The sequence below is a fragment of the Salvia splendens genome, chromosome 22 (genome assembly GCF_004379255.2).
Source record: "Salvia splendens isolate huo1 chromosome 22, SspV2, whole genome shotgun sequence".
Classification (NCBI taxonomy): domain Eukaryota; kingdom Viridiplantae; phylum Streptophyta; class Magnoliopsida; order Lamiales; family Lamiaceae; genus Salvia; species Salvia splendens.
The window spans coordinates 17,917,607-17,978,554 of NC_056053.1; the positions used below are offsets into that span (position 1 = coordinate 17,917,607).

Genomic DNA, 60,948 nt, shown 5'->3' on the forward strand with positions numbered 1-60,948 from the left:
TGATTATTGTCACGAGGTTGCATGTAGTTGATGCTGTTAGCAATATCAGGCACCCCACATCGAGGGGTTGTCGTTTTGGATATCGTTTCATCATCTACGATACCTGAGGGTTTGATGTTGTAGTTTTTCTGGTAGGTTTTGATGGCTGATTCTAGGGTATCATCGAAATCATCATCCATGGCATGAGCATTGTTTTCATAGCTGAAATAACCGAATTTCTCGAGATAGGCTTTGAGCTCGTGGATGTCTTTTGTGCTGTTTCCCTTTTGACAACCTTTTAATTTCTTGATGAAATTAAAAGGTGATGAGTTTTTGTCACTTGGGGAGCTCCTCTTGGCATGGCCAATTGGTGCAAGTGGAATGAAAATGAGAAGTATAAAGAAGATGGGATGAAAGATCTTAGAAGCCATGAACGAGTACTTGAAAAGATATGTAAGACTATTTATTTTTTTGTGTGATACATGTTAGTGTTATATTGTTTGTATTTATAGGCTGAGTTTGGCAAAGATAAGAATAGAAATAGAAGTCAAGGAGTAAAATTTAAATTTGCGAGTTTAATTTGTTTGACGTTATTAATTTAATGACTTTGACTGGAGATATTGGGTGTAGAATTGTGAGAAATAACCGTCTTCAAATCACAATGTTTTAAAACTCGAATCGTATATAATGTTCATATCAAATCGGTCATTAATTGCAGGACTTCATTTCGTAAACAGTTACGAAACAATAATATAATGTTCATATCAAATCGGTTACGGAAGTTTAATTTATTTCAATGTGAATAATAAACTTTATATTTCACATTATGGTAGTGATTTTGAGACACACTCAATGTCACACTATCCGTATGTTATTATGACATAAGCATATATAAGTAATAAATTAATAAAAATTGTATATAAAAAATTGGACATTTTAGGTATTTTACATTTGAAATAAATTTATAATTATTAATTAATGTAGTGTATTACATATTTAACCTTTTATTGATCATTTAGGAAAGATTAAAATTTTCATAATCAACATTTATACGTTTAATTAGGGAATGATTTACTACATTAATTTGTAGACTAACCGTTGCATAATTTATTCTTCCATTAACAAGAATTGAGGATATTTCTTCTCCATTGTATTAAAATTTAAACTCTCCCCTACAAATTAGATTGTAGTTAGATATATTATAGATTGGTTTTTGTCAAAGTGTAAAGTAAAGTTAAAGATGCTAAACTTACCAAAAAGTGGTTCATCACATACATTACCAATCTGCGTAATCTCCTCAAATGACATCAAATTTAAAAGCATTTTTGGAAATTGAGGCTCATTAACTTCAATCATTTGTGTGCTTGAAATCATCTTAATGTGGTATGCATGATTTGTAACTGGATTGCGAGGCCGATTTTGCCTCATGAGAAAATTGCGTATACGAAATATACCCCCTTCCCTAATTAGTGCACCAAACTTTGCATGTAGAATTCGTGGAATAGTTGCTTGAATCCTTGTGCCCTGAACACAAAAAAGTCCATAGGTAATGGTTTCATATAACTTGCAAAAACATATCTAAAAAGCACAAAACAACATACCATTCGATCGTGAAGCACACATTCTAGACTCGCGATATTGGTTTTGTCTCTAGGAGCGGAAACTTCATAGACATGGATACAACGGACTTTGATAATCGAATTAGTTTTCGTTAGTTGTAGATCATCGAGCAAGGTGTGGAATGGTTCCATGGTATCAACCTTGCTACTCATGGGAAGAACAAAAAGATGAAGCTTGAGCTGTATAAGGTAAGTAGGTATGTGTGGATAGATCAAATCATATAATGTCATATTTATAGGGCAAAAAATGAAGTATGAGGCATCATTTTAATTAGTGGAGAAACCTAATCGGCCTACAATTCTATTCTTTTTATATAGATAAAATAAAGATGTGAAAAGTCATACAATTAAAATATCATAAATCATAAAATTATAATGATAGAGGTTAGAAGAGATAGAAAGTTAAATTATGCAATTAATGGAGAAATACGTTTTCAGTTCATAGCTATTAGCTATATTGATTATTCAGAAGAAATTAGTCAACTATTTATTTGAATTATGGTGCACGTTTACAAATCATGGTTAAGAATTTTATGGAATACAATATGATATTTGCACCTATGGACCATATATTTATAGCTATGAATTTAAATAGGATAGGTTAATTCTCTGTAATTTAATTTTTTAATTAGTGCAGAACCATTACAAAAATCATTTAGAATTCAAGTGGGCATTTGTACCCAATTACTTTATTTTATGTTGATATCAAATTGATAAGAAACGTCCAATAACCTTAATAGATTAAATATTCTATTAAATTGTCATAAAATTATAATGATAGAGGTTAGAAGAGATAGAAAGTTAAATTATGCAATTAATGGAGAAATACATTTTCAGTTCATAGCTATTAGCTATATTGATTATTCAGAAGATATTAGTCAATTGTTTATTTGAATTATGGTCCACGTTTTCAAAGCATGGTTAAGAATTTTATGGAATACAATATGATATTTGCACCTATAGACCATATATTTATAGCTATGAATTTAAATAGGATAGGTTAATTCTTTGTAATTTAATATTTTAATTAGTGCAGAACCGTTACAATAATTATTTAGAATTCAAGTGGAAATTTGTACCCAATTACTTTATTTTATGTTGATATCAAATTGATTAGAAATGTCCAATAACCTTAATAGATTAAATATTCTATTAAATTGTGCAATTAATGGAGAAATACGTTTTCAGTTCATAGCTATTAGCTATATTGATTATTCAGAAGAAATTAGTCAATTGTTTATTTGAATTATGGTCCACGTTTACAAATCATGGTTAAGAATTTTATGGAATACAATATGATATTTGCACCTATGGACCATATAGTTATAGCTATGAATTTAAATAGGATAGGTTAATTCTCTGTAATTTAATATTTTAATTAGTGCTGAACCGTTACAATAATCATTTAGAATTCAAGTGAAAATTTTTACCCAATTACTTTATTTTATGTTGATTTCAAATTGATAAGAAACGTCCAATAACAATAAATATTTAATTCCCAGACTAAATTTTTAATTTCCAAAATACCCCCAAAACTCAACTTTTATATATGTATAGATAGATTGCATCATTAATTAAATGAAAATTATATAGGTTAGCTCTTGTTTTGTTTTTATCATTGCACATCATTTATTAAATGAGTTATTATATGTTATACTTATTCAAAAATAGTGTAGCTCCTTGCGTAGTAGTATCTAGTATGTAAGTATGAGTTATATATGGATGTATCAATATTATATATGAAAAGATTAAACAATACCATATTTTGAAATTATTTATTTATTTTATTAAGGATTGTGTCTCATTAGTTAGAGTATGACATAGATCTACTTCCAATTGTTAAAATATTGTTTGACGGACATACCATGTCATCAGGCCAACATGATATGCCTGGACCGCTGAATTTTTTCTCGGGGGAGACGTGGGGCAACAATTTGTTTTTTTTATTCTTTACATAATTAAAATAAAATTTAATGATAATATTAAATGTACATACAGATTATGTACGAAAAAAGAGATTGTGTATTTTTTTAAAATATTGAATAAAAATGATTATTTTTGCAAATAAAATTTACTACATTTATGAATAAATATTATTGTTTTATGAATAAAAGTTACTAATATTATTTGAATAAATAAAATTTATTGTTTTACAAATAAAAGTTATTCTTCTTGTTAATATAATTTATTAAAAAATATTGTTTTATTTAGTATAGCTGTAGGATCTAACTTTAAGTAGCTCCGTACGAGACAATGTTTTTATTATTTTTAAAAAATGACTTTTACATAATACATTCTTAAAAATAAGTCTGGATTAATTATTTGTGTTTTATAATTTCCGTGCCAAATTTGAGTTAGGTTCCGAAATCTATATCTATATATATATAAAAGGAGATTTTGGAAATATTTACAAAACTACCATTTTAATTTAAAAATTATAATCTAATTAAAATTATTCTTTGTTAATGAATTTAAGGGAGTTGATGGATACAAATAAATACTGTAGCATTACAACACTTGAATTTAAATATTTATAAATTTTAGGTAAGATTTGTAATAAATCAAAATATTGGTCACCAAACTAATTCAGGTGTTTTACGGAGTAACGTATATAGACATTGAAGAATTTCAATTATTATAAATTAAATACACACAAGTCATATAAAAAGTTTGTTGGATGCGTTAGTTTCATTTTATTTTATCTTGTACATTAATTTGTTTGACATCAAGAAGAAATTAAAGAGGAGTGTGGAGAATTTGATGAGGCCGTTACGGGTTTTTCTCATCCAAATATCGATGCCATTTATTATTTGCTAAAAATTTGATGTTATATTTCAATTGATTTAACAAAGGATTGCAACTTTCTCACGTTTTGCCTTCATTAATGTAGACAAATTAAGCACCACAATAATATGATCCAAAATCTTTCATTAAATACAAAGTTGTATTCACTCTTATTAGTAACATGTATATTTATATATAATAAAAATAATTGAATTTCTTTAGTATAAATTATACACAAATGCCTATCATAGCCAACTTATTTTCTCTCTATAAATATTCTTTCACCCAGCAAATTTATTCAATCAAAATTTCAGATTTGTGGTAGAGGGTGACGGTATGGAGAGTGAGATAGATGCCTTTAATTGAGTGCAGCAGGGTGAGTGGCAGAGGATTTGAGAAGAATGAAGACTAGAGAGTGAGCCGTCTCCTCTTCTTCTTCCCACACGTTTATGCCATTAATTTTCTATACTTCTTTCAACTTCTTTTCTCCTATAAATTCTGGTATAGCTGATGATAATGGATATGGATGACCGCTTGCAATTTGCAAAATCTCTTATAATCTGCCGAGACAGGATTGCTATGCGAGCGCAAGAATGGATTCAGTATTGTGATCAGTGACGTTAACATACTAGACATGGACGGTTTCAAGCTTCGAGAGCATGTCAGCCTGGAGATGGATCTTGTAATTTGGCGAAGGAGGAGAACTATTTTCGGTTGCAATATAAATCTAATTTCGAATTATTTGATTTCCTTTTTTCTGTGATTTTTTTACCTACTTTGACATATTCTTGACTAAAAAATCGCTGTCAAATATCACAATGATCAACAAATCATCATTTCGCTTAATTATGCATGTCATTTTACGAGAACTAGATGATGGAAGAGGGGAGCAAACCTCTAGGATAAATAATTTGAAAATAATATTTTACCTGCTTGAGAAAAAACAAGAAGATGAAGACTCCTGAATGGTGCACATTATAAAATAAAATGAGCAACTATGGTTAAATACTTGAATGTATATATAGAGTATTAATTTATTTACAGTATGTTGTATTGGGTGGAATATTTATATGATAAATTGAGAGAAAAACAGTGATAATAACATATTTAATATATTAATTTAGGTAAATTAATTATATATAGATGATAATATTATTAATAGATTTTACTAAAACTGTACAATTTATTAATTAAATTGTATACAATTTTAGCATACTTTTTTCTTTTATCTATCCTTATTTTTGCATGTTCTTTATTTATTATTTTGTGTATTTTAAACAAAATAAGAATCTATTACTATATAATTAAAAACTATTTATAAACTTGAATGTGTTTACAAGTTCAAGAATGATTGGAAAAAAAATAAAAATAATAAAATGTAATACAAAGTTTATTAAATAAGAAATATTTGAAATAATATTTCACTCAAATAAAAATAAACTAACGGGTACTGATAAATTTTTGTTGTAAAGAGCAATAATTTTTGGAACACTTTTTAAAAGTCTTGGTTGAGTTTTTAACAACACTATATAGTTTTTATATTTTTATTTATTCATGAATTAATTAAAACTAAATCAATTTTGTTAGTATTGGCCTGTGATAGCTAAATGTTTTCTTCAAAAATATAATTATTTCATACTCCAATTTTTATATTTTCCTTTTCTATTTTGCTTTTTTCTAAGTATTATAATACTTCTATTGTTTTTTAATAAATATACCCTATAATCAATAGTGTACAATATGTTAATACTTCTATGGTTGAATATTTATGAATTTTGGGTATCATTGCAATTACTTAAATTTAAAATAATAATTTTAGATATAAACTTAGAATCTTATACGACAGTTTCATATGTATAAATGTAATCCTCCATAATTGAACAATTACGTTGACTAAAATATTGATTTTATAGCAAGAAGAGGCAATGTGAGGTAAAAGCAATATTAAATGTTTGTCGGTTAGAAATATAATTTTACTTAACTAGGGCGGATTATATTTTAAAGTTAAGGGTTTATGATTTAGGTTTCAAGGTTTGGGTTTTTAGTGTATAGGGTCACTATATTGCAATGAAATGAAGCTCGACGAGGAAGTATCTCACCAGTGCAATCTTAAATTATTGCAATGTAAACTTGCTCCTGCAGTTATAACTCAACGGTTAATTCATATTTTCACAGAATTAAAATGCTTTTTAATTTTAAGTCTGATATTTAAATGTCAACACAAATAAGTGTTGAAATTTTAATGTAATCGTATTGACATTTTAAAGAAAAGTTAGCATTTAAACGCACTCTTGTGGCCATGTGGGGTTATTGTGATTGAAAAAGTATAATCCAAAGCAAAAATATGTCGAATATTCTTTTGTTTATCATTTCATAAATTTTATTTCGCATAATGAAATAAATATGAAGAAATTTAGTTAAAGCGACAGAAAATCTTAAACATTACCCCTGCTCCCACCAATTCATCTACCTATCTCAGTAATTGCAAAGTGTGCCAATTTACATATCTTAAACTACATGAAGTACGTGTGTACTTTTTGTTTATTTACTTCGGTTCATGATATTTGTATGGCCTTTTGAAGGTTGTAAAACTAACTCTTTGACGACGATAAGGAAGATGATTTGGACAACTTAGAGTTTTTTACTTATGACGACGAAAACAACATTTTTTGACTCTTTTGGCTGCGTGGATGACAAAGAATTGTAGAGTGATACTGCTAGGGTTTATATACTATCAAGTATGTTTGAGCTGCTTTATATATAAAAATCCCTACATTCACATTGTGTTTTGCTTATTCATTTATGTTGTGTTTTACAAGCATATATATATTTATAAGGAAACGAGTCTAAGGCATGTAAATAGATCAAAGAATACAAAATCGTTGAGATATGCAAAAACAAGGATAAAACATATGAAACAACCTACCAAAGCAAACAATAAAACAAGACCACCCTCCCTTCAACAACAAAAACAAAAATTACAACGATAACCCTCACCGTTCACAAAGACTCATAATCAACAAGATTGAGATAGAATCATCTCAATGTCAAAAGGTAAAAATGAAGTTGATCTTCATTTATGTCTCACCCTTTTTCTAACTCTAAGATAATAGTAGTATTTTCTATTTAGTTAACTGGAAATTAGCAAATATTTAATTAAATTTTACCGTCTCTAAACGATTGATCATCTAATTAATTTTTAAAGAGTGCACATTTAGCATAAACGATTGTTCATCTAATTAATTCTAAAAGTGCATATTTAGACATATGAAATAAACTATTGTTCACCCGTGCTATGCACGGCGCTTTTTATTTTTCTCAACACATGAAATATTTATTTAAAATAAGAAACCATATCATTATATAGATCTAAAATTATACGTATAATATACATCTACAATAATACATTTGATTAAAGTACTCCCCATATGACCCATTAAAAATGAAACATTTTCCTTTTTGGGTTGTCCCATTAAAAATGAAATGTTTGTAAAAATGGAAATAACACTCTCAATACTTTTTTTCTTTTTCTTGCTTTACTCTCTCTTCATTAAGTCACAAAATAACACTACACTCTCTTACTTTATTCTTTCTTCATTAACCCACAAAACAACACTACATAAAGTTCTGTGTTGAAAACCAAATAGTATTTCATTTTAAATGGGATGGAGGAAGTAGTAAATTTTATTAGTGTATAAACATTACTTATTCTTAAGAAATATATTTTATAAAAAATTGTTATTTTGTTTACCGGTTCTAAATTCTAGTCGTCTTTTATTTTATTTTTACAATTTTATTAATTATAAATCAGTCTATTTTACAAAATAATACCTATAATTTCTATTTTTAATGTTTTACTAAATTCATATTGAGTAAGCAAAATGTCTATTATTCTTTATTGTCACAAATTTTAACACTCTTCCCTACTATATTGTTTAAAATGGTTCTAATGGCATTAAAAATAAACATAAAAATAATGATATAATTATATAAAATAATTTCAACGTCGCCAAATTATTTCTTACAGACTTTAAAGTCTTCCTTATGATCAATAAAATGTAAATATAGTTGTTAACAATATTTATTCGATGCAGTAAACATGAAAATTTTATTATTTCTAACTCCACATTTTGTCAAAAGCCAAATGAAGTTACACTAATCTTTAAAATAAAATAGATTTGGCTACTTTATATCAAGAGGGAACATCTTTTTTATACATCAACTATCCTAAATGAGCAAATTTGGTCCGTAACATTTCATAATATCTTTTGAGGTCCATCAACTATATGTTAATATCAATTCAACTACTTTTTGGGTATTTTCAATATTTTCATGACCAAAGTACCCTTAAGGACATGGGGGCAATTTAATAAAAAATCAATGTTATTCCTTAGGCCATTTACAATAACATCATGAAAACTGTTCATAGTTCTCATATCTATTCTATTGACTATTCTTGAATCATATTTTTTCTACTTTATTAAATTTTTATTTCAATGTAGTATATATATTATAATTAACTTAAATTTTCAGTTTAATAAAATTATGAGATTCATTAAAATAAAATATTTATCTTAATTTTATCTAAATAATTGAGAATGTAACCATATAAAAAAGTATTAACTAGCACTAGAAAGTAATATCATAATATTCAAATAAGGTATAATATATATTGATAATAATAGTATAATAAACTATTAAACTTAATCCCAAATAAATTAAAAGAAAAAAGAAAGTGGATGAATAAAGAAAGAAAAAAAATTACATACTTTAATGAAAATGAGAGAATAAATAGATTGAATTGCCCTTCATGGCCTTAAGGGTACTTTGGTCATGAAAATATTGGAAATAACCAAAGAGTACTAAAATTGATATTAACTTATAGTTGATGTACCTCAAAAGATATTATGAAATGTTACGGACTAAATTTGTTAATTTGAGATAGTTGATGTAATAAAAAAGATGTTCCTCTTGTATCAAAATGACCTATTTCTATTTAATAGGGATAATTAGGTTAGAGAATGAGGGCCGCTATTTTCGTCACGGCGGCGACTGCATCTTCTTCTTAATCTTCTGCAATTCCCCGTCCATCTTCTCCAGCGTATTATGTAGTAAGGGGTTGCACAATCTCTTGAACAGACTTTCAATAAGAAGCCTTTGTGGATATTCGCTCTCATGTATCCGGGCAGTTTGGTCCATGGTGGGGGAAGTGTGCAACGGAAAGGAAGGAAGAGGTCTTTCATGGTGGCGGAAGTGTGCGTCTAAAAATGAAGTTGATCTTCATTTATGTCTCACCCTTTTTCTAACTCTAAGATAATAGTAGTATTTTCTATTTAGTTAATTTATTTAATGAAATAACACAACTTAATATTGTTGTTTTTCTTGATCAACTATTATAACAATATACTACAATTTAAACATTAATCCGTTGTAGTCTGGTTGGTTAGGATACTTGGCTCTCACTTGAGAGACCCCGGTCATCAGCAGTCAAAATAATTAATGGATCCGAAATCCACAGTCAAAATCAGCAAACGAAATGCTTCGTCGTGCCCGTGTTGATGGATTTTGCATTAAATTTTCTTTTCTTGGAAAAATAATAAGTTCATGGTGAAATTTAGGTTGACTTGAATAATTCATTAAATAATTTATTTCTTCCACTTATACGGGTACAATTTTTTTCTCATTGCTGATTAGAAATAATTTTCTACACTATTTTTATAATATAAACTATTGGCTCTTATGATATTATTGTAATGTAAAACAAAACAAACATCATTATTTTATCTATAAAGAATAATTTTCTATAAATTCGAATTTGTCGTGCTTGATTATTCACGTGATTTATTAATTTATACTAGTACATACCAAAATGGAGATTAGTGTAGCATAACGAAAATTATCGCAAAGTAAATAATATTGGATCTATAAAGAGCAAATTTTTATAAATCCAATCTATTTTTTTTAGTATAATTTACTATTTTTATATTTATTATATATACTAAAAGTATCGACCGAGATTCTTATGAACAAAAAAGAAGATGCATTATTACGTTCCGCACGAAATAACAAGATGATGTATTACATAAGAAAAAGAGTTGCGTACGGATTCAACCAAAATCTCATTAAATTTGAGTATATCTCACCCGACCCGACCCGACCCGACCCACGCGTTTGCGCCGCCCAAAATAGAAAACAAAAAGATATTCAAATGCGACACACAAAGTCGGTGCTTTGGATTCGAAACGAGTTTTTCTGCACCGACGCCACATCCGATATGCATTTTGTCCTTGGTTTTATTGTACTCCCTCCGTCCCACATAATTTGAGACACTTTGACCGGGCACGGGTTTTAAGAAATATAATGAAAAGTGAGTTGAAAAAGTTAGTGTAATGTGAGTCCTACTTTTATATATTAGTTTTATAATTAAATGTGAGTAGGAATGAGTTAGTGGAATGTGTGGTCCACTACCAAAAATGGTAAAAGTGAAATGGGTCAAATTATGTGGGACGGCCCAAAATGGAAAACTGGGTCAAATTATGTGGGACGGAGGGAGTATTGTTTAAGTATACCTGTGACTAGCATAAGGTGATAATATTTATTATTACTTTCTTAACAAATAAAATTGTTTTATTATTTTCATTTTTAAATACTAAGAGCATCCGCAGCGGCATGGTGTCCGTCCGTGCCAGCGGCGGGGACGCTGCTCGTCCGCCTATGCATGTCGTTCGTCCGTGCCAGCGGCACGGCGCTGCTCTTAAATAAGAGCACGTCCGCGCCGCTGAGCAGCCCTACGTGGCACCATGTGATTGGCCAACGGCTTAGCCGTTGCCAAAATTGATTTTTTTTTTTAATTCGAAAATAATACCAAAAATTAAAAAAATATATATTTTTGGATTCCCAAAAAATAGAGCCGTTTATGGACGTTTTTTGGATTTTTTAGATTTTTTTTAATCTCAAAATCATCTATAAATACACACATTCATCATCCACTTTTCACATCAGATTATCTCTCATTCATACTTTTTCATACTAAATCATCTACATCTTCCTCTCTCACTCAAACCCTCTCTAAAAAATTCAAAAATGGATTTCACCGATCTCATTGCGGAAGCGGAGCGCCAAGAACAAGAATATTATGAACAATATCGTGCCGCCTATGAAGCGTATGTCGCCGCCGCCACCCCCGCCCCTCCTCCTCAACCAACTAGATCAAAACGTCGCTACATCCATCGTGATCGGGAGGGAGCCCACGAAAGGCTCGTTGCCGACTATTTTTCCGACCAGCCGCGGTTTCAAGAAGATTACTTTCGGTGCCATTTTCGTATGTCAAAACGGTTGTTTATGCGTATTGTCAACACATTGTCCGCCCGTGTTGAATACTTTCAATCAGGTGTAGACGCAACCGGTCGGCAAAGTCTCTCGGCGTTGCAAAAGTGTACTTGTGCCATCCGACAACTTGCTACTGGGCAAACGGCTGGCCTCTTCGACGAGTATTTGCATATAGGTGAGTCAACTGGAATCCTATGCCTAAAAAATTTTTGCGACGGCGTTCGTTCGGCTTTCGGCAATGAATTCCTTCGAGCACCCACCACCGAAGATTGTCAACGGTTGCTTCATCTTCACGAAACAGTCCACGGTTTTCCCGGTATGCTAGGAAGCATTGACTGCATGCATTGGAAGTGGAAGAATTGCCCGACTGCTTGGAGGGGGCAATACTTAAGCGGCCACAAAGGCGGCGGCCCAACGCTTATCCTTGAAGCGGTCGCCGACTACCGTCTATGGATTTGGCATGCATATTTTGGTGTTGCCGGATCCAATAACAACTTGAACGTGCTCTATTTTTCACCACTATTCGATGATGTTTTGAATGGTGTAGCACCGGCGATTGACTTCACCGTCAACGGAAATGCGTACCACATGAGTTACTATCTCGCCGATGGTATCTACCCAAGGTGGTCGACTTTCGTGAAGACGTTCAGCAATCCGCAAGACCCGAGACAGATTCTTTTTGCGGAGCATCAAGAGTCTGCTCGGAAAGACGTCGAAAGAGCTTTTGGGGTCCTTCAAGGCCGATTCAACACTGTGAAGGCCTCGTCTCAGCTGTGGTACGTTAAGAATATCGCCGACATCATGTACACGTGTATTATCTTGCACAACATGATTATAGCTGACGAAGGACCGATGGCGGCTAACTTTTACGACGAGGATGAAGCCGGAAGCTCAACCGCGAGGTCTCCCCCACGCCGAGGTGTGCATACGACGGTGAACGAGAGGATCGAAAGAAGACACATAATGCGCGATACAAGAGCCCACATTGAGCTACAAAAAGATTTAATCAATCACATTTGGGCGAAATTCGGCAACGAGTAGTGAGTCTTTTTAATTTTATGGATTTTAATTATGTAATTTTTAATTTTTAGGATTTTAATTATGTAATTTTTAATTTTTAGGATTTGAATTATGTAATTTTTAATTATTTGTAATTTGTAATAGTATTCCAGGTATTTTTAATGCATTTTAATATTGTGGAAATGTTTTTATTTAAATTGAATAATAGAATGGTGGGACTCTTGAGCTGTCCTTAGCTAAGAGCACGGATGTGGGTGTTGTGCTCTTAGCTAAAGACAAGGAGTAAAAGTGGGTCCAGACCCACTTCTGTGCTCTTAGTTAAGAGCACACGTATGGGGATGCTCTAAGAGTGTCCACAGTGGTTAGGCGCGGCTATAGCCGAGCCTCGGGGCTATGGGGGCGGTAGGCGGCGGACGAGCATGCGCCGACTCCGGGGCGAGGACGTGGCGAGTTCGGGGCGGACGCGGCGGATAGCACGGGCGCCTATAGTGGATCGGTGCCCGGCGCGGCTATAGGTGGCTATTTTTTTTAATTCAATTTAATTCACCTATAAATACACCTCATTCCATTCATTATTTTCACACCATTCCAACTCTTCATCACTCAAAATTTCTCTCAATAGAATTTGTGGTCAGAAATGGACAATTTGTGGAGAGACACTTGTAATGCAAGTACAAGTCACGGTGTTGCCTCCGCGCCGATCCAGATGGGCGTATCACGGAGCAATGAATATTTGATCCAACGTTTCGCTGATATGCACAGGACGACATCACATACCACACTCCAGGCCGATTTGATTGAAGAAGTGTGGGCACGTATGGGAGGTGGCGGCACCGTGTGAATTTTTAGTTGTATTTTTTTAAAATTTTCGTTGTATAATTTTACCCTTTTGCAATACAACGAATATTCGGCCTCAATTACCTCGTTTTCTAATTATTTACATTGCGATAATTTTAATTATACCTGATTGAAACTAAAAACATTTTAAAATGAAAATTGATTATAAAATTTGGGGGCTATTGGAAGTGTCCACCATAGTGGGCGGAAACAAAATTTTAGGGATATGGACAAAAAAATGGGGCTATAGACAAAAACTGGGGCGGAGCTATGGGGGGTCCGCCTTATTTTGGACACCCTAATTAGTTCGAAAATGATTACATAATTTCTTAAAAAACACACAAAATATCTTCATTTCAAAATGGTGTCCATCTGCATTTCATCTGAATTTACTTTTGGTGAAATGAAACAAATGAAGAGATGAGAGCTGCGAGCTGAGCTGCCTCTGATTCTTCTCTTTCTGCGAATTGTTTCATAGTAAATCATCATCGATTAAAGGCGAAGCAAACCTCCAAAACTGGTGCCAAAAATGTCTACAAGCATGGCCCACCACTCTCACCAATTCATCTACCTCTCTCCCTAAAAAGTAACTGCGGATGGAGTGCCAATTTATGTATCACAATCTACACGCACTCCTTTGCCAAAGCATGCATTTAGAGCGTCAGTACCAGAAAGGAGTTTATTCGGAAGCGTGTGTGCTTTGTAGGCTTCTCACTTGCTTTCAAACTGAATAAAGCTCGTGTTTTTTCGACTCCCTTTTGGAAATCATCGAGGCCCTTTTCGCTTCAGGCAGTTTTCACGGCTCTCGCAGTCTTAATTCTTCTCTTTGAAGAATCTGTGTGGTGTAATTTTTGGGTTTTCCTGAAAAGCTTGTTGATTTGAGAAGATTCTTGGTTGTTGATGGTTTGTGAAAACTGATTGGTGGGCTTGATTTTAGGCATTTGTTTTGGTGCTTATGTATTTTGGAAATTCGAATTTTAAGAGGTTGAGTTGTTGAGTTGTGATTGAGGAGGAAATGTGTGTAATGCATAGTTGTTTGAAGTGGTGTGGTTAATCTCTCTGTCTCTCTCTCAAATTGGTTATTTTGTTTTCTTGAAAGATGCTTCCTAGATGTCAATATGAATTATTCTATGGCTGTTCTTGTTAGATTCCCATAAATGATAGAATTAGCTCATTTTGCAAGCTGTTTTCTTAGCAATTAAATGAAGGATATCTTTTCCCTAAACAGAGATTCTTGCATGATAGACTGAATTAGCAGTTTTGGAGTCTGATGCACATACACTCTCTCTGCAAGGCATTGTAGGTTGCTTTGGTTAGAACTCATTGCAACAGCTCCTGGTGGGAAATGAGTTGTTGTCATCGGTTATGGATCTGTTGATTGGAGTTTTAGCATTGGCACATTTATCTTCTTTTGTGGCTCCTGATGCACAAGGTGAGCATGTTTGTCAATACCACTTTTCTAAATGCTCGTATATGGTTGATTGTTGTTTCTTCATTGTATGCTTCAAATGATTCTTTTTCCTTCTCTCCTCTATTGATGTGACCACAGACCATGAGCTGTTTATATAAAGTCATGTGCATTACTTATGCAAAGAAATTGAGGGAAAAAAGTTGATTTTTGAAACTGCTTCAAATTGATTATTCGAGGTTCTCTTAGATTTAGACTGAAGAGATTGAGAATTTGAACAGAGTAACATGAGTATATGATATGCTAATGCTGTTGGAGTTATATATGTTGGATCACATGATGCACTCATATGTAATAAATCATACAGCGAGCATTACTGGCGCCGTCATTGAGAGTGAAAAGACTAACAGAATATTGAATCCCTTTTTCTGTTCTTTCTATAAGAGATATAGATGTATATAAATTTTGTCGTCATGGAGTAATAATAGTACTTTTTTTTCTCAACTGCCTTCTATTCAACTTTGTTGTAAATCACATTGTCTTGCATATGACAGCCTTTATTCAATTTTTTGTTTAATCTCAGCTGTCAAAGTTAAAACAGAATAGTCGTTTTCTACTTACTGTTGTTTGAGTAGATAACTCATCGGTGTCTTTCAGGGGATGCATTATATGCTTTGAGGAAGTCACTAAACGCTTCAGACAATCAGCTCGCAGATTAGAATAGCGATCAAGTTAACCCTTGCACTTGGTCCAAAATTACATGCAACATTAACAACGATGTCATATCAGTGTAAGAAAATTTAGGATGTATACTACTTTTTCAAGAATGTATTTGGATACTCTCTGTAGTTTTATGTCAGATCACACCTAGTAATTTTTCTGTTTATGAACTTCATATTGCTATTAAGTCTTTTCACGATTGCAATTTTACCAGGACATTGCCTAACATGGGATTTTCCAGAACCTTATCACCGAGAATAGCCATTCTGGAGATGCTGACTACCCTGTATGTCTGTCTATAATGCTTTGACTTATACTGAATTAAGTTTGTTAATAGTGAATGTGAAAATCTACTTAATTACTCGTCTATCGTCTCAATCTTTCCAATGAATCTGCTCTCTCTCCAATTTACTTCAAGAATAGAAATTTTGCATGAGATAGTTTATGGCTGTTGAATGAACTACTTACATAAGTTCTAAATTTCAAATTTCAGCAGTCAATTGAAAAACGTCGAAATTGTCTTTTGTTTGCCTTTGCACTAGCCTATGATCTGACTGTTGTTTATGTTTGCGTTTAGCAACTAATTTGAAAGTGCTTATGTGGTCTTCATTCTTATAACAGCAAATTGCCCGGAAATGGTATAAGTGGTAAGATACCCGAAGAGTTTGGCAACTTGACGAGCTTGACCATGTTGGATCTGGAAAATAACCATTTAACAGGAGAAATACCATCATCGCTAGGCAATATTAAGGGGCTCAAATTTTTGTAAGCACACTATAAGAAATTCAAACAACTTTTATTATTCCATTTCGTTCCCGTCGACTAAGATACGCTTGTTTACCTGAGCAGGATCTTAAGTGATAATAATCTCTCTGGATCAATTCCCAAATCACTTTCAAGTCTTTCCAACCTGTAAGTAACGTTTCTTGCAAATAACTCAAAATTCCCAAGATTTTAGACTATCTGATATACTCCTTGTTTACCATAATTAAATGTTGTCACACTGTCATTGATGAAACATTTATCATTATTTCGCAGCCAGCTCGATTCAAATAGGCTAAGCGGAAAAATTCCGAAGGATTTATTTCAGATTTCTAAACATAAGTACGATCAACCTCTTATCTCCATCTCATGATCATATATCGTGCATGTTCGCATGTTATTGAATCATATCCTTAAATATTTAGTTTAAATAGGCCTATCCTTAAATATTTAGTTTAAATAGGCCTATCCTTAAATATTTAGTTTAAATAGGCCTACGTTGACCGAACTTTATTTGCTTCCTCTTTAGTTTCACAAAGAACTGGTTGGACTGTGACGTCATTTCTTCCCCGCCTTGTGCATCTGAAAATGCAGGTACATGTATTTTAGAGTCACACGGTTTGGTATTCTATGATGTACAGGAAAATATCAAATTCCATATCCGGGAAAGTTATGTGGCAGTAAGGCCGTAACTGGAAGATATTGACCTTTAGTTTGTCTGTGCAGGTGATCCAAGGAAATCGAGAACTGGCCTGATATTGGCAATTGTGGCTCCACTATTTACTGTCTTTTTACTTGGATTTTCTGTCCTGTTATTCACGTGGAAGGGCTGGACTATAGGCTACGGGTGTGAAGTTTTCGTTGATGTTGCAGGTTTGTTTTGATAAGTATTTGTTCTTCTCAAGTGCTATCGCCCTCATCATTCGTAGGAATGTCAAAGTTGAAATCGTGCTACTGATTTCGTTCTTTTATTAATCTGTAACTCGTGTGCTCAGGCGATGTGGACCAGAAAATTGAATTTGGTCAGTTGAAGAGGTTTTCTTGGAGAGAACTGCAGGTGGCTACAGACGGTTTTAGTGAAAAGAATGTCCTCGGGCAAGGGGGCTCTGGAAAGGTTTATTAAAGGGATTCTTGGTGATAAGACGAAAATTGCTGTTAAGCGCATAATGGATTTTGATACGCCCGGGAGCGATACAGCGTTTCAGTGCGAAGTCGAGATGATAAGCGTGGCTGTTCACAGAAACCTTTTGCGTCTGATTGGATTCTGCACCACTCCAACCGAACGCCTTCTGGTTTACCCTTTTATGCAAAACTTGAGTGTTGCCTCTCGTTTGCGAGGTACTTTCTCATCATAAACTTATGGCTTGAACATTGGCATGTTTTGCGAAAATCGAGTGGAATATTTATTCTTTCTATCCAAACAGAACCAGGGCACCCTGTATTGGACTGGATCACGAGAGAATCGGTGGCATTAGGCACAGAACGCGCATTAGAGTACCTCCACGAGCACTGTAATCCCAAGATCATTCACCGTGATGTTAAAGCTGCAAACGTGCTGCTAGATTCCAATTTGCAGGCCGTTGTTGGCGATTTCGGCTTGGCCAAGCTGGTCGATGTCAGGAAAACCAACATCACGACACAAGTGCGTGGAACGATGGGCCACATAGCTCCTGAGTACTTATCAACCGGGAAATCCTCAGAGAAGACCAACGTTTTTGGCTATGGAATCATGCTTCTGGAGCTCGTAACTGGACAGCGAGCCATAGATTTTTCGCGCATAGAAGAGGAAGACGACGTTTTGCTTCTCGACCATGTAAGTCCCCACCATCTCCCCCTCAACGAAACAGCTCGTGCTTATAATTTTGTATGATAATGATTTTGAACTCAACATTTGAAGGTGAAGAAGCTGCAGCAGGAGAGTAAACTAGAAGACATTGTGGACTGCAATCTAGCGAGGAACTACGACATCGAGCAAGTCGAGATTATGGTTCAGATAGCCCTACTCTGCACCCAATCTACCCCTGAGCAGCGCCCAGCGATGTCTGAGGTTGTGCGGATGCTGGAGGGAGAAGGGCTCGCGGAGAGATGGGAGGTGTGGCGGAACTTTGAGAAGATGCGGAGGCTCGAAAACGAGAGGCAGATTCAACTGGGGAGAGCATTCAATCAACCTCCAGGAGGATATTGAGCTGTCTGGGGGAAGATGAGATGATGATCAGGTTTATTACTGGTTTAATTTTCTGCTAATAATCATTTGGATTAATCAAATTATTTCAGATAATCCTGTTATTGTCTACAAATCTGTCCCATATGTTTGGACATTTTGTCAAGATTAAGATCTTACATTCTCTCTGTATTTTCTCATCATTATATTAGCTCTATTTACTTAATGTATGATGATTATGAATTTTTGTAGAGATTGATCAATTATAGATATTAATCTAAGCTATAAATATTAAGCTAAACCCTTAGTTTTATTTAGTAATTTACTTACGTATATTTTTTAAACATAAATTTCCCGTGAAGAAACTCACTTTTTGAAGAATCACGAGAGATGGGAAAATTTGGAACACTTTTTGACTCGGAATTTTGTTATGGAAAAGAGGTAGAATTGCATACCGGTTATTTGAAGTACATTTTGATTTAATATTTTTGAAAGTTTATACATTTCACTTTTTCATATTTTAATGAATCATTTGATGTAAAACATTTAGTTTCAAATAAGAAAAATGCAATAATCTTTTAAGAAAAATGTTTGTTCGTACTCTAAGAATCTTAGTAATTGAGTTGATATGACATTCATTTATAAATTTGTTTCTTTGTTAGTTACCACCATATAATTATCAAGATATTGGTTATAAAATCTTAACGTTTTGAGCTTATTGATGTTAAGGAGCTCAACGGTGAGAGGGGTTCCGGCGCCCTGATTCAGGGTCGGCGGAGATCGGGTAGAGCTCTGCGTGTGGGGGATTCCCGTCAGACAGAAACGTGGCTACCGTTTGTAGAGCTTGAAAATATGATGGGAAAAATACTTCTTATTAATTGATTGAATGAATAAAATGATAATAATCTATCATATTTATAATACTAGACTTGAAAATATGATGGGAAAAATACTTCTTATTAATTGATTAAATGAATAAAATGATAACAATCTATGATATTTATAATACTAGAATACTACTATCCTAACTTATCGAGAGATTTGGTGAATCAAAAGATAACTAAATAATTGGGAGATCCTATTATATATGTTTGTATCAATTGACTTGAAGTGAAAGCCTTAAACTCCAAAATTATGGTTGAAGTTTTACCCTGAAATCTTTAACACGAATGACTTGTAGTTGAATAGCTAAAAATCTGCTAAGATTAACCCAAACCTGAAGTCGAATAACCCAAGTCCATAGCTCGACATAGTACAACTTCCAAACAATACCTCAAATAGCTAGTTCGTTAAAATAATTAAATGAATTATCGTAAGTGAGAAAAGAATCGTTTTATTTAACAAATGATGGAAATATAAAAGAATAGAAAAAAAAAATTCTTATTACCTACACATCCTACAAATTATCTCAACTTCAAAGTGAGAAAGAACATTTATGATCTTCTAACGTTTCTACAATTACAAACCCTAAACCCTAAACTTTATTCTGATTGCCATTTTGACTCGAGCATCTGTACTGCATCAAATAAAATAACAACTATTATTGCCCAAACAATCATATTTCCAAAATTCAAGGGCACACCCTCATTCTTCTCGCCCACAAAACTCAAACTACTTTCATCGAGAGATGTAATGCAGCCCGAGTCACTACTATCATCATCATCATCATCATCATACGATGTCGATTGAATGAGTCCATCGTGGCATTTCATTCTTTTTTCATTGTTTGAATTTTCTTCTTCGTCTACTTCTTCAGCTAATAGATATGAAGGTACCTCTGAGTCTATCCGCTCCCACTCTATAACATCAAGGCCAACTTCATGAAAGTCGGCCCCGGACATGGCTAGGGCTTCTAAAGAAATTGTCATCGAGAACTCTTTTCTTTTTTCACAAAAGTCGACAAAATTGTTTGTGAGTGAGTTTGTATATCGAAGTAGTACAACAATATTGCCTCATTTATAGGAGTGAGTGTATGTGTGAACATGTGCATGTTGATAATTCAAATATATGACACAAGTTCAATTTTATTAGCAAAAATCAACATTCTCGTGAACTTTGGCTTAGATTTCTTTGTTTGATTGCTTGACTCGCAATATGATGATGCAATACATTGCATATTTTAAATGAAGTTTGTGACGATATATATGTTAAGAGATTTTATTTATTTGTCATATTCTTACCTCACGTGTAAGAGATCACGAGTGTTAGAAGAATTTTAAGTAGGCATGCAATGAACTTCCACATTTTATGCTATATTCAACGAATGTATTTCATCATATATTATTAATTTGATCAAGAACGTAATTCAGAAAAATCATGTGTGTTTTTGTTTAAGTCGCATAAGCTATGAGATGATATTTTGGTCTTTTTTAATTAATGAAGTTTTATCGCACCTTTTTATTAATCTCCTAATTGCCTTTATTTATTTTATTTTGGAGTATACGAAATTAATCGGTTTATCATTAGTTGTTATTAATTAATTACAGATTTTATAGTCGTAGTTATTATTTATCTAGTTAAGGTTTGTAGATTAATTATAAATTATAGTTTAAGGAAATGTGGAAAAACGTTGAAGTGGTTTAATGATTACATTGTAAATTTAATTTTGTCCATTTTTACTAATCTAGACTAGATTGATTTCTTCATTATTTGGCCGGATTCTTCCTTGATTCTTGCTCCAATATTTTCTTATCCAAACTCCCTCCCACGGTGAGTGATTTTTAAAATAAGTAACTTGCTATGTGTTTCAGTTTTGATTTATTATTAATAATTTACACTCGAATTCAATCTGAACTCAAATAGCTGGAACATGTTGAGAAATTACCAACTTTGACTTGTATTTTTGCTTGCAAATTAATTGACTATCTATGTTTGTTCGCCGCGTATGAATATTATGATGCAAGGCAATGCGTAGTTCCCTAAACCCTAGTTCCCTCCGTCCATAAAAAATAATTTTATTTTGTCATTTTGGTATAATAGAAAATAGTTTCATGATTTTTAAAAATGGAATGTTGCTCTCATACTTTACCCACTTAGTCTCATTCCTCTTCTCATACTGTACCTACTTTTTTTCCTTATCTCTCTTAATTTACCTACTTTTTCTCATTCTCTCTTACTTTACCATTTTTCTTATTAAAACACGTGCCGTTCACAAATGAGACTATCTTTTGTGGACCGAGAGAGTACTACAACATTTCCAACTTTTGTGATTAAATATTAGAGATTTTATTGAGGAAAGTTTTGAATTACTACGTACATATTATTTCCCCTTTCATAATATTAGAGATTTTATTGAGCAGAGTTTTAATGTGAAATTGTTAAAGTAATAGTGAGATAAAAGGAAAAATAATTGAAGTATTTATTGTTAATGAAGAATATGACCAACTCATAAAAGAAAAAAACGTGCCAAATATAAAAGTGAAGCTACTTTTATAAGACGGATCAAAATAAACAAAAGGTGACTATTATTTGAAGACAGAGTATTAACTTTTGATTGTTTCGAATTTGGTCAATAACGTTTATCTATAACCGTTGCCTAGCCACTTGTGTACGCGTGAGCAAGAATATAATTCAACAAATGAATGGAAGTGAAAAATAAGAAAACAACAAAAATCATGTACCTACAATCTACAAACCGAAAGTGCACTGACAACCTTAAATCTTCTGGCTATCCTACAAATATTTACAAAAATGGAAAACTATCAGAAAAATCATAAATTTTCATCAAAGTCTGGTTTGCATGCAATTTTGAAAATTGATTAGAAAAATCATACTCCTAATATTTGAATTTGTTCTCATTATTCTATAGTGAAAAATATGTCCGGTTACGTGTTATATATTGTAATCGTAAAGCAAGAAAAATCACTTTGACCCTTTTAACTCTATTGACGCTCTCTTCTAGTATTTATTTTTCAACCAAGCTATTTCTTTATCAGTAAACAATATTGTTTAACTCATCGGTGATGACATTCACGTTTGATTTTTTGCCAAGCTTAATTGCCATAAGAATAATTGAGAATAAATCCAAGCTTCATGATTAATCCGATTTATTTTCAAAGTTGTAACAAAATCAAACCAAATTCCATAACTTTTTTAACAATTTATCCTACAACAACTTCTCATTATGGGCTAATGGCCTTAAATTAACGGACCACATGGCCTTTAATACAGATTCTCATAATGGGATAATTTGCCCAAACTTTATCAACGTTATTAGCCCATACATGAGCCAGACACTACATGATTTTTTGGGGCAAATTGCTGAAGTTTAATCAAATCTGGATTACGAATTTGGATCTTTTTTCATATATCCCGTAATAAAAAAATTTCTGAATTGTATTTGACATGACAGTCGTGAAATTGTACCGCCGATGAGTTCAACGATATTGTCTACTAATAAAGAAAATAAGGTTGTTAATTTGGTTGGAATACATCACCAATCACCAATACATCGACCTGATTTTGATCGGCATAGAATAGTTACGCACAAATCCACATTTCATGGTTTTTTGGGTTGATTTTGAAAGTTACGGCAAAAATCTGTATCCGAAACCAATTTTTCCGGCAATTTGCATATATTCATATAGTTATACGTTCACAAAATAATAACAATAATATAGTATAATGATATTACTATTATAATATGTCAAGACGATATATTATACTCCCTCCGTCCGTGAAATGTTATCCAGTTTAGCCATTACGAAAATCCAAGAACAACGCAATTATTCAGCTTTTATTAGTACTTTATTTGATCTCGTTATCCAACTACGAGACTACAAATTAAGATCATTATTATTCATTACAACATAATTAAGATATGTTGAAAGAGAGGTTTTATTTTTATTTGTGTTTCCATCCAATTAAATTATGGGCTTCATGAGAATGGCGGAGTGGTTCGAAATGTGGAGGCTGAACTGTGGACGATATTGGAGTGGCCCGGGGGAGGAAGCAGCTCGAAATTGTGGACGAGGCGGCCTATGGTGATCCCGAGCATAGGCATGGCGAGAAGAATCCCGGGGCAGCTCCTCCGGCCCACCCCGAATGGGAGGAACCTGTAGTCGTTACCGTTGACCTCGACTCCAGCTTCCTCCTTTACGAACCTCTCCGGCCTGAATTCTTCCGGCTTTTTCCAGTGGTCCGGGTTGTTGGCCAACCACCACGCGTTCACCAACACCTTGCTCTCTGCCGGGATGTCGAACCCCCCGAGCTTGGCGTGCTCGAGGTTCATGTGGGGCACCAGGAGTGGCACGGGCGTCCAGAGACGGAGGCTCTCCTTGATCACCGCCTGGAGGTACGGGAGCCTGGCGATGTCGGGCTCCGTTATCTGGACTCCCGGCCCGAGGACCATGTCGAGCTCTAGGCGTAGCTTGGTCTGGATGTCCGGGTGGTTCACTAGCTCAGCAATGCACCACTCCATCCCCCATAGAGTTGTCTCAATTCCTGAATTTAATCAATTTAATTTGCATAATAACTATTATGGGGTAACATCTGTGTCATGATAATTAGTCATGACAACTGAACAGACACAAAATGTTAATAGGAGAAATATATATGTAGATAGATAAATACCAGTAGAATTGATATTCTCAACAATGCAAAGGACATTTTCCTCATTCAACTCTCCCTTCAGCTGGGCTTCAAGTATGTGATCTATCCCGCATTTCTCGGTCGCCTCCTCCATGCTCACGAGCTTCCTGTATATATATGTATATAAATGAATGCACCCATTTATTAGTAGTAGAAGAAAATAATACTCCCTCCGTCCCATAAAGAATGTCTCACTTTGATCGGGCACGAGTTTTAAGAAATGTAATGAAAAATGAGTTGAAAAAGTTAGTGGAAGGTGGGTCCTACTTTTATATATTAGTTTTATAATAAAATGTGAGTAGTAATGAATTAGTGGAATATGGAGTCCACTACAAAAAATGGTAAAAAATTAAATGAGACAAAGCTTTGTGGGACGGACGGAAATAAAAAAATGGGACAATCTTTGTGGGACGGAGGGAGTAGTAAAAAATTATATAAATTAAAGAAATTTACTTTCGGATCTGAACGAATTGATCCTTGAAGAGGCGCGACCTCCTCTCGGCGACACGGCGACAGATATTGAGATAACCTCTGAGAAAGGGCCTCAAAACGGGGATGAAATCGCCATAGTTATACTCGAAGCTCTGCGCCAAATGACTCCTCTCACCATTCAACATCTTCAATTCCACAAACAAAGGATCCTCATCGCTCTCAAATCTCTGATCAAACAAAATCCGATAAACATTATTGTACATCATCGGCTGGAGCCGCTTTCGAATCACAACAATCGGCTCCTCCTCCTTATTCATCGCCTTCACCTCGTCCACCACCGAGGCGGCCTCAGCCTCCCAGCCCGCGCGGTGCTACTGCGCCACCTTGGCGGTGAAGAAGGGCGCTGTCATGACGTGGCGCATCTTCCGCCAGTGGTCGCCGTAGACGGAGAAGGTCATGTCCATGCCTCTGCCCATCAGGATGTCATACACCAAGTTGAGGGGGCGTGACCCGAACGCCACACCCTGTGCGTGGAGCACCTCATTCGCTAGGTCGGGGGATGAGGCCACGGCGAGGTTGCGCTGCCCCAGGCGGAGGAGGAACACGTCGCCGTGTTAATTATGGAGCCTAAAATATCTCCTACCATATTTAGGTTTTGTTACCTTGAAGTATATTTCCATATGATCTATTTGACAGATTATGGAATTAATCTATTCACATGTTAACACAGAATTGCATGATAGAACGCAAATAATTCATGCTCAAAAAAAGTAAATACTAAAACATGATTTATATGGTTTAGAGTTACCGATTTGATTCTTCAAAGAATCGACGTTTGCTTGGGCCTTCTCCACGATGATCTTCAATACTAGACCACGGATCTTCTGACTGGTTCCCAAACTGTATCTCGATATCTGGGTGGACTAATCTTATCAAAATACTAGGACTCGAATAAAGAAGACAGAAATTCCCCACAGAGGGAGCTGAAGAAAAATCCGTCTCCTTTAATAATGAGAGAGGGACGAAAATTTTCATATAGGAAAAAGTGCATTTTCTGTCTCATTTATTCTCCTATTTATGTTAAGTTCATATTGGGCCCAGTCAGGGATCTATGGAAGGTTTTGGATATGGGCTCACCCTAATTAGCTTTTTACTAATTAAATTGAACCGACAATTTAATACAAGCTTATATTGGAATATTACTAGCAGTCACAGGAGCATTGCAGAGCCCAAAAGGCATTCCCTGATAAGCGTACGTACCAAAGAGGCACGTAAAAGTGGTCTTGTCCTGATCCTCCGGATTAACATATATCTGGAAGTAGCCGCTATACCCATCAAGGAAACAGAAGTATTGTTTTCCTGCCAGTCTCTCCAGCATCTGGTCGATAAAGGGAATGGGAAAGTGATCCTTCCGCGTGGCTGCATTTAGCTTCCTGTAGTCGATGCACATACGTCATCCCGTTGAAACGCTCAGATTTTGCACTGTTTTAAGGCCATTATTTGGTTCGTTTTTAATGTCAAAATCACATTACATGTCCATAATTTGAATATTTCATACATTTTGGTATTTTGACGTGTTTTGTGAGAAATGTGCATATTTGAGCCGAAAAAGGGAGTAAAAATGCAAAGTATGGAAATCTGGAGTTCAGACGGCAACCGGCGACCGCCAGCGCCCGACGGCCAGTGAAGCGTAGCGGCCCGTATTTTGAAGATCTTTTCCTTCTACAATGAGGAGTGTCTTTCCCCTATAAATAGGCCCTCAAGCTTCATCAAATGAGAGCTTCTTTTTGCAACATAATTCCTAGAGATTAAAAGCTAGAGTACGTCATTGTGCAAGGAGTTGAAGAAGAATTCAAGAACATCAAGAACGACAAGGATTCAACCTACGGGTTTTATTTGCTTTAGTTTTATGTTCCAATTATATTCCCTTCAATCTATGTATTTAGATTATTACATCATGTGTAACTAAATCCATAGGATTCTAGGGATGTGTTAGTAACGACTTTAGTTATACAATTCTTATTTTCTATTTAATATCCATTTTGTTTTTACTTTGTTTCTTCCCTAAGTTATTTTTGACACTTCACGTCCGAGTGACACATTCTGTGTTGATCCAACATAATTTGCTTCATAACTGTGAGAGAGTTCTAGCGAATTAGGTCCACTTAGTAGACACTATAATTAGTTTCCTTTAAAACGACACTGTTAATTGAGAGTGAGGACTTTTCAAGGGTCTTAGGAGCTTTTCGGAGTTACGTGTTAGGATTGACAACCCTAATATTAGTAATCAACGTTTGCATCGTATGAGCATAAGCTAGGTGACTCGTTCTATCAAAGTAATAACTGTGCTAGGGTATTGTAGTTTAGAATTTGTATAACCATAACTGTGAACGCACATCCCTGGAATTCCCTTATCTCTGTGTTTTATCTGCAGCAAGTTGTTATTTGCTTGCAATTGCTTTCAGTTTTCAAAAGTTTCCAAAATCTTTCGGTCATCCAGATAGTAATTGAGTTTTAGTAGAAGATAGACACTTTGCGTTTGTTTTCCCCGTGTTCGATATCCGGTACTGACCTTTAGCTATACTATTGCTATTCTGTATACTTGCAGGTATTAATAGTGCTAAAAAATAGTGCATCAAGTTTTTGGCACCGTTGCCGGGGAAGACAATTCACATTGGAGTGATATCTTCAAACGAACAATTTTACTACTTTGGATTTTGATTGCTTTCATTTTTATTTTTTTAGTTTCTTTTTGTTTTAATGGATTTCCCCACGGGCATGGAGAATCTATACGGTTACTATGATGAGCAGCAAGGAGGGTACTACGAAGAGTGCTATAGCCCCGACCATGGGGGATCATACTATAACCCAGACTGCTCTAATTACTCCTACAATGCACAAGATTACTGTTCTGATGATTATTCTGAAATATGTGCAGGTATGGAAGATCAACCCCGCTCCAATTGGGAAGAACTGTTGGAAATCTGCATCGCTGAAGTTCTTGAACATAGGAAGGTAACAAATCAGAGGTTGGAAAACGTGGAAAGAAATACAAACATCTTGGAGAGAGGATTGAAAAATCTTGTCACTCAAGTCGGGATGCTGGAATTCAATATAGGGATCCTAGCTACAGCCATAGGGAGCAAACATACCCCGGGGACGCTTCCTAGCTTGCCAGAAATCAATCCAAAGGGAAAGTGTCATGTTGTGCAGCTACGTAGCGTGACCACATACCAACCCCCGGAGGCAAGAGACCTAGGCAGGGGAAGGAAGGAAGCAGAAAAATCACCCGACAACGTATCAGCCGATAACGTGCGGCGGTCTGCCGCACAACCTCACGGCGGTCCGCCAGATATTCCCCAGCTAGTTGAGCTCGATTCTGGAACAGACACTGATGAAGTTCCGGCGGCCGCCACACCTCATCGCGGCGATCCGCCGACCGAGAGGCAACAGCTGGACGCTCCGCCACACAGCAGTGTCACATTTCCATATCCTCAACGATTGAAGAGTAAGAAGCTTGACGCCCAGTTTGCCAAATTCTTGGAGGCCATGAGCAAAGTCCACATCAATTTTCCATTGGTGGATGCTCTGCAACAAATGCCCAACTACGCCAAGTTCTTGAAAGATGTGGTCGCTAAGAAGAGGAAGTGAGGAAAGTATGAGACAGTGGGCTTAACAGAAAACTACAGTGCTATCCTTCAAAAAGGATTGCCCACTAAACACAAAGATCCAGGGAGTTTTACATTATCTTGTGTTTTAGGGAATGATGTGAAAGGTAGAGCATTGTGTGATCTTGGATCCAGTATTAATTTGATGCCTTAGTTTTTTTTACTGGAAGCTCGATGTTGATAACATCCGCCCACCTCGATTACTTTGCCATGGCAGACAGAAGCACAACAACTCCAATGGGGGTCGTAGAAGACGTCTTGATAATAGTAGGAGAATTTATTTTTCCGGCTGATTTTGTTGTGTTGGACATGTAGGAAGACAAGAAGGTGCTGTTAATACTTGGAAGGCCATTTTTAGCCACTGGCGGGGCCATGATAGATGTACAGAAGGGGGAATTGACTTTGAAATTACATGATGAGAGTATCACCTTCAACATCTACGACGCCCTAAAATTTCATGGAAAAGAAGGGGCAGAAGGCTATCAAGAATGTAGCGTCATCCAAGTTGTCACGGATTGTGTGAGGGAAGTAGAAATCACATATCATCAAACTCAGGATCCCCTCTTGTCTCATAAATTCCTTCACTCCTACTACGGATTTATCTACTTGTGCTGCTAATATATGTGCTATGATTGCAGAACTTGAGGTGCTCCCCGAAAGAATCCCTCAAAAGGGGAATGCATTCTTGCAAGTACGTACCCCCGAAGAGGAGGAAGATAGAAAGAAAACGTTGGAAAAGCCAAGAGGACCACCTAAGGTAGAGCTGAAGCCACTCCCCGAACATTTCAGGTACGCATTTCTAGGGCCAGATAACACTTTTCCAGTTGTTGTGTCTGCTGCGTTGAGTGAAAAAGAGTGTGAAAAGCTGTTGTGTGTGCTAAACAAGTATAGATCTGCGATAGAATGGTCTATTAGTGACTTGAAAGGGATTAGCCCAATCACATGCATGCATAGAATTTTACTTGAGGAAGGGCATAAACCTCGTGTGCAAAATCAACGTAGGCTTAATCCTATCATGCAAGATGTAGTGAGGAAATAATTGATTAAGTTACTAAATGCAGGGATTATCTATGCCATATCTGATAGTGAATGGGTAAGTCCTACTCAAGTAGTAGCTAAGAAATGGGGGATGACTGTAGTGCCCGGTGAGGATGGAGAGATGATAGCCACAAGAGTAGCTACAAGTTGGAGAGTTTGCATTGATTATAGGATGCTAAATGCAGCCACTATGAAAGATCACTTCCCTTTACCTTTCATTGATCAGATACTTGATAGACTAGGGGGATATGATTACTACTGCTTTCTTGATGGCTATTCTGGTTATAATCAAATTGTAATTGCTCCCGAAGATCAACATAAGTCTGCTTTCACTTGTCCTTATGGTATTTATGCTTATAGGAAGATGTCTTTTGGCTTATGTAATGCTCCTGCCACTTTTCAGAGATGTATGATGGCTATATTTCATGATTTGATTGAGCAAGTGATTGAGGTTTTTATGGATGATTTTTCTGTGTTTGGCAAATCTTATGATCATTGTCTTGAAAATTTAGGTAAACTTTTGCAGAGATGCGTAGAAACTAACCTTGTGCTTAATTGAGAAAAATGTCACTTTATGGTGAAAGAAGGTGTAGTTCTAGGGCATAAAGTGTCTTCTGCAGGGATCGAAGTTGACAGGGCAAAGATTGCAGCCATTGAGAAACTCTCACCTCTATCCAATGAGAAGACAGTGAGAAGTTTTTTAGGGCATGCAGGGTTCTACCGGAGATTCATCAAGGATTTCTCCAAAATCTCTAAACCTCTTTGTAAATTGCTTGAAAAAGATGTGAAATTTAATTTTACCTCTGATTGTTTACAAGCCTTTGAGAACTTGAAGAAAGCTTTAGTGAGCGCGCCCATCCTCATCACCCCAGATTGTAGGAACTGCCTGCAAGAACTCTGCAGAAACTTGACTCATGCTAATTTTGCAATCAATATGTCACCCACAAGTGTATGGGGTATGTAGCACGTGGCAAGTTAAAATTATCAATCCACGAAGACTAAATGCCGATTTAAGTACTACGATGCAATGTCAAACACTATCTAGACGACTAAAATGGGGTTTTTGGTTTTTCTTAACTAAGAACAAAGAACGAGTAAGCAAATAAGAGCGAATTAAGAACGTAAAACAAGTAAAAGGATGGTTTTCACACAAATTGGGAAAAGGTAGGGATATGGATCCGTTGGTATGGATCACGGGTGTCACCTAGGGATTATGCTCATCTATTAGGTCTCATGTGTGACTAGGAAGGTCGGAAAACTTGGTTACACCCCCTCTCGGGTGCATCTAACTCGTGGGTCTAATGTCGGAGTCTCCTCCCTACAAGTCAAGTTCGACTCCTAAGAACAACGGGCCCAAGCCTTCTCTCTAGCTCATGCATCTCTCGATCACATGTAACGCACGTAGTTGTTAATTACCTAACCATTCTAATCATGCATCTCTCAATGTCAACAATTAGAACAAGATATATCAAATTGGTAGCTATGCAATTGGATAATAAAAGCTCAATAACCAACAAAGCCAACACAAATGAAATATGTAAGCACAAATCAAGGTTTAACCCCATGGATTCCATACAAACTTCACCAAATCCCTAATAAAAACTTAACTACTCATAGTGGAAGCTAAAACAAAAGAAAATACAAATGAAACAAAGGAAAACATGGATAGAAATGGAAAATAGAATTCCCTAAGGTGGAATTGATGTTGGGGAGAGTCTTCTTCTTCAATCTCTTGAAGATGGAAGCCTCCTTACCTTCAATCCTCTTGAATCTCTCGATTTTTCTCTTGATTTTGCAGTGGGGAAAGTTAGGGTTCGAAAATGAGTGAGAACCCTTTTATATCCGGAGTGAGAAAGAGGCAAAAGTGGGCGTCAGTAGGAAACGACCGGCCGGGCGATTTGTCGGATGAAAAATGCCCGGCCGGGCGAACTTTCTGTTCTCTCTGCTCAAACGTCCGACCGGGCGTTTTGTACATGGAAAACGACCGGCCGGGCGAACTCTCTGGAATCAGCTCGTTCGCTCCGTTTTGCCCGTTTTAGACCTGTTTTTGCATCAAAACTCCGACAAACTCGTTAACTCTAAAAGTAGCAAATAAATGGATGAAACCTATACTTTATACCTCAAAAGATTCAACAACATGTGTTAATCACCCATCTAAACATCCTAAACTATGAGTTTGTCAAAACTCTACTCCAAGCTCTCTCACTCTCAAACTTGCTATTATGGCTGAAATTTCAAAGATGTGTAAAAGAGTGTTCAAAGGTGGTGTGGAGGGGATTTTATAGGCAGGTGTATGTACTCGTGAAGTCTTAATTGGAGCTGTTGTATTTCTTGTTCTTTTCCTGCAACAAATCCCCTCGTTTAATCCTCTCTGCAGCACTTTCGTTTAAGAATTTTGATGTTATTTGTAGTACATAGTACTTGACTATTAACTCCATCTTATTCCCATATGGCTACCTAGTACTTAGCTAATAACTCCCATTGTTTGATTGTTGCAGGTAGCACATAGAGAGGAGGCAGGAGCTGTTGGGAGTAGGGGAGTGCAGCTGGTTTTGCAGGCTGCCCTTTTGGCTTGTTTCAAGGAGTAATTATGAGCCTTGTCTTTCTCATGCAACTTGTTGTGGGAGGGGGAGTGCAGTTGCATTCCTGCCATTTTAGGCAATACTCCAAGTCCCCTTTGGAAGTGTAGATGTCTCTTACTCTTACTTAACTTGTTTACTAGTCTTTGGTACCTCAATTGATTTAATTAGCATTGCTTGTATCATGCAGGTTCTTGTATCCATAGGAGGAAGAGCAGATTGATCTGCTAATGGGTTGACCTTCTGGCCGCCATCCCTCCGTCGTCGGGCTGAACTATCGGGCCTCAGAAAGATGTGGTCCGTGATTGAAGAGAAAAAAAGGCCCGCTGATTATATTATTGTACTTGTAGTCATGACTCTTTTCTCAAACTCATAAACTCATAAACCCACATGCATTAAAGTATGTAAGTTAAGGTGTAGTTTGGGGTGTAGTCGAATATTCTAGTTCGGAAATGAACTCTTCATTTTCTTTCATGTCGTTAATTGTATTTTAATACATATGTACGTAATTGTTCTAGCCCGATTGACACCTTTCTATTTAGCAAACAATTAAAGTCATCTACTAATATTTCCGATTCATAATTAATTTCTATTAACAGACAGCCCACTTCACTAATTAAAATCTTAGCTCATAATTTTCATTAAGAGGCCCAGCAGAAAACAATGAAATCAGGCCCAACACCTATACACTCCCCCAAAACAAGTAATAAATTGGCCCAAAAGCCTTAAAATAAAATGAGCCCCAAATATATTAAGAGGCCCAGCAGTAAACAATGAAATCAGGCACAACACCTATACACTCCTCAAAATAAGTAATAAATTGGCCCAAAAGCCTTACACTAAACCCTAATAAATTGGCCCAAAAGCCATAAAATAAAATGAGCCCCAAATATACTTCTTTTCCATCGTGACTTCTTCTTGCCCAATTCATTCTCCCATTACCAATTTTCTTCAATCCCTAGTTGAGGCAATAGCAGCGCCTCCCCTTTCTTCTTCTTCAAATCCGATTAACTGTCGATTTTGTTCCCAAATCGGATTGAAGTTCGTAAACTGAAAGTTGCGAAGTTCTTCGACAGAGATGGACGTTGATTTCGAAGAGGAGAACTTCAGGTCTTTGCAGATAGAGGAGGATGAAGGCGACGACGTAGAGGATGCAGACAGTGATGAAATTGACGATGGAGAGGATCAGATTCCTATGACTTTAGGGTTTGCGGAGATGCCTCAAAATCCTTGGTCATCGCGCCGCCAATACTTCCCGAGTAAAGCTGGCGGTTCACCAGTAATTTAAATTGGCTTCCATTGTTAAATTTTGTGATTTCACTTTCAGATTTGGATTTCGAGCTGTATCACTTGTGTAATTATACTCATATGTTTGTTTCCTGGTGATGTGAAGGTTATGGAGAGCATATGCATTAATATATTACTGTTTCAAGGATTATTATGAATATTTCGAAATCTGATTATGATTTTTTTGTGATTTAGGCATGGTTGGATCCCATTAATTTGCCTTCGGGAAGCTCCAGTCTTTGTGATTTTTGCCGTGAGCCTTTGCAGTTTCTGATTCAGGTAATGAAATAGATTGTTACGGGAAATTAGACTCACCTCATTATAGAGCGAAATTTATCATTGAAACATATAGATTAATTTTGGTTGACAGAAAAAAATTGAAGAAACAAGACTATATTTTGTGGACGGAAGGAGTATAAACTGTAAACTCGTCTAATTTCTCTTTCTCATTATTTTTGTTTGAGTAGGTTTACGCGCCTTTACCTGAGGAATCAACTTTTCACCTAACACTGTTCATTTTCATGTGTTCGTCAATGTCCTGTCTTCTTCGTGATCAGCTTGAGCAGTGGAGGCGGTCTCCAGAAGTCCAGTCCAGAAGGTAAGTGTTTTCTCGTTCGTTATCTCTAAAATTGTTACAATACATATGAAGTTGAAATGATCAATTGATTTATTACTTGCTATGTCATGTTTCCGATAACAAAATGCCTTTAACAGTATCAAGGTTTTTCGGTGTCAATTGCCACGGGTGAACCCCTTCTACTCTAGTGAGGCTCCTGCTGAAGATGGGAGTCAGCAGCCATTGACAGCTGGAGGTAATGTTTTGGTAATTTTTATGTACATCTCCTGTGTATAGGTTGTTGGTTTGGTTGAAAATTCTTGTCGAGTACTCAACTATTGCAATGGCGATAGCTTTAATGGTTAAATTTTGGGGTGCAAAGCTTTGGATAGGAAGAAATTTATATTAATGTGGTGGGAATTGTGCAGAACACAATATGGCATTGCACCTACAGATGAGAGAAACTGAGAAGTGCTATAGTATTGAGATAGAAAGATGGTATTGGTGTGCTGTGTATATGCCTGCAAGTCGGGAGGGCCTGCTTAGTTATTTCTTAATCTGTTTTCATTGGTTCGGATATTGTTTGTGTTTGTTTGGTTGCTCAGTCATTTGTATTGGACCCTTCCTCGGCTGAAGATTGGTAAATGGCTTCTATTTAGATAGTAGGACATTATGGTAGATGTATAATTACTGTTTAGTCAATTGGGTATAGAGGCTAGGCAGGAGTAAGGATTCGTTTCATTATCCTTGTTCCTTCAGTGTGTTTCCCAGAATGTTTCTACTAAGGTACTCGTAATTTTTATCTTATCTTCTGTATAGGTCTTTTTTTGTAGTTCTAGAGGGCTGCATGTTATGATTTTATGTAACATATTAATTTGAATGTACACTGATGATTAATAGAATGTTCCAGCAATGCTATGTGATTGGTGTCGGTCATGGAAAGGAGACAAAATTTGTAGTAGCTGTAGAAGAGTGCGCTATTGTTCTGGGAATCACCAGGTAATTAACTTAGCTCAGCAAGGCATGACATATGGTTTTGAGCTTCAGATAACAAATGGAATACTTGCAGGCTGCTCACTGGCGATCCAGTAGCTCAAGTCATAGAGTCCTATGCCAACAGTTGGAGCCATCTGGCGATGAGTCTGAATTGGGTAATAGTTCTAGACAACACCAATGATTATAGTATGTGGCTTGTGTTGACCCATGCTCGTATGCTTAATTTGAAGAAGTAAAGGTTCCTCTATATGCGCTGAACTTTAAATATGCATATTCCAGTCATATGCTGATTACAATAGAATATTGTTAGTACGTGTCCTTGGTACTGGAGTGAAACATTGTTGGATTGTGGAAGTTTCTTAACTATTTACTTCAGTGTCCAATGATAAGAATTAATCATTCATTCTGAAGCAATGTGGCTTCATGATTTTTATTGCCAAACAGCTGCAAGCAACTCCCTTTGGCCCGAGTATGAGATCACATGCGAGGATGAGAGTGAATTTGATGAGCCAATATCCAGTGATAATGGATCTGGTAATGCATTGGTTTCTAGAAGCCGGACAGAGGGTTCTGATGGAAATCTTATGAATTATTTCCAGGTGATTTTTTCTCATCTCTGTAATCTCTTATTTCTGGGCTTAATTCTTAAATAAATAGTTAAAATCTAATTTTCTTAATTATTGCGTAGGCATCTGATGACAATAGTAGTTGGGCATCTTTCCAAGAGAGAATATCTTCAGCTCCCGAACAAGTCTTAAGGTGATCAGTCGGAATTGGATATAACGAACTGTGTCTCCAATCTCCATTTTCATAGACATTGCATTTTTCTATGTCTAGCGAAATCTTTGAAACGAGTTGCTAGATCATCGGTTGCTTTCTTAACTTCACATCTGTTTCTTTGATGAGCAGATACTCTAGCTCCTCTCAAGCAAATCCATTATGGCCCGTTTCTAGTGGCCGGCCGTCAAGAGCCGATATTCCTAGGTGCAACCATTGTGGTGGCACACGTGCCTTTGAATTTCAGGTTAGTGGTTCTACCATTCACATTTCGTCCAATAAAGTGGAATGAGTTGGTTTTCTTTAAGATTATGTCGTTGCTCTACCGGCTTTCGACAGCAACCACATTTGATTCCTATACTGATTCTTCTTTTGTTGGACTCTTGTAGGTTTTACCCCAGATACTCTACTTCTTCCATGTGGAAGACAACAGGGATTCTCTCGACTGGGCCACCATCGCCGTGTACACATGTGAGGCCTCGTGTGAAGGTGGTGCGAGTTACAAAGAGGAATTTGCTTGGGTTCAACTTGCTAGTCAGTCTATATCGCACCAATGAATGCCGAGAGAGAGCGAATTTTGTAGTCGTGCTAAGACAAAGTTGGGAAACCGCAAATATGCTCGTATTCTTGTCTGCAATTCTCACATGAAAGGGATATGGTGAGTTGCATCATCTTTTTTTTGTTTTTGGTTTGTCCTATTTTTTTGGTGGGAAGACGTCGTATTAGATTATTACAGAGTTGATTTTTTACTTTTATGATTGGGAATACACATACAAGGTTGATAATCATGGGCCATTTTTGTCGTTTAAATACTCTACTACATGATCAGAGTCGGAGTGTTGTTGTTTGGTGAAGGTAATACACATGAATTTAACATATTTAATCTTAAAATAATTGGCCTTTAATCTATTTTTACGTTAAGAAAATAATTGGCTTTTGAAAATGTAATTTATTTGTAATTCTTATTTATTGCTCTACACATTGCTTATAAAATCACAAAATTTAATCAAAATTTTAAACCAAAGAAACTAAAACATAGTAAAAAATAAGCAAAATAAATTTAGTCAAATGGAACCGTTCTGATTTGAAACTTTGTGATTTATAGTTCATATTTTGCAAAATATAGAATAAACAAGAATTTGATCAAACTGCCTACTTTTATAGGTAATTAAACCAATAAATAATACTCCCTCCGTGCGCCATTAGGAGTCTCATTTATTGGTGACGCGGGTTTTAAGAAATGTTAAGAAAAGTGGGGGGAAAAAAGTTAGTGGAATAGGGGTCCTACTTGTATATATTAATTTTAAATTAAATGTGAGTGGAATTAGTTAGTAGAAGGTGGAACTCTATTACCATTTATGGTAAAATTGAACCGAGACTCTTATTCGCGGACGGACTAAAATAGAAAAAATGGGACTCTTATTCGCGGACGGAGGGAGTACTCCCTAAACTAAAGGTATTCCGAGCAAGTTCGATGTCACAAATATCCTATTGAAGAAGACGTACAAATGTGAATAAAAAATGATTAGGAAAAGAATTTCAAGACAAACATACATTTGAAAATCCTACACTACCAAAACTTTTTTCTTATACATGAAAGAAAGAACTGATATTGTACACATAATCTACCGTCGACAGCCGCGAACTGCCTCTCGGACGATGATATTCCACCTCCTCTTCTGTCCTACTGGAGATCGTACGCAACACTGGCACGGGATATTCCACCTCCTCTTCTGTCCTACTGAAGATCGCACTGGCACTGGCACGGGATAACTCGTGTATCTCTCCCCCACGGTTCAATGAAAGAATGGCTAAGAACTTAATATGGGAAGAATTTCACAAGGCTGCAACTTGGCAGTTTGAATTCAACAAGAAGAAGCAATCGGAGGAGGGGCTAGACCACGAGACTTGGAGCTCCGGGCAAGGGTCGGGCAACACATTTACAGACGACCCCTCAACATAAGCGCACATCCAAGATGAGGATGGGTCATACGAAGCAGTGAGGGAGACGTTGGAGAGGCATATGGACGTGAATGGGGACTTGTCTATACCGGAGAATACCCCGGCTGTGGTGATATTTATGACAACGATACCACTAAAGCTTATGGCGGCGATGACTGGGAGGGCATTGGGATCATATTTATCATCGGGGTGATTCGTGAACTGACTTGTTGCCTTGATTCCTCGCTGCACGTTTTCCATGTAGACATCCGATAGGAATATGTCTTTGATGTATGCGCCCCTCCCCTTCGCCGTCTTCAGATCGATGCCATTCACCGAGTCGTACACATGAAGATGCTCGGCCAGCTCGTCGGACATCCCGCCAGACATCTCACTTCCGAACGCGAGTCCGGAAACGGATGAAGATTGTAACCGCGTCTTCCTAACATGGACCTTGCTGGTTGGTTTGTTGTAGCTTAAGCCCATATTCATCCCAACCACTTTTCAGCACCACAACATCTAATCCTATAAATGATTGATCTGGTCTATCATGACAATTCTTTGAAAACAAAGAATCAAATAATTTTATGTGGTGAAACAAAATATCTCTCATTTCCCCCTCGAATAGATTGCACGAGTTTGAATCCCCTTGCACAGAGGAAGACTTGTACAAAACAAATAAACCAGACGTATGATCTATTTGACAGATTAAGGAATTAATCTATTCACATGTTAACACAGAATTGCATGATAGAACGCAAATAAGTCATGCTCAGAGAAAGTAAATACTAAAACATGATTTATATGGTTTAGAGTTACCGATTTGATTCTTCAAAGAATCGACGTTTGCTTGGCCTTCTCCACGATGATCTTCAATACTAGACCATGGATCTTATGACTGGTTCCCAAACTGTATCTCGATATCTGGGTGGACTGATCTTATTAAAATACTAGGACACGAATAAAGAAGACAGAAATTCCCCACAGAGGGAGCTGAAGAAAAATCCGTCTCCTTTAATAATGAGAGAGGGACGAAAATTTTCATATAGGAAAAGGTGCATTTTCTGTCTCATTTATTCTCATATTTATATTAAGTTCATATTGGGTCCAGTCAGGGATCTATGGAAGGTTTTGGATATGGGCTCACCCTAATTAGTTTTTTACTAATTAAATTGAACCCACAATTTAATAAAAGCTTATATTGAAATATTACTAGCAGTCACATGAGCATTGCAGAGCCCAAAAGGCATTCCCTGATAAGCGTACGTACCAAAGGGCACGTAAAAGTGGTCTTGTCCTGATCCTCCGGATTAACATATATCTGGAAGGAGGAGTTTGTGGCTGGGCTATGGCTGGGCTATTGCTATTGGAGATACTCTAAACTTTTAGCAGTTGCGTGTTGGAGATTAATCATATTATATTTGTTCTAGTGTGTGTCCCAAATCTAAGTGATTCAAGAAAGTTTAGATTATACATGTGATCTCCTAGTAAATGTTAAATTGATAATTGAGTTTGTTGAAGATTTAATATAAGATGGAAATAAATAGTGTGAGTAAAATAGGAGGAGAAAGAGAAAGTAGGGATATATTATGAGAGAAAGATAAAAAAATGAATAATATAATAGTAGTGATTTTTTTTCAGAAATAGACTAATTTTCATATATAGCAAATCAGAAAACGAGATTATTTTTTTTATGAAGGCAGAATTAGGATGTACCTGTAACACCCCGACTCTTTCTACCATTTTTATTTGTTCTCGAAGTGATATTGTTTGTGCACTTGAAATTTTTTTTTCGCTTTTATTTATTTGTCGAGAGAAGTATTTCACTTTTTTTGGCAAACAATTATTCTTTTACTATCAATTAGGAACCCACTTGTTATGAGCCCAAAACTTTTAAATTCTTCCTTCTTTGAGCCCAAAATTAGTCATCTTAATTTTAATCCAAGAATATCTATCATTCTACAATTTCAAATCCGCGGTCGTTATCTCAAATCTCTCCACCACCCTGAAAAAGAGGAATATAATTAGTCAAATCTTTTCCCATCGAGATATATATTCTATCAATTCCACGTTTTTCTTCAGTTAAACCATTTCCAACAAAATCGAGAGTTATAAATTAGAGAAAGAGAGATTAGAGTTTAGCAAAGTCAGATTTTTCTTTCAATACCAAAAGGACCGAGAGAGGGAGAAGATGGGTGGCGATGTTTAGAGTTTTAAACGGAGGGGGAAGGTGTTGAGTGAGGCATTACCGGCCCCACAACGATGGCCAGCGACTTAGCGCCTTTGCGATTAGAAATTGGACACGGCAGGTATCTTCAACGGTGGCTGCTCGGTTGTATCCGAGATCCGAAACATCACTGCGGCGGCAGCGCTGGCTGATCAACAACGATGATTGAGAGTCGCGGCTGCGGCGAATCGCAACGGCGATGAGGGAAGAAGATAGGCGGAGAGCTGAGCCTTCGAGCTCGCCGACGATGACGACGGAGTACAGATCGGAGGGCAAAGAGAGAGAGATTGGGAACAAGGGCAGTAGCTGCGCGAAGGAAAGCAACCGTGCAGCGGTTCAGCGACGGCGGCGTCGGACATGGAGGGCGAGCAGCAGCAGCAAACCACAGCGGCGACTGTGCACTAGTCGTCGCGAATTTGGCGGTAGCTCTGTGTTGCCGAGAAAAGAGAAGGGGAGGCAGAGGAGGCCGGAGGCTTCAACTCGCGACATTGGCGGCGGTGGCGCTGTGTTTTGCCGGCGACAATCAGCGAAGGAGAAGAGAGATGGGACGACAGCTGTGAATTCATCGGAGACAGCATGACATCATTGCTGGAAGAGGAGAAAAAGAGGAGCACTGCGTGAAGGCGTGAGGGGAGATGCGATACTTTGTTGAGTTCTGATTTTGAGAGCTTCAAATCCGAATTTCACGTATGGTGAGGAAAAGACGAAAGTTGGGCCTTATTTATTTAATATTTTGGGCCTAATGAATTAATTTAAATATTTGGGCTTACTGTTTTGATAACGAGTTGGAATTCATTTGGGTTGAGATAAATTAACTGAATGGAAGATTGGGCCGGAGTACTTTAAATCAATCATGCACGCTTTTCGAGAATGGAATGGAACACAAGTTAAGGCTTTAAACGAATGAGGTGTGCTTTCTTTTTAAATAAGAGTTATGCCCTAAGTATATTTTTATGTGAAAATGATATGAATATTTGTCATGCCGTGTTTGAACCTATTTGATGTGGTTTTTGCCATCTATGGATAATCGAATTCGGGTCTGACTAGGGAGTGAGTCTCTACTCAGGCTAATGTACACCTACGGGAGATCGTGCACTATCTTTCGAGTTGGCCGGTCTAGTGACTTGGAATGTGGCCACATTCCTTGTCATCAATGGTTCAGATATGGTAGACATATATGAGAAAATGACTGCAGTCACGAATTTTACGATGGAAATGATTTTAGTGTCTTGGGCGATTTCTAAAGTTAAAACCCCAAGGTCACTCAATGGTGGCATGATAAATTTCTTTTTATAAAATGTTTTTGGCATGAGTCCACTGAGTGCATCAAGTACTCAGCCCTGCATTTCTTTTTAAAAATGTGCAGGTTGAATGTGATGGTTGCGGTGGGTGTTGAGCAAGACCGTTGAAGAAATTTAAGTGTTTAGAATGTGTCATGTCTTCACACGTGACATATTTCTTCTCTCAAATGCTTCCGCTGAGTAGTTGTCCTTCTTTTGAGTTATTGTATCGCTGAGATAATATTCATTTTTGAGTTGTTGATGGTTGAGATACTCTGATTTTATTCGAGCTATTCCCATTTGTTTCGAGTTATGGTCGAGTCGAGTTGTGTTGTTTTCCCCTTTCTTCCCCGCTTGTTTAATCTTCCTCTAGTCGCGATTAACCGTGTTTTATATCATTAGAAAATGCGGGTGTAACATTATCAAGTGGCTTTGGATTGTACTACACATAAATGGGGTTAATCATTCAAATAACCACACCCCCAACCTTGAAAAAGGAGAACCAAAACCTCATTTACCTATCAAATAAAAACAAAAAAAGGAGCAGAACTGCAGTGCACCGGGGAACAAATCCAAAATAGAAATATCAGAAAACAGAAACAAATATTGTTTGTATGCTGAAATTGAAATTGAAAGAATAAAGTAGGAGCGCACCCCGGATCCACTTTGCTCCAGACAACATTTCCTCTGCGCTCTATTCATTTTATTTACTGTTAATTTCTTCTCTCTCAGTTCAAAAAAAGTCGTAGATTTTCCCCTCTGGTTTTACGCCGAATGGCAGACTGAACCGCCTCTTTCTCCCATTATATTCCTCCACTTGCCTCCCTTTCTCTCTCTTTACATGGTTTTAGTTTTGTTTGCTAGTTACAACAAACAACAACTTCTCTCTTCTTACTTTTTTTATTTTTGCATTTTAATTTTCTTTAATTATATAGACTCCAACCGTCTCCCCTCCTCTCTTCATTTCGCGTGTCACTTTCCGTTCGAGTAATTTCTCCCCTTCTCCACCTTTGCATGTGCCCTTCCTTCTCACAGTTAACTGAGAAAAGATTTTTCTTGATTTTCGAATCAGTAAGAAATTTAGAGGGTGGTTTCCTTCACCATAAATGGGATGAGGAGGTAAACAAAATACCCCATAGATTGATTCTCTTCTTCATTAAGATTTTATTTTTCAATTCATGTGTGATATTGTCTGAATCAAGATAACAAACATTCTTGAAATGGCCCCAGATAACAACAACAGCAACTGGCTCTCGTTTTCACTTTCCTCAGTAGAAATGGAGCTCAACCCTTCCGAGTCTCAGCTGCACTCCACCCCATCCGATTCCCACCATTTCTACCCTTTCGCCCATAACTCCAATGGTAAACATATTACGTGAATAATTTATGTGTATTTAATTAACGAATTCACTTCCGTGTTTCGGTTTGTTTTGCTGAGCCAAACAAGTTTGAAAAAAGTGGGAAAAGACAAGATAATGCACCCGTGTATTCTCCCATTTCTGTTACTTGAAGACTACATGCTTATTTTTAGCAATTTCCATTTATTTCATTCACTCATATATATACATACATACATGTGTGTTTCTTCCTCATTCAATTCAAATTTCATTCTTTTAATTTCAGGCTGGTCTAACCAGAAAGGCGAGACGATGTACGCCCACCCGCCCAAGCTCGAGGACTTCTTCGCCGACGCCGACTCGACCGAGACTCAGGACTCGTCCCTCACTCACATCTACGAAGATCTCAACGCTATTTCCGCGTTTCAAGCCTTCTCCGCCAACTCGGGCTCCGACTTCGACGACTCGGCCTTCCCCGCCCAGACTCAGTCCCCGGTTGAGTTGGTGCCCTTTTCTCAGGCTTCTGCAGCTCCCAATGCTCTCACTCTCCGAGTTAACTCGGAGAGTGAAACAAAGAGCTCGGGCAGGAAAATGGGGGATACCTTCGGCCAGAGAACTTCCATTTACAGAGGCGTCACAAGGTATGATTATGATTATTATTGCAGAAATAAAATAGATTGAATTTGAAGAATTGAGGAAAATGTGAATTGTGATTGATGCAGGCATAGATGGACAGGTAGATATGAGGCGCATTTATGGGATAACAGCTGCAGAAGAGAAGGGCAAGCGAGAAAAGGGCGTCAAGGTACGACTCCCATTTTGTTTTTATCTAATGGAGAGAGAGAAGAAGAAGAAAGAAAGAAGCATTTAAGATTCTTGAACATTTGATTCATGTCAAAGCAACAGGGAAGGGAGGGAAATGAAATGTGATTGGCTGCATGCCTTCCAACACATTAATTAATTGGCTTTGGAGAAGCTTATTTTTTTGTTTTTTTTATATCTCTATGTGGACTTGTTTCAATCAAGCTTTAATGGTGAGTGATTGATGGACTGTAAAATATGTTGTACTAGAAGAAATGAAATGAGGAAGTGGGCCGCCATTTGGTTGCAGGAATTAGTGCTTTTTTGGTTGAATTATTCCTTGGATTCTTCGTCTCCAGGTTCATACATGGGGATTTTGTCCTTGAGTTTTTCATTTTTGACTCCTTACACTCTGGTTAAAATTTCAAATAACTTTCAACTTTAACTTACTCACTTTTTATGGTTTGACCATCCCACCCACCTTATTATCTGGCCTCACTTTTTTTCTCTTCGGTTTAATATATTTTATCATATAGGTGCACTATTAATTGTACTACATGTAATGGTGTCCGATTGGAAAATGTGTTTACATGCTTGAAATTATGCATCCTTTTCTTGGACTTCAAATCTCAAATATCAAATAATCTCGAAAGAGTTAATTCATTCTTCTGTGATTTTGTTATTTAGTAGAAGTAGATTTTAATTTATGCGGCATTGTAATTGCTCCTACTGTTGTTGCATGTATCGGGATTATGTTCGTGGTTGTTGCTCGATGTCTACCGTCTCGTGCAGTGTATTTAGGTAAACAAACATTCTTGTTTTCAGCTCCCTTTGCTTTGGTTGATTATGTTTTATCATGTTTACACCTTGAAATTGTGTTCTCAGGTGGGTATGACAAGGAAGACAAGGCGGCAAGGTCGTATGATTTGGCTGCGCTCAAGTACTGGGGTCCGACTGCAACCACCAACTTCCCGGTAAACTATGAATTTCGAGCTTTTGAATTTGGCCTTGTGGCGAACTAGTAGTGGCCTAACCGGGTTGAATTTTTCGTGCAGGTTGCAAATTACGCCAAAGAATTGGAAGAGATGAAGCATGCAACTAAGCAAGAATTCATAGCCTCACTTCGAAGGTAGTACTTATTTTGCAATGCATACTTGATCTCAATCTTGTCATATAGCCAAGACGAGTTGTAACAAACTTAATCTCGACTTTTTTTTTTAGGAAAAGTAGTGGTTTCTCGAGGGGGGCTTCGATCTACAGAGGTGTTACGAGGTTAGGAGGACTCTCTCTTAAGAATATCTATGGATTGATCATACTGCCCTTCTTAACTGATCCATTATGATTCGTTGCAGGCATCATCAGCAAGGCCGGTGGCAGGCGAGAATCGGCCGTGTCGCTGGGAATAAGGACTTATACCTGGGAACATTTGGTAAACACACCCACCCGCCTAAATAGTAGATTCATACTCCCTCCATCCCATATTACTCGCACTTTTCATTTTAGGTCGTATATTTTGGATTGATTTTTTAGTTAAAAAAAATTAATATTCTAAGCATAATAGGATATCACTTAATAATTAACTCTAATATACTAATATCCCAATTCTTATTTAAAATAGGAATAGTGCAAGTAGTTTGGAACGAACTGAAATACAAAATGCGAGTGTAATGAGACAGGGAGTATATTTTTCTTGAAAACATTGCCTAATGATTTAATAAATGTGTAGCAACTGAGGAGGAAGCTGCAGAGGCATATGACATCGCCGCGATCAAGTTCAGAGGCATAAACGCAGTGACCAACTTCGAGATGAACCGGTACGATATCGATGCCATAGCCAAAAGCCCCCTTCCCTTAGGTGGCTCTGCGAAACGCATGAAGGTTTCGGTTGAAGCCGAGGAGAAACTACCTCTGTGCAATAGCAGCGGCAACATCAACTTCTCTGCCATCCAACCGGGTTCTGCCATCCCGTGTGGAGTCCCCTACGACACAACAACGCCTTACTACCACCACAACCTGTTCAGCGTTGGAGCCTCGGATGCGGCGGCCTCTGGGTCGGCCATGGTGAGCCTGATGCAGCCGCCGCCAGAGTTTTTCATCTGGCCTAACCAATCGTATTAGGTAGGCAGTGCTAGTGAGTGATACTAACTTACCGGCTAGGTTTTTAGGATGGATTCAGAAAAAAAGATTTAAGGTTTTTTTGGTGTAAGTAGAAACTTTTGATTCATTTCAATTTCTATGTACCAAAAACTGGAGGCACTCGATCGCTGTGGATTAATTTTCAACAGGTTTTCCATAGTCGTCGAATGATACGATGCTTATAGCTGATTTTGTTATATAATAATTGCAATTTGCATAACATTCTTGATTCACTCTAATATTTTGGGGTTGACAATAAACTAGAGTAGACAGTATTACTTCTATATTGCATTTGGTCTTATAGTATTGAAAAATGGTAGTAACAAAAAGTTTCATCTTTTGATTGAATTATACGGACCTTTTGAAATTTAAGTATTGACAAATAGTAGTAACAAAAAGTCTCATATTTTGATTGAATTGTACGGACCTTTTGAAATGATTACACCTTTCTATTTTAGTCGAATAAAAGTCGCAAATTGTAGTAGAGTCTCATATTCTATTCCTAACTCATTTCATTCACGTTTCACTCAAATTTCATTTACAAGTTACCGACATTATTTTTCATTTTCTTTTTCGATTTCTCTGCAGTTACTTGTTACATTTACTTTTTTTTTTTACTTTTAGTACTAAATTCAATATTCCAACGACTCGTGTCATTTCACCTTCCACTAAATTTTCAATCATTTTTTAATTTCTAAAACCCGAGCCAAATCAACAAGTGAACTAGTAAATGCTGACAGAACAAGTAAATGCTGACTGATAGTAATTAATTTCATAACTGTTTCATTTATTACCGTGATTTGAAAGATGTATCAAATTGTTGCTTAAATCAAATAAAGTGAGTTAAAATCAAAAGGTAAAGCATAATAAAGTGTAAGTAGTAGAATAGAAATACAAATACTTGAGGGATGTAAGATTTATAAAATTCAAACAAAATGAAAAGGAAAAGAATCTTACAGCAAATCAAGAGGCCAATCGCGCCAAGCCATCATGGGCCTCTTTCAAACCGGCCTCAAGTTGAAGGGCCTTCTGAAAAGCAGTCCGGGCCTCTTCCCTCATCTCCTTAATCTCGTAACAATGGCCCAACAAACAAAAAGCCCTCGAATTATCCGGGCTGAGCCCGACCGCTTCTTCCAAATCCGCAAGGGCCGAATCGACCCGCCTCTTCCGGTTCAGCCCGATGAGGAGGTCGGCTCGTCTCACGAGCGCGTCTCCCTTCTCCCTGTTTGAAAGGGCCTTGACGGCCGGCGGCGAGAGCGCGACATCGAGCGACTTGAGGGCGGCGGCCTTGTGGCCCATGAGGGTCTGGGCCATGGCCTTGAGGATGTGGGATGCGGGGTCGCGGGGGTCGAGGGCGAGGGCCTTGTCGGCCTCGTCGAGGGCGGACTTGGCGAGGGAGAAGGAGGAGGACTTGGTCTTGGTGGATCGGGCTCGGGCGAGGAGCTGAGCCCCCGCGATGAAGTGGCGGTGGGCCTGGTTGTTGGGGCGGGATTTGGAGCGGAGGGCGCGTTTGGGGAGGGTGTGAAGGAGGTAGAAGATGGCGAGGGTTAAGATTAGGATTCCCAATTGGATTACTATGTCTCTTTCCATCTCCCAACAATTGTTGCCTTTCTCAGTAGGGTTTTTTTATCTCTCTTTCGCTACTCCTCAATTATACAAACTCTCAACCAATTTAGTGATTTGCTTTTGGAATGTGATTTGACAAAAGTGGTCAGTATTTTAATTAGATTTATATAAACCAGATTGATGGGCGAGTTGTGATATGTTATATTTGAAGATTATAAAACTAAATTAGTGCATCTCTAAATATCTGTAATAACTCTAATCTGATCAAATTCTAACTAGACTGTACCCCAAGAAATATTGATCCAGAACAACTTAATGGCCTGATCTTAGGTGTAATTATTTTCTATGCTAGCATTTAAACTAACTTATTTGATATTCGAATGATAATTTTGACAGAATATTAAATTGAGTTTTTAACGTCTCAAGATATATACGGAGTATTAACTATTCTTATAATCATTAGATAACTCACAAATTTGAGGACCATGAGTTCAACGTATTTGTGTTTTAATACTTCATCCGTCCACTAAATATAAAGCACATTTGTCATTTTTGGTTGTCCATAAAAAATAGTACATATTTAAAAAAAAGTTTTCAACAACTCCTCTCTTACTTTTTCTCCTTCCCTCTTAATTAATATGGACCCACATTCCACTAACACTAATTATTTCTTACTTTTTTCTCTTTACTCTTACTAATAAGATGGACCTCACATTCCGCTAACACTACTCATATCATTTACAATGTGTCATATTAACGAAGGGAGTATGATTTTTTTTAAATAGATGATGAAAAGTTAGAATGCAAGAAAATGATCAAGTTGAAATTCCAATGTATGAGAAATATGCCATAGACAATTATTTATAGATTCTTCGATTTTTGAGGCAAAAATATTGCTTGATGATTTATTGCTAATTTGTGTAAGGTAATTTTTTGTATTTTCTAAAAATTTGAGACCTTGAATTTTATGATTGCTACTCTTTAATCTTCATGTCCCCAAGGGTAGTTTTCTTTTTCCACTTTAGTATGTTCCACAAAATCAATTCATTTTTACCTTTGACAAGTTTTTTTTAGGTGAATCTCATTCCCAAAGTCATTTTTATGAGATGAGGGAGTAATCTACAAAACAAAGTCTCTTGGCAATGGCTATGATTATGAGCAGGGGATCTTCAACAATCAAAATTACACACACACTAGTTATACCATCTCCATATCCTATTCCACCAAAGACATTCACAATTGGAACCATGCCATCATCCATTAAAGTCTGTTTATGCCTCTTATCTACTTTTTATTTCACTTACACCCTTCTTTCCATACAACAATCAAACTCCCCTTAAGCAAATCCATGATCATTCCCAAAGCTATCACAGTCTACCCCAACTCTCTACTACTCAACCCATCAGATCATGCTATAACCTCCACCATTATGATAGAAATCTAACCATATTACATATATTTATCTTTTAAATCGATATTTTTCAACCATTCTACTATAATCAACAAGAAACCACCAAAACTGTAGGAAAACAAAATACAGGACCGCAAACATTGTAATGTTAAAATTTGGCCATAAATCTCACATGATCAAAAATGTAATCAAGCCAAATAAAAGAGCAATCAAAACCTTTCAGCGAGGCGAGCTGTAACTGCTCTCAGCTTTGAATAAACTTTAGCAGCAGGAGACCCCAAAATCAGACTACAAAGCGAGTCCCTCGCGACTTTAATATTAGCAAACGACCCAAGCATATGAATCTTCGAATCCGCAATCACAATCCTCGTCCTCGTTGAATTCTCAATCGCGAATTTCGTCTTTCCCCCTTTCCCACTCAGCCGCCCGATCGCTCGCGACAAGTGCTCCCCTTTCAGCGTCTTCACATCCTTGATCTCGAACGACTCCACGTACAGCTCATCCATCCGAAGCAGGGCCACAGCGTCGATCACGTCGAACCCGAGCATGAAGGCGTGGACGAAGTCGGCGCACTTCTGCAGGTTGCTCACGTCGGGGGTATCGCGCCGGGTCTTCAGCTCAACCCTGCGGGCCTTCAGATTCATCCGGATGTCGATTTTCATCTCGTCGTAGATCGGTGTGTAGATTTCGAGCCACGCCTTTTTCAGCGGAGTGTAGCGGTGCGGCGGGGCTGAGATTTTGCGGAATTGGATCTTTCCATCGGAGATTTCGTGGGCTGAGAGCGGCCGGAAGTTCGGTTTTTGAGCGAATAGGACCGACGGCTTCTTCGGGGGAGCGGCTGATGCGGCTTCGACGTCCATGGCGACGGGAGAGGAGGCGGCGGCGCCGATTTCGGGCGACGAATTTTGCATCGTGTAGGAGAAGGGAATGCGAAAACCCTAGCTCTGATGTCAATGGAGATGGCTTGGGTTTTTGGTTATAATCGGATGTGGCTGTGTAGAACAAATAGGGGCGGGGGTTATTGGGCTTGGGCAACTTGTGTTGGGTATATTTGTTGGTAGATGTTAGGCCCAATACATAAATAATTTCAGTTACAAAGCATGTATAAACATTTTATACATTCGGACCCAAAGCGGATCGGAACTAAGCCTGTTATATTATAAATTGGTAGAACAGACTTCACACGTGTTTTTACCTTCTTTCTATTTTTATTTATTTCTCTATTTCTTACTATTTTTTATACTGTACTCCCTCCGTTCCATGTTAATAGGGTCATTTTTTTATTTTAGGAAGTTCCAAGTTAATTTAGTCATTTCTATTTTTGGCAAAAAGTAATTCTCTCTTTTACTTTATTCTATCTCCATCTCTCTTACTTTATTATCTCTTACTTTATTCACCAACTATTTAACACACTATTCTTAAACTCTGTGCCGAAAACGAATGCCTTTATTAGCATGGAACGGATGGAGTATTACATAGTAATTCAAAGTGTACGTTTCTAATTTATTTTCTATTAATATGAAGTAGTAGTAAATTGTTAATAATTATTTACCTTATTAAAAATAAAATGTAAGAATTGTAAAGAAACACTGATACGATCATATCTCTTAGGATCTTCTAATTATTTAGTTTTCCCTTATTCACCATATCTTTCCCATATTTGTTTAGATATTTGTTTCTTGTTCATTAAGTTAGAGTAGTAGTATTCTAGTATTATAAATAAGAGAGCTTGTTATCGTTTTAATCATTCAATGAATATATTATTTTCCACAACTTGTCTTGAGTAACAAGAATATCATATTTCGTTTCCAAATTGTTGTTCATCGGAGAACGTCCGAAAAATCAGCAATTCGTGAGCTTTCCTTCGAGCACGTCGAAGGTTTGATCACCTTATCTCTCCGAGAAGTTAGCCATCCGGCCTCGTTACGGAGAACGTCCGTAACAACTGGTGCTTTCATCCCGTACTCATGCCGTCAACATACCATGGCCCATCTACGTCGGAACGGCCGACGAGGGAAGCGACGCCGGCGCTGCATATAGGCCAGCCGCGTCGTCCCGACCAATCGGGGAAGGCTTCGGTCGACCCAATCACATTAGGGTTTGCCAAATTAAATGCACGCCTCGACAGTATGGATCGACGGGTGGACATATTGGAGTCGCGTATGAACACGAACGACCGGCGACTAGGGAAGCTTCGACCGCCACAACGGCCTGATCCGGAACCACCTTACGGTCTTCCTGATCGTGGTGGCGCTGATTGGGACAAGCAGCATCGACGTTACACCCAGCCTACGTACCGGCGGCCACAACACCACCAGTCGGATAGGTACCCACCGCCGCCTCCGTATCAGCCGGATAGACGCCGGCCGTACCACCTCCACCAAACTCGTTATCCACTGCCTGAACACTATCAACCCTTCGACTATGGAGAGGTCATTACTCACACGCATTCGCCAACACGAGACGGCGACGGGGAGCTGTGTGATTCAGAGGACTCCATATTAGATGCAGAGCTTTGTGATTCAAAGAACTCCATATTAGAGGCAGTAGCAAAGAAACTCATGGATCGTGGCTTGCCTAGTGAGAATTGGGGATCTAGGGAAGGTAGAGATGGCAGACTCGAAGACCAACAAGTTCCATCTTTTGATGAAATTGACCCACCGTGCAGCCCCGATATGAGTAAAGAGACGGAGGAAGAGGCATTATTAGACGATGTAGAGGAGGTTGATTCCATTGAGGAAGTGAAGAAGGCTGTCGTTGCTCGAGTGACATCCCAAGATGTTGTTGGGAATTGTTTGGGTGAAAAGGGAGAGTTGCGTGATAGTGATGTTGCAAGAATATTTCAGCGACCGACATTGCTTGCCATCGATGCACGGATGGTCCCGCCGCGAAATTACACGGCGTGTTTGGGAGTTCGTGGACGTGTTAACAAGCTTCACGTTTTAGCGCTGAATTTTGACGACTGTTTTGATCCTACCTTGATGATTTTTTATGGAGAAGGTGAAGTGACACGTCCAACTATTCGGTATGCGTTTGATCCAGGAGGAGACGCCTCGCCAAGCTTGTGCTTTCAACTCTCGTCTTTGGTTCGTGGTTCCCACCTTGAGGACAAGGTGGATTTTAACCGTGGGGGAGTTGATACGAGTATTCTACCATTATTTATTAGTTTAGATATATTAGGGATTTGCATATCTTTTCTTATATTTGTTTCTTGTTTCCTAAGCTAGTATTCTAGTATTATAAATAGGGCTAGGTTGTTATCGTTTTAATCATTCAATGAATATATTATTTTCCACAACTTGTCTTGAGTAACAAGAATATCATATTTCGTTTCCAAATTGTTGTTCATCGGAGAACGTCCGAAAAATCAGCAATTCGTGAGCTTTCCTTCGAGCACGTCGAAGGTTTGATCACCTTATCTCTCCGAGAAGTTAGCCATCCGGCCTCGTTACGGAGAACGTCCGTAACAACTGGTGCTTTCATCCCGTACTCATCCTCCATATCAAAAAAAAAAAAAAAAAAACAGTCGCATCACCACCATCACAGCCACGCCTAATCCTCCACCTTCTTCATCAATAACCTATTCACCACCAATATCCTTAATAGAAGTAGCTCAATGGCAATCTCCTCGAGGGCCTCCTAACATGAGGACGTCCAGCGCTGGATCGGATGAACGTATACCGCCGACGGGGTTCCTCACCGGAGGCAATGCGCAAGTCACAATCAGAGACTCTTCGCGCCGCGCGTCCACAAGCGCTTCACGCGGCGACGATCAGTCGCGATATCCGCGGCGCGATTTCCAGGCGGCCTCCGAGGCGCCGCACGATGTGGCAGGAACAACCGCGATTTTCTCCACCGGGTTGGAGAAGATCTTGGCGCGATTTGACAGAATGGAACTCAGGCTGGAGAAGTTGGAAGCGCCCGAACCTGATCCCCCCTATTTCTCGGACGAACTTGATGACGAAGGGTATCACTCCCCGCGCGACGCTTGGGCGGCAGAAGACGATGTCCACCGGCCTTTCATCCACGGACAACGAGACCGTGGTGGGGATATCCATCGTCGACGAGGCGCTGCCCGCGCATTACATTGGCGCGACGGCCGTTTTCCACAGCAGAACGTTCATCAGGCGTCGTACCGCGATCGCCCCGAGCCTCGGCACTGCACGTGCTGGGACAGGCCGCAGGACCGGTACCTGGGGATGGACGAGTCCGAACAACAACACTATGTGGACTTCTATTCCGGATCGAGGCGTCGCCGGACTTGCTGGGATCCGCCCTCCCGCACATCCGGTGGACGTGTGGAAGAGATTCGCGCTCCTCCGCTGTCAGAACCACCGCCACAGCCTGTACCAGAACCAGAACTGTTCTATGGCCCGACGCATCGTGGAGCATCTGACACTCCCGCGTCAAAATACACGACGCGCCCCTCTTTCGGCCCCCGGGGCTTTCTTCACGCTGATTCAGACGTGCCGTCGCGATTCCCACCTAGCTCGTATACTGGACAGCAGCGAGAGCAGCCCCAAACCTGGAACCGGCACCTGCACCCCACATTCCCAAGCCCTCGTACCCCCGCACATCCACAGCTCGTTCTCGACCAGAAGCCACCGCTGCAGCACGTGCTCGACCAACAACCACGGCCAAGTCGCCACCGCGCTGCACCGCCCCCGCCGCTGCACATGGATCAGCAACGATCGTCATCCTGCGGCCATCCTACGACTCACCTCCGTCAAGCTGCGGCCTACCTTGAATTGCCCACTACTGTGAAGCAGCCCCTGCTCCAACGCCCGCCCTCCTGCCTGCGTTCCCCGAGCCTCCACTCCGCTACGAAGCTTGTTTCTTGTGAAGAGAAATACTTGGAGGGTGATGCAAAAGTGTTGAATCAAGTTGACTTGCGGCTCAATGAAAAGAAATTAGTAGATGATGAAGTACGAGCTATAGAGGTGGATAAAATTGATGACGATGATGGTCTTCATGATTCAAGTAAAAAGAATGAGGAAGAGGCATATGTAGAGGAGGACGATTCCATAGAGGAAGTGCTGAAGGTCATCTCCTCATTCCCTGTTGTTCAAGTGCAATCCAAATCTATTGTTGAGAATTGTTGGGGCAAGAAAGGAGATAATGCTTACGCCGGTTTGTGCATAATTGTTGGTGTCTATGTGGATTCGAGTATTAGTGATGTTACAAGTATGAATCATCGATCAACATCGCCCGATACCGATGCAAGGTTGATCCCTCCGCGCAATGACATGTTGGATTCGAACATTCTTGGAGGCGTGAACAAGCTTTTCGATTTGGCAAGGAATTTTTCCAAAAAAATCGGGTCTCCTTTGTGGATTTTTGACAAAGGTGATAAAGGGAGATATTCAGTTGTTCGATATGTGTTTGATCCAGGAGGAGACGCCTCGCCAAAGCTTTTGCTTTCAACTCTCGTCGTTGCTTTGTGGTTTCCACCTTGAGGACAAGGTGGATTTCAACCGTGGGGGAGTTGATACGATCATATCTATCATATCTCTTAGGATCTTCTAATTATTTAGTTTTCCCTTATTCACCATATCTTTCCCATATTTGTTTAGATATTTGTTTCTTGTTCATTAAGTTAGAGTAGTAGTATTCTAGTATTATAAATAGGAGAGCTTGTTATCATTCTAATAATTCAATGAATATATTATTTTCCACAACTTGTCTTGAGTAACAAGAATATCATATTTCGTTTCCAAATTGTTGTTCATCGGAGAACGTCCGAAAATCAGCAATTCGTGAGCTTTCCTTCGAGCACGTCGAAGGTTTGATCACCTTATCTCTCCGAGAAGTTAGCCATCCGGCCTCGTTACGGAGAACGTCCGTAACAAACACACAGACTATTACGAAGTAGGAAATTTATAAAAGTGCAAATAATATATTTATACAAACAGAAATTGCAACAATATGATAGTATTATGATTAAGAGAAAGTGATATCGGTCTTATGCAATAATGATATTATGTCTAGTTCAAAATGATATTGTGTTTTGTTTTAGATGGAATGATCTTTTAAAGTTATGTTTTTATTTAAAAAAATATTATCTTTAATTATTTCGACCGTTAGTGTATGTGCTTTTTAATTTATATTGCTCAATCTCAAATTATTTGTCTATCATTATTAACAGTTCTCTTGACTCTATATAGTTCATGTCACTAAAGATATGTAACAATTATTACAATAGTTTGGATCTCCCAATAAAAATCCTGCGTCCGCTATTACTGAATGTCCTATCCCCACCATTTCATATACCTCTGTCCCTGACTAAGAACATGCATCTATCGTAGATCTTTACGGTTGAACGGCTAGAAAAGATTTTGTATCTCATAATAAAAGTGAAAATTTAATTGAACCTCTTTATTTATATTAAGTGTTTTGTTTTATATAGCTGATATATATGGCATAAGAATTATTTAATTACTATCAAAGATTATTTGTGTTTATTATTTGAGTTATGCTTTTTTTTGTGGGGGGTTTACATCAATCTAGAGGTAGGATCTGGATTTTGGTGTATCAATCTAATTTGAATAGTTAGTTGTGACGGCTCATGATATTCTTGATTGTGTGCTAAAACTTGACAGTTGAAGGAAAACGAGCATTTCACAATTGTTGGTGTATATCACGTTACTCATGCTGTCTTCTTCCTCCTCACCAGCCCCACCACATAATTTTTTTTTGTTTTGAGAAATTGTTTTTATTGGAAAAAAGTATTCAGTTATGCAATTATTCCACAAGGAAACAAAAAGTTAGTACCAACAGAAAAGGAGAAATGTATGCAAAGAATGAAAAGAGGTTACGCATACGTCCACAATAAATAATTACATGTAGCTCTGATTCTTTATCTCCTCTGATTGATTCTTTATCTCCTCTGATGATTGGTATTCTAATTCACCTTTTTCTTGATGACGATTTTGAAGTGAAAAATATATCTATGTGAAATGGGTTTTATCTTTAGAAAGCAAAAGACAAATTTGTTTTGAATGATGAATATTTGTTTGACAAGGTTGGAGCTTTATTTACTTACCTTTTTGCTGCAAAGTTGCATTCAGAGAATGAGCATCAAAATCAGCTTGAAAAGCAGTTCCAAGAAAGAAAAATTATTTGTTTATCATCACTTCTCACATGAACCATCAAACCAACTAATCTAATGTTAAAAGAATTAAGATTATTTGGTAATGTAAATGATGATGGAAATATTATTTTAAGGGCATGCAATTATTTAATTTCAAGTATGATTGCATCACAAATACTCCCCATAGCAAATTCTCAATACTCAGAAAATGACAAACAAGAATGGAGGATTCAAAGCATGGGATCAAGAAAGAAGGCCCATTTTTCAACATATACCTATGAAGCTAAAATCATACAGTAATTTTTTTTGAACAATTACACACCCTCTTAAGTTTATCAATTATTCAATTATGATTTGATAAGAAAAAACACGAGGACAAATAAATTAGGTTTCTGTCTAGTGTCTGTGATGATTAATTAGTGTAACATTTAATAAAGGCAAAACTTTTTCAGACAGACTTCCGAAATGCATCTCCACTATTGATAACTAATTACTACTATTATTACAGTTACAGAGACATCATATATATATATAATATATATACAGGAATGTGATCAGATGTAAACTCTAAATATTGTACAAACTCCAAACTATAATGTGGATCGTTAGAAAATATCAACAGATAATAAAATAGTAGCAACAGAAATGTCAACACAGTGTCAACGGTTGATGTTGTGTTGACATTTTCTGTTGCTACTATTTTGTGATCTGTTGATATCTTTTAACAGTCCAGATCATAGTTTGGAGTTTGTACAATATATGAGTTTGCATTTTATCACTACCGATGTGATCAAATGCAAACTCTAAATATTATACAAACTCCAAACTATAATCTTGACCGTTAAAAAATATCAACATATGATAAAATAGTAGCAACATAAATGTCACACATATATAGGTGTAGGCATACATAAAGAAGGGTCCCTTTATTAGCTTCTGTTGGTATATATTGTCAGCAGCTGATACCAAAGTCTGGAACTCAGTTACCTGATATGAAGGAGACAGTATATCAGTCTAGTAGAAGAGGAAGACTTTCTGAACACTGACTTAAAATTAAACAAATTTAAAATATGCCATTAATATTCATTTAATAATGGTCCATGTAATGTAACAGAGCGACAATCCCAATAACTTCTGCAAAACAAGTACATATCACCTCCAAATATAATTCTTAAATGTGAAAATCACAAATTCTAATTAATTAGTACTACTATTACATTAATTTTCCCATCTAAACACTCAAGATTAATTTACTACTATTTTCTTACACATTAGCGTTAATTGGCTCTGATATTTCGATACTAGGATTTCATCTATTTACCTTATTTTCTAATAAATCTCCAATTTTCTAAAGATGCTTAATTTGAAGAGTTGGAACACTTGATAAGATTTGAGGAAGTAATATTTAGAAAGTTTCCCTTGGCAAATTAATCATAACTAATTAATCATCGCAGGAAGAACAACAAAGCCTAATTTGGTGAAACCTCAATATATAAGAAAAGGCAAAATTCATGAAAATTTGAAATAAATTTGTACAAAATGTAAACATGAAGATCGAGCAAAGCCAAAATAGAGTAAACAACAAAAAATACCATTTCCTAAGTATTGCGAAGTTGAACGAACTCATCATTACAATCACGAAAAGAAACTGAAAAATGGTGCCAAAAGCAACTTTACCTATTAGTACAATTTTGTTTCATCAAATTGGCCTAATAATCGCACCAAATTAATTAAAAAAGAAAAAAATTTAAAACAACACACTGAAAAGAAAAGATTACAGATTCATCTGAACATGAAATCACAATAGAAGAAGAAGAACATTCTCATCGCCATAAAACCCTAAAGCAACAATTTCAAGGAATTGAAGAATAGTTTGATAAATCACTCCATGCCTGAATTCCACTGCTCCAACCGCTTCCGTTATCCTCATTAACGCCGTTACTCGTCGCTGCTGCATTTCCACCATAAGAATAAGAAGAATTATCGAAAAACCACTCCGTTGAGAGATTTCCACCGTCGTCGATTTTCCTCGGCGCTTTGATCGGAACCTCCAGATCCTGAAACAAAATTGGCTGCGGTTTCACAGTTTTCTGATTATTATTATTATGATCGGGTGGTGAAAGCATCGCCAATCTCTGCTTCTGCAGCTTCCAGTGAAGATCTTGATTGATACAGCTCAGTGATTCCATGGATGAGGCGAGGCTGCTGCGAAACCCCAATTCTGGATTCGGAGGGTTGTTGTTTCCGGAGAGATCGAATCCGATCAACGGAGCAGCGGAAGGCATTTCGAAGGCGTAGCAAGGGTTTAGGGAGATTGCGGTGGAGATGTTCGACGAATTGTCGAAGTGGCTGTTGAGAAGAGAGGTGGCGGGAAAATTGAGCTGGAAGTCCATGGTGGGTGCGACGCCCTTGAAGAATTTCAATCCGTCGTCGGCGGAGGGCGGCGGGGAGGTCCTGGATTTCTTGTTTTTGCGGCAGCTGCCGCCGATGGGGACGCTGCGGAGGGCGCCGCCTTTGGTCCAGTAGCGGCGGCAGGTCTTGCAGAAGTGGCGGGGCTGGGTGAGGCTGTAGTTGTTGTAGTAGCAGAATTTGGTGTTTGGGGAATCGCAGCGCGGGCAGCGGAGGGATGGCTCTTGGGGGCGGGCGGTTTTCCGGTGAGTGGAGGTTGGGGTTTCGTCTCTTCCGGCGGGTGACATGGTGGGAAACCCTAGTTGATTAAATTAGATTAAAATTGGGGGAGGAGAGGGGATTGTGTGTTTTATAGGGAGAAATGGGAAATCAGTTGTGGGGATTGAGTTTGCTTATGGAGAAGGGAAATGGAATTCATTTGTTTCATGCATCAAGTTGATGGACAAGGAGAGGATGTTGATGGACTCTTGTGATCTTCATCAACAAATGTATCTGATGGAATATAATAAAGGGAGTGATAGAGGGATCTCTTTCCAACTGGCACTTAGTATTTGTGTTTGCCCCATTATCATTAAATCATTAATTTTTATCTAATTTACTATAGAATTTTAATCGTGTTTCTTTTGTGAATACGATTTAAGAAATAATATTTAAACATTAATAGAAGATAGAATAAAGTATGAAAAAAATCAAAGTAAAAAAAGTAACTAAGGAGTGTTTTATTAGAAAAGAAAATGATTCACAAATATGTGAGTAGTTCCAATTATGAATACGAATCGTTTATGATGAGATGAATTGAATAAGGTGTTTTACGATTATTTTTGTAATAAAAACCCCTTCAATTTTTTGGCCGACCGACCCCAAATTTCACCTAGAATATAGTTGCCATTAAATTGCAAGTAAAATTTTATCGCCCTAATTAGCAAATGCTAGATCTTGATGCATATAGCAATATATATGTATCCGTCCAAGCCTAAAATTTGAGTACTGATTCAAGACAAGGAATTTAAAAATTTAGGAATCTAATTGCAACAAAAATTGATTACTACAACTGTCCTTCTTATCTATGGTGTCAAAGTCTAGAGGGAAAAATTGAAAAATGAGTGAAAGTTGGTTATATAAATGAGAATTAATACTTCAGTAGATTTGTAGTAGTATCATTTTGTACATGAGAGATTACTTCTATTTTCAAAATCAGATCATACTTTGGTTTTAAGTCTAAAATAATCCAAACTCTTGCTGTACCAGATAATATTGCTGGTAATCTACATGAAATAAAGCTGAAAGGTGTTATTTCCAATCGGCGCCGATTTTTTATTTTAACAAAATCATAACATTTTTCAATTGTCCAATACAGTTAAAATTTTGATGAAATTTGTTATATAAATCATATTTTTAGTTAACTTTTGTATAAATCTAGCATTATTCCATATTATGATGGTTAATTTTAGATGATTATTATGAAATTGGTGAATATATAATGACGAAAAGATAAAATTCACAACAAATTTTATCAAAATTTTATTTGTATGAGATAATTGAAAAACCTACTACAGTTGTGATTTAATTAACCAAAAATTATAATTTAAATGGCAACTTTCTCTTTTGTAAATTAAAGGTATTCGTATGTATCCTCTACGTCGTGTAATGGATTTTGGATGGTGTATAAATCCATGTCTGGGCAAGAGACAAACAAGAAGATATAGATGACTGATGAGGCAGACACATCTATAGTCCTAAGGAATAAATGATAACTGAAAATGAAAGCTATGACGCGAAATTAGATTCTCTATTTGTTTTTACCTTATTATAGGTCATTTGAGTGTGTGATTTTTTTATACGCTTGGCAGCAATTATTATGATCCTGACAATTATGATAGATTTATAATCTAACCTACCTCTCTCTAGATTAATTCTTATAGTATTAAATTATCCTTACAAAAAATATTACATTAGTATAGTCTTCATTATATAATGATATTAATTTAAATTTATTTTTTTAATAATTCATGAATCAGAGTAGTTAATTTTATGCACCACTCAATCTGAATGTGTTTATAAATCATTAAAGATACTCCCTCCGTCCACCATTTAAAGGGCCATTTTGACTCGGCACTGAGTTTTATGAAATTGTTTGACTTTGTAAAGAAAAAGTAAATGGAGAAAGTGAGTGGAATGTGAGACCCATTTAAAGTATTAGTTTTATATTAGATTGTGAGTGTAAAAAGTTGCTGGGATGTATGATCCACATACTAAAATTGGAATAAAGTAAATAGTTCTATAAATCGTGAACAAATCAAAATGGCAAAAATGTTCTTTAAATGATGGACGGATGGAGTAGTAAGTAATTTTAAAAAAAAATTGACACTGTAACGCCTAATACTAGCTAGTCGAAGAGTACAAGACCAAACCCGAGCTTTCAATTTTTGGGCTAATTTCAAGAACCCAACGCATCATACGTATATTGATGTGGTTATTAAGGAGTATTGATTTTCAATCTCATTAATTAACTATGTACATATCATGAATGTAACTAGGTACTTATATTGATGTGGCCTCCAGATTCTGTAGCTTGAACACGAAGTGATTGTGTGTGTAGCTCATAGAACCAGCCGGATTCAGGCTTGAATGTTTAAATTGCCTATGGAGTCGAGTTATTTCATTTAAAAAATAAAATATTCAATCATTCTTAGTACTTTATTTCATTATCTAATTTACTGTCTCTTACTATCCCCTAAGTATTATTTAATTTTAATTTCATTTAATCCATTCAACCCAATTTCTTAATATTTGTGTCCAAAAATTTTATACCAACTTAATTGCTGATAGAGAAGGAATATATAACATTTAAAAATTAAAGAATAAAACATATTAAAAAATGAAAATGGAACATATATAAAGTAGGATAAAATGATTAAGTTGGTACAAAATTTTTGAACACAAATATTAAGAAATTGGGTTGAATGGATTAAATGAAATTAAAATTAAATAACACTTAGGAAATAGTAAAAGATAGTAAATTAGATAATGAAATAAAGTACTAAGAATGATTGAATATTTTATTTTTTAAATGAAATAACTCGACTCCATAGGCAATTTAAACATTCAACGCAGTATCATTTTTTGTTTATAAGCCTGAATCCGGCTGGTTCTATGAGCCACACACACAATCACTTCGTGTTCAAGCTACAGACACCGGGTTAATAGGT

The 60,948-nt window shown here is 37.1% G+C and overlaps 6 protein-coding genes and 3 pseudogenes across 7 annotated transcripts in view; 3 read left to right on the plus strand and 6 right to left on the minus strand.

Annotated features, from left to right (window-relative positions):
* Positions 1-410, minus strand: part of LOC121786846 (metalloendoproteinase 3-MMP-like) — a 933-nt gene extending 523 nt beyond the window's left edge. Inside the window, exon 1 of the mRNA XM_042185458.1 lies at positions 1-410. This exon is cut by the window's left edge and continues 523 nt beyond it. Coding sequence (XP_042041392.1) covers positions 1-410 — 410 coding nt within the window.
* A 13,507-nt stretch (positions 411-13,917) lies between these two features.
* On the plus strand, positions 13,918-18,926 carry LOC121787392 (annotated as a pseudogene).
* Positions 18,927-23,481: 4,555 nt separating this feature from the next.
* On the minus strand, positions 23,482-25,248 carry LOC121786847 (annotated as a pseudogene).
* A 7,582-nt stretch (positions 25,249-32,830) lies between these two features.
* LOC121785966 (programmed cell death protein 2-like) lies at positions 32,831-36,351 on the plus strand. Its single transcript, XM_042184462.1, has 10 exons — positions 32,831-33,204; positions 33,408-33,491; positions 33,680-33,810; positions 33,927-34,024; positions 34,679-34,767; positions 34,838-34,919; positions 35,209-35,363; positions 35,453-35,523; positions 35,674-35,788; positions 35,931-36,351. The coding sequence occupies exons 1-10, from the start codon at positions 33,004-33,006 to the stop codon at positions 36,096-36,098; spliced, it is 1,194 nt and encodes a 397-aa protein (XP_042040396.1). The 5' UTR covers positions 32,831-33,003; the 3' UTR covers positions 36,099-36,351.
* An 835-nt stretch (positions 36,352-37,186) lies between these two features.
* LOC121786848 lies at positions 37,187-38,095 on the minus strand (annotated as a pseudogene).
* A 3,596-nt stretch (positions 38,096-41,691) lies between these two features.
* LOC121787628 (AP2-like ethylene-responsive transcription factor AIL6) lies at positions 41,692-45,422 on the plus strand. Of its 2 annotated transcripts, XM_042186420.1 has the most exons (10): positions 41,692-42,108; positions 42,220-42,351; positions 42,613-42,967; positions 43,049-43,131; positions 43,920-43,928; positions 44,013-44,101; positions 44,183-44,256; positions 44,349-44,399; positions 44,480-44,556; positions 44,854-45,422. In XM_042186420.1, exons 2-10 carry the CDS (start codon positions 42,267-42,269, stop codon positions 45,243-45,245), a joined length of 1,215 nt encoding a protein of 404 aa, XP_042042354.1. In that variant the 5' UTR covers positions 41,692-42,108; positions 42,220-42,266; the 3' UTR covers positions 45,246-45,422. The 2 variants fall into 2 exon arrangements, with proteins under 2 accessions (XP_042042354.1, XP_042042353.1); XM_042186419.1 differs by lacking the exon at positions 41,692-42,108 and having other exon boundaries at positions 42,210-42,351.
* Positions 45,423-46,226: 804 nt separating this feature from the next.
* LOC121786849 lies at positions 46,227-46,853 on the minus strand. The gene has a single exon (XM_042185459.1). It carries the CDS (start codon positions 46,851-46,853, stop codon positions 46,227-46,229), a length of 627 nt encoding a protein of 208 aa, XP_042041393.1.
* A 1,403-nt stretch (positions 46,854-48,256) lies between these two features.
* LOC121787629 (RNA-binding protein PNO1-like) lies at positions 48,257-49,208 on the minus strand. Its single transcript, XM_042186421.1, has one exon. The coding sequence runs from the start codon at positions 49,149-49,151 to the stop codon at positions 48,450-48,452; it is 702 nt and encodes a 233-aa protein (XP_042042355.1). The 5' UTR covers positions 49,152-49,208; the 3' UTR covers positions 48,257-48,449.
* Positions 49,209-56,934: 7,726 nt separating this feature from the next.
* Positions 56,935-58,203, minus strand: LOC121786383 (dof zinc finger protein DOF5.7-like). The gene has a single exon (XM_042185003.1). The coding sequence runs from the start codon at positions 58,024-58,026 to the stop codon at positions 57,184-57,186; it is 843 nt and encodes a 280-aa protein (XP_042040937.1). The 5' UTR covers positions 58,027-58,203; the 3' UTR covers positions 56,935-57,183.
* Positions 58,204-60,948: the final 2,745 nt, after the last annotated feature.

Excerpts from the sequence above, each read along its gene's own strand:
- LOC121787628 (XM_042186419.1), top strand. The coding sequence starts at position 42,210 with ATGGCCCCAGATAACAACAACAGCAACTGGCTCTCGTTTTCACTTTCC. Across the intron at positions 44,257-44,348 it reads TTCATAGCCTCACTTCGAAG|GAAAAGTAGTGGTTTCTCGA; the intron begins GTAGTACTTATT and ends TTTTTTTTTTAG. Across the intron at positions 44,400-44,479 it reads ATCTACAGAGGTGTTACGAG|GCATCATCAGCAAGGCCGGT; the intron begins GTTAGGAGGACT and ends GATTCGTTGCAG.
- LOC121786849 (XM_042185459.1), bottom strand. The coding sequence starts at position 46,853 with ATGGAAAGAGACATAGTAATCCAATTGGGAATCCTAATCTTAACCCTC.
- LOC121786383 (XM_042185003.1), bottom strand. The coding sequence starts at position 58,026 with ATGTCACCCGCCGGAAGAGACGAAACCCCAACCTCCACTCACCGGAAA.
- LOC121785966 (XM_042184462.1), top strand. The coding sequence starts at position 33,004 with ATGGACGTTGATTTCGAAGAGGAGAACTTCAGGTCTTTGCAGATAGAG. Across the intron at positions 35,524-35,673 it reads GCTCCCGAACAAGTCTTAAG|ATACTCTAGCTCCTCTCAAG; the intron begins GTGATCAGTCGG and ends TTTGATGAGCAG. Across the intron at positions 35,789-35,930 it reads CACGTGCCTTTGAATTTCAG|GTTTTACCCCAGATACTCTA; the intron begins GTTAGTGGTTCT and ends GGACTCTTGTAG.
- LOC121787629 (XM_042186421.1), bottom strand. The coding sequence starts at position 49,151 with ATGCAAAATTCGTCGCCCGAAATCGGCGCCGCCGCCTCCTCTCCCGTC.